The sequence below is a fragment of the Apus apus genome, chromosome 2 (assembly GCF_020740795.1).
Source record: "Apus apus isolate bApuApu2 chromosome 2, bApuApu2.pri.cur, whole genome shotgun sequence".
In the NCBI taxonomy this organism is placed as follows: domain Eukaryota; kingdom Metazoa; phylum Chordata; class Aves; order Apodiformes; family Apodidae; genus Apus; species Apus apus.
The window spans coordinates 132,758,704-132,830,534 of record NC_067283.1 but is presented as its reverse complement, the minus strand read 5'-3'; the positions used below and the strand labels follow the sequence as shown (position 1 = coordinate 132,830,534).

Below are 71,831 nucleotides of genomic sequence, written 5' to 3'. Positions count from 1 at the left end.
TCAGCCTCTCCCTATAAGACTTTCCCTCTAGTCCTTTCGCCAACCTCATTGCTCTCCTCTGGACCTTCTCCGGCTCCTCAATATCTTGGGGAGGGGCCCAGAACTGGACATAGTAGTCCAGGTGAGGCCTCACCACTGCTGAGTACGGGGGGAGAATTACATCCCTAGTCCTGCTGGTCACACTATTCCTGATACAAGCCAGGATGCCATTGTCCTTCCAGGCCACCTGGGCACACTGCTGGCTCATGTTCAACTGGTTGTCAACTAGTTGCCTATGCTGCAAGACTGAATGATGTTCAACCACAGTTTCACATACAAGCCTACAATGCTATGCCACAATAGCTATGTGTTAATTTGCTCCCACAGGAGAATATTTTCTGTGGAGAAAACTGAATCCACTATTGTAGCTGCCACACAGAGATTTTCTTTAACTAATAAGTAGACAGGAATTGCAGGCACTTATGAGTTCAAGGGAACATGATGCACTGAAATCCTTCCCACTGAAGTTTCATGAGAGACTGACTCCAGCAACCACGTTGGCTAAAGAAGTTCCTGCCCTATGACCTCCAGAGACTCACTCCTGGTCTTACACCACAGGTCATCAGCCCTGCTGTTATGTGAGAAGTTATGCACCTTGAGCCACAGCCCAGTGTATTGTCTAGCCCTACAGGGGATGATTGCATGGGTCTGCTGTGAACTTCAGTACAGGGGCAGAAGCAATCAGCTGGGCATGAAGCAGGGCAGGCACTTCTTCACTGCCAGAGTCTGTGCCTTGGAGAAATTCGCCCACAGTTTTATGATTTAGTTAAACCAAACTCAGAGCTGAAAGGAGAAGTCCCACTCCCCCTCCTGTCTGCCAGACATGCTTTCTGCAAGGTCTTTACCAGGGATGTACATCAAATGTAAATCATAGAATCCTAGAATGTATTGGTTTGGAAGGGACCTTTAAAGATCATCTAGACCAACCCCCTGCAATGCGCAGGGATCTCTTTAACTGAATTGGGTTGCTCAGAGCCCCATCAAGCCTGACTTTGAATGTCTCCAGAGATGGGCCCTCCACCACCTCTCTGGGCAACACATTCCAGTGTTTCACCAAATAATCCAGTGCAGAAAGCTAAACTGATAATGAACTAAATGCTTTCTTGCAAGCTTCGTTTTCTGTTGTCTGAGCCCTCTGATCTGACTGGCTGTGGCTCCAAAGAGCACCAGGGCCAGCACAAGAAATGTATTAGAAACACAGAGAAGGGGACAGGTGGGGAAGGGATTTCAAAGGTAACTTGCCATTAGGTTGGCTTAGTCAGGTTAGACCATTATCAAATGGCATCTCCACAATGAGGTGCTGGCCAGACTACCCACAGGTTACACAAGTCACCTTACAACACCCCCGTGAAATCTGGGGTACCTCAGCACAGGAAACATTTGTGTGGTCACTCCCTTCTGCTTGTCATTGTCAAGGGTTTTCTAATTGAGCAATGCAACTGTCTTCTTCTTCTGGTATCTTAGAAGAGCTTTTCTTTTGGGATTTTGGGACTGCACAGTCCTTTCAGAATGATTTTATGAAGGAAGAGCAATTTAGATTCACAGTCTCTTAAAGAAATTTCTTCAGTTTAATATCCTACCTACTCCAGTTGCAGAGGCATCAATGAGCACAGCACGGAAAGTTCGGCAGCTGAATGATGGCAGCAGTGATAATAACAGGGCATATGGGAAAGCCAGGAAAACCTTAATCATCATCATTGACATTTTATTTTCTGCAGTGCAATCCCCACTCCACAGTTTGCTATAGCAGACTATGCAATGCCCAGTGCTGATAAGAATCTGCATAAACATGAAGAGTAGGAAAGCTACAAGGAAGAAAGTAATCACAAAGATGGAATTGCCACCAGAGTTTTTTGATATTTTAAAATTATTTTTGTGCTGCTGTGTAGGTATGTCTCAGGTCAGGTATGATTTTGAGGTAGAAGGAAGGTAGTCTCAAGCATATAGACAGATCCTGTCTAACTTCCCTGCTTCCTTGCTTTGTTGCTCATTTATAAGTTTGTGTCTTCACAAATCATGTTGCAACTTCTGGTTTTAGCATCGTTTTGCCCAATTTACTGTCTTATTCAATTGATCATTAAATCAAAGCAGTAAAACCCACCAAGCTGCAACAGCAACAAATTTTGGCAAATGCAGTGCAGAGTTTTCCTCTTGCAGCTTGACATTCAGTAAAAAGCCACAAACTTAAAGGAGGAACCATTTAAAAATGGATCATGTAGGTAAATTTGTGAAAAAAGCAAAGAAGAGAACTTCTGAAATATATGAACTCATAATGTTGATGATACATAACTTGAGTGATGACTTCCTAGCTGAAGATGGTGACCTAATGTGTATTTTATAGGACAGTTATAATGAAAGTTAATAATATTAAGTGCTTTATAAAATGGTTCATTAACTGAAAAGGGGAGTTTCTTCCTTGGACAAATTGCCTTAGAGATATTGGCCTTTGGGGTCTTTTCATCATTGCTAAAATAGAATTATGCCAGCAGATCTACTTTATACAGTTTTAAATCAATTTAAATCAAGGTTTATGTTTATAAGATCTTTGAGCTTAATTTCACTGCAAAGCTAACCTGAGTTATAACTTATTCCAACTGTAACTGGAATCCTTTCTACATAAAAATATTAAGTCAGGGCCTACACTTGCTTTTGATTTGAGGCACTGAGGAAAACATAGGCTCATATTAAAATATCTATCTTGTTTGGCTACTCTGTACTGTAAGCACAGCTTTGCACCACTTCAATACTGTTGGTCTTCCAGTGCCTTCCCATTCCTCCTTCCTTACTGCTGGAGGGCTCCTGCTCATGTCTGGGACAGAATCAATAGCACAGCCAGCTCGTGGTACTGCTAAGAATCATCAAGGCTGGTAGAAATCTCAGTCCATGGTTTTGTGGTGTAAAGTTTTGATGGGTAAATCCACTTTCAGTGTTCCTGTACCATCGTCCTTCCTCAGCCCTGTCCTCCTCTGTCCCAGCGGTGCTCATTTCTGCTGAACCAGCATTTTTAGAGTCCTGAAAAAGGTGTATTTTTAAAGAACAGCTCACAGGCTTCCAGTGTGGCTTAACACAGCTCTGTAAGCACAATGGTGAGGGCTCCGAGACAGGCATGGCAGCAGGCATGTGGGGTTAGAACCCTTAAAGCAATATTGTTACTAAACATTTTGCATTGTGAAGCTGCAGCAGGCACAAGCACAGGTATGAAGACATGCTCCTCGGGGCAGAGGCTGCAACTGTCCCTTTATCTACTAGCAGAGAGCTTGAAGCAGCTAGCACAGGAGGTAAATTGTAAATCCAAAGAAAATGCAACCAGTGCTCATGAAGTAATAGAGAGGGCTAGTTGCAATTTTCCTGACAAAGAAGCACTTGAATCCCTATGATTAATCTCTCTAGAAATACAGTCATGTCTTTGGGCTAAAAGAATATAACACAGGAATCAAACTGTCTGGTTGCAATGATTGTTGTGTTGCAGCAGTCACTCCTGGGAAGAGCAAACACAGAGTGAGACAGAAAAGTTATTGCCATTTGGCTTTAAAGTATTGAAAAAGTTTCTTCATCATTGGCAGGATTATTTTTTTCTGCTCTTAATTTAAGCAATTGAGAGGGAAGAGGGGGGATTTATTCCAAAATGCTAAGTGTCTTCAAAGAGAGGAGAGCACATTTATCAACAGCAACAGTGAGAGTCAAATAAAAACAATTCAGATCATGCAAAAAGCAATGGGTCCTGTAGGGCTTTACCTGTAAAGCTTCATCCCACAGGTCTCCATTCAACACAAGCACAATGCTCCAATCTCAAGTGGGAAGGCAATGCTCACACTGAGATGGGTGCAAGAGCTTCTCCCACCTTCTTCCCCACTGCCTGCTCTTCCCACTTTAGGGGCAACTCAGCCCACTCCTCTGCAGCTACAGAACTGGCACAAACCCAAGTCTATAGAGGACAATTTAAATTTGCCTTACCTGCAAAATTATTCTGAGTCTGCTCAAAATCAAAAAGGAAGTGTACCAGAGACCGAAAAGCAGATGAATACCCATTGAGAACTACAAGTGCATTGCCAGGGTGTGCAGAGGTGTAGTTAGAAAAGCAAAAGCTCAGCTCAAATTGAAATTGGCCAGAGATGTCATGAATTACAAGAACGGGTTCTTCAGGTATAGAAACAACAAATAGAAACAGAAGGAAAACATAGTCTCATGGTTATACAGGAGAGGTGAACTAGTCACCAACAATGCTGAAAAGCCAGAGGTTCTCAACGCTTTCCTCACCTCTGTCTTTACCAGCACTGATGGATCCCAGGCCTGAGGGACAAAAATGCAGGTTGATGCAAACATTGACCCACTGTCAGCAAAGGAAAAGCTGGTATGTAAACTATTACAGGAGCTTGACCCCTACACATCAATGGGACCTGACAATATTCACTCAAGGGTGATCAGAGAGCTGGCAGAGATAAAGCAGAGACAAAGAAATCTTCATCCCACTCTACTTGGTGCTTGTCAGGCCACACCTGGAACATCATGTTCAGTTTTGGTCCGTACTACACAAAAAAGATGCAGACAGGCTGGAGAGGGTCCAGAGAAGGACCACAAAGATTATCAAAGGGCTGGAAAGCGTGTTGTACAAGGGAAGTCTGAGAGAACTGGGTTTGTTCAGCCTGGAGAAAAGAAGGCTTAGGGGAGACTTCATCACCATGTTTCAGTAATGGAAGTGTGGCTACCAAGAAGATGGAGACCCCCTTTTTACAAGGAGTCGGATGGAGCAGATAAAGGGTAATGGGTGTAAGTTACTCCTGGGAAGATTCTGACTGAACACAAGAGGACAATTTTTCAAAATGAGAGCAATCAGCTACGGGAATAGTCTCCCCAGGGAAGTGGTGGATTCCACAAGATTGGACACTTTTAAGTGTCAGCTGGACTACGTGTTGGCCATCTTGCCTAGACCATTCTTTTGCTAAGAAAGGTTGTATGAGATGATCCGTGAGGTCCCTTCCAAGCTGGTATTCTAGGATTTTACATCATGGCCAGTTACATGGCTGTGAACTGTAGTGGTTGAGAAGGACCCTGAAGAAAAGTGCAGAAGCCTCTCCATGTTTCTTACTATAAGCCAGAGATAGTTTTTTATCCAAAAGTCTTGAGAGCCCTACATTAGAAGGGGGTAAGTGACATGACCTGTGACACTTACTCTAAATTATGCATGTACAATAGCACCCAAGGATCTCATGAAATCAATCATGATGGACATTGTATGCTGAAAGACTTGCAACATAATGGGAGGTTTTTCATTATCCACTGAGGGTAGCTGTAACTAAAATATACAGCAAAACACAGTTGCTAATGTGATGGAAATTATTACTGTGTAATAATTCATGGCTCTTGTTTGTTGACTTTGCTATTGGGAAATTCACTGTTTAAATATATTGGCTTGATTTAATAAGGGAAAATCAGGCTGAAAGATAAAATAAGCAGACAGGGTAACAGAAAAGCTTGAAGTAAACCACTTCTTCACAAATGCATGTGGATTTTTAAGAGTTAATGGGGGAAAAACAAAAAAAAAGAAAAAGAAAAGGATTTGCAAGCCAATCAAAAGGACTATATTAGAAATAAAAGGGGAGGGGTGTGTGTGCAGTGGAATCAGGCTGCCACATCTATTATTTTTTTTAGAGAGAAGAAGGGAAAGTGTTTCAAGAAGCTAGAACTACCTGTCTTGTTCTGAGGGGCTAATAAGATATGAAGTTTGTTTGGTTTGAAATCACAGATTCTCACAAAGAAAAATGCCAGAGATCAGACTTCATGCTGAGTACCACAAATGAACATCATAGTGCTATGCAGGACTAGAATAAGCAGAAAAGCTGATGAATTCACAATGAGATGAGTAATATCACAAAAAAAACAACCAAACAACAACAACAAAAACAAAACACAAAAGTGGTCTGGTCAGGAAGCAGAAAGAAGAAAATGTAACCATATCTATGACCACAGCAGCTGCCCCAAGATGTTTCTCCCCTGAAGGTTGATCATGCTTTTGTGAGGAGCAAGTCCAGGCCCCACATTATGCAAACTCCACCGTACAGACTCAAAACAAGAAGGGGTTATCAGGTCTCAGGTGGTGCCTGGTTTTCTTTTTTTGTTTTTAAGCAACAGTCACCTTTTTCTAATGGCTTGATGTCAGAAGTTTGCTTGAAGGAGGGATTTCAATGAAGCAAGCTGGCAGTCATGCCCCAGGCTCCATTGATTCAGTGGAATTGGCTCCAGTCCTTGTGGTACAAGTGCTCCCTTAATTTTAGACAAGTCTACTTCAAACACAATTAGACGAGAGGCTTTTTTTTTTTTTTTTCCCTTTTTCTGTTTTGGCCTACATGCTGAGTGAGACACATTAGTTGTAATCATTATATACTGGTTTATTGATTGTGGCTTCTCAGCATTCACTGTAGATAGGCTTGTTTTAACAGAACTGTCAAGAGACATTCCTGGTTAACAAACTATTATGGATTGAAGGCATAACAGCAAGCACAGGGATTTTGTCAGGACATACAGAAAATGTGCAGGGAAGTTTGATAAAAGGTGAATAGAATTTTTTTCCAAATCTCTCAGAGTTTTCAAGAGATGTTGCAAAAGTCATGGGATTTTGGGGGCAGTTCAGTATTTTGTTTCCATCTCTGCTTCCTTTGTTTTAATATTTGAAAAGATCAGACAAATGGAAATTATTCCGAGGAATTGCATATATGGAAAATCTATGAGTCCACACGACAGATTACACCAGCCCATTGCCTATAATATGATGTTACCATTAACATGCATTCTAGTTATTAGGAAAGCTGGAAGTGAGTCAATTATTTGAATAAACAAACAAAGACCTGGTTGCCCCATAGTTTAGTGCATCCCTGAGACGTCTGCAGGCTCCTTTCCCACGCCTGCTGTCTCATTCCTAAACTAGCAGAGGCTGTTGTGCAAGGCAACCTGACAACTCCTAATAAACAGGTAGCTTAATGCACCCTTCTGAAGCAATCCCAGCACACCAGGCACCTTTGCACATTTGGGGCAGGGACAGGGAATTGACAGCATCTTGTATGTACCAGAGGAGGGAAAAGAGGTTTTGCAGCTTACAGGAAGGATAGAATCAGCTTCTCAGGCCAAAGGAGGTTTCCTGTGGTCCCACCAAAGGAGATGTGTCCTGAGCATAAGGAAGAGTTGGGACACAACAGTTTGGTGTGTCAGACACTAGAAGAAGGTATGAAGGTATAAGAAGGTGACAGCTTTAGTTTTTTTCCCTAAAGACCAATTTTTTTCTGTGTCTAAAAAGATGTGAGAACAGTGATAACTTCAGTAAAAAGAAGTAACTCAGCCTCACAGCCGATGATGTAGTTGTCAGTCTTGCCAGGAAGCAGCATCCCTGTATGCAAATTCTTAGGTAATTGACTGGGGATAAACAATACATGAAAGAAACAAATCCCATACATCTAAATTCCAGTTCTTGTGTTGGGACAAAATATGCATATTTTAATTTCTCAAGAATGAAAGCCTCTATTTTGAAAAGCAACTAATGTTTCCCATTTCCAGTAAGGTCTCATACTGGCCATCCAAAACCAAGTAAAACTGTTGGCCAACAAGTTTATATTTACCCTGGGAGTCAGGCTAAGACTCACAACCTTTCTGCTTATTAATTACCCTGGTTTAATGTGTTTGGCTTTCACAAGTTATGACACAGTAAATACACTTGTGTCACTTAGCAACCTCAGCTGTTTCTAAAGGCATGTCTTTTGTTCTTGGAAATTTATTATAAATGCAGGTTACAAAACGATTACTGGGGAATCTAAACTCATCTTATTTAGGTGGTTTTCTGGCCTCTCCCCATTCTCCATTTAATGTGTGCACAGGAAATTTATTTACTTTGCACAAGCACCCTTCATTGACACTATTGTTATGAAGAGAGGCTCTGCATATTTAATAGATATGATGGAAGTTTCTGTTGAACATAAAATATGTGAGAAGTGCCTGGAGAAAGACAGAACTGGAAAGGACCTTCGAGTCCTGGGTGCACCCAGTTCAAAGCCCTCTTACTGTTCTGTAAACAACTCTATAAATGCTTTACCATTGCAATGCAATGCTACAGTCTCTTTCACAAAGTTACCAACCTGATTTATTTCTATACACAATGCTGAAGTCTGAGATCATGGAACACGCAGCTCCAGCATAAGGGTTTGAAATGTAAACACCGATGCAAATTAAATCTTACTTCTCATTTCACATTGATTGGGTTATTGGATTTCTGTAACAGGTTAGAACATGTGCACAATCCGGAACGCACACATGTAGTGGAAGGACTGAGATTACACCGGATTGTGGACTTCAAAGGACTTAAGGGTTTTCTTTCTCTGTCCTTAATAGGTTTAAATAAAGCTCAGAATTCACATCCAGTTGTCCACCTTGTCAGGATCAGTATGAAAGCTAAGACACATAAGTTCACCTTTATATTCTGAAAAAAGGAAAAAGTATCCTCAGGAAACGCTATAAAATTATGTCCAGATTTTATAGATGGCCACATAATTAATACAATTAGTACTTGTTTATGAAACTCAGACTTTGTTCTCCGCTAGGGATATTTGAAAGTCAAATATTACTAAAAATATCTTAAAGACTGTTTTCTTAAAAAGTGAACAGATAAAGTGAGAGTGTAGATGAACAATAATGCAAAGGAACCAATTATTGTTTGTAACTGTAACATCTTGCTAATAGAATGACTTAGACCACAATTTGTAGTGGGAATTTTGGCAATCCCAGAACAAAACCAGACCATACAGAGAAATGTACCCAGAAAAAAAAGAATAATGGCAATGTTCATTGTCAAACTATTGTTAAGAAAAATGTTTCTGGTGGTCAGAAAAATTTTGTCAACAGTTTTGCAACTCTTCTAATTCTTTTATTTAAAAAACAGCAACAACAACAAACAACAACAAAAAACCTGGCCCCTATCCTTAATGTTATGGCTTTGGGTTTGGTTGTTTTTTGGGTTTTTTTAATTGAAATTATTGTGGTAAACTGCTAAAGTAAAAGCAGTGCTGCAGAACTCATCACCAGCAGTAGGAGACCAAGTACAATAACCAGGGTGTGATTCTCCCAATCTAACTGAGAAAACCTTGCTGTAGCTAACCTGGGACTCGGCCAGCTGACCTGATGGCTACAACTGAGGAAGCCCCAGCTTCTGCAAGGTTGACCTGGCAGCCAGCCCTGTCACTTGTGCTCACAAACTCTGTGTCAGGGCACCCATATGTACAACAGCCACTTTATTACAAAACCCACTGTTGCAGTTGTTCTCATTTCTACAGTGAGGCACTAGCAAACAGCTAGCAGCTCATGAACTGCTGCAGTGTTTTCTGCCAAGACCATCTGATGGTGGCTGCAGACAGTCTAGACCTGTTCCTGGCATGGATTGCGGTCTCATGCCAGGAAGGTCTCTGAGTGCTGACATGCTGAGATCCACTCCATAGATGCAAGCATTGTGTATATTCATACTGAGTACTCTTTGGTATAGTTTTCTTACATAAACATACCTTTGGGGGGGAACTTCAGATCTGACATAGGATATACCGTCTTCTCCAGCATTTCAGCTTTTCTATTTTCTTTCACTCTTACTGTGAAGAGAGCAGGTAGGATACCAAAATAAGGGCTGAGGTTCCTGATTCCTCTAGAACATAATCTGAAAAGCCCTTCTCCTGATCATAGAATCATAGAATCATAGAATCATAGAATCATAGAATCATAGAATCATAGAATCATAGAATCATAGAATGGTTAAGTTTGGAAGGGACCTTAAAGATCATCAAGTTCCAATCCCCCTGCTATGAGCAGGGACACCCTACACTAGACTGGGCTGCATGAAGCCTCATCCAACCTGGCCTTAAAGATAACTCCTTAAGATATGCAAATCTACAACACTCACTTTGTTGGTGTGGTAACACTATTAACCCTGATTAGTAGCATTCAATGTAAATATTTTCTGTGGGTTTAGTCCTAAAATCCTCAGGAGATAGTTCCTTGGTCAATTGTCAACCAGTTATCACCGAGGTTTTTCATTAGAAAAGACCTAAGGACATCAGGATTCTGCTAATGACTGTGCCCTGAGCCCCCTGTCTGTGGCACTGATATGCTCTATCATGCAAACTTCCCAGCACTGCTGTTGTCGAGGGATGCCACAAAGTGCGATTTGCGATGATCATTGCTGGGCTCATGAAAGCCCCAGGTGTAGATGTAATCACGAGCAGCACTGAGCTTGTGCTGGTATAGCTTATTTTGCTTTTGTGGGAGGAGAAGAAAAGGCTGGAATAAGCTGTACTGGTTTATTGCAGTTTTGCTTGTATAGAATACCAGATTACCTACTCAGGAGTGCTCTGAATATAGATCTCCCTTGGAGCTGAAGTAGATTCATCCCCTGCATCTACATAGGCTGCCTTTATTTCACTTGAAAAACTACTGCATAATGAGAGAATAAGGGGAGAAGTGTTTTCTTAAAAACATTTTGGTGTGGGGAAACAAAAATCTCACTTTTTTGTCATCGGTAGAACACTGCAATCTGAGTTTAGTCAGTTACCGAGAAGGTACAGAAAATAAGTATCAGTACATTATATATGCATATATGAATAAATAATATGCCATTAGGTAGTGTGCTTTTTGCATAGTTTGTATAAATCCAGCCTGGAGATACAGTAATGGAGTTGGACTCCTAGGCTGGAGTGACCAGTAACGTGTTCAGGTGACAGGCACGTTCACAAACACACGCACATACGCACAGGGGCTCTTTCACTTTGTACAGCAAGTGAAAGTAGCTCAGGAACACACGGACAAACAGACCAAAGGACATGCCCTCTCCTTTGCCAGCCGCTTACTGATTAATCAAGGGCACGGGAGTTACAAGGGTGAGCAAGTTCCATTTTGCTAGCAGTGCCCCAGCAGTGGCAACTGCGTGACCAGTTACGTGAATGAGCGTGTTCTGGACTGTGGCCCTGGAGTCCTGGCATCCAGAAAATGTTATTTCAGGCTCATTGTAAAACTTCAGCACTCGCTTAAAGGGCGTGGTGATGGCTTCAGGGGAAGGAAGGGACTATGACAGGAAGAGGCAGGGCAGAGCCTTGGTCCAGCTAATGAAGTAAAACCACAGGCAGGTAGCAAACCTGAGAGAATGCCCACAGAGAACTTGCTTCGTGTCTCCTAATTCTAATAGTGGAAAATAAGACCCCAAAGGCATTTGTATGCCGAGGAATTAAACCCCAAATCGGTGTGCTGCCGGATGGAGAGCACGGCAGTCATCCCAGCAGAGCCCCGCGGTCTGAGGGCGAGCTGGGGCAGCACGGCAGTGTTGTCACGTCGGAACCAGGCACCGCAGCATCAGCGTCTTGCCCTCTCAAAACTGAATCTTGCAGGAGACTCCTGTAAGGGGAATGGCAACGTAATCACCGCTCTTGAAGGCTCTAATGCAGAATGCTGACACCCTTTTAGGAAGATGCGAGCACCGCGTCCACGTGCAGCGCTAAATGGAAAGCAGGAACATACACAAGCGTCTCCGCAGCCCGCCGGTGCGGCAGGGCACGCACTGGGAGGCACCGGGATACGCTCCTACACGGAGCCCCCCTCGCAGGTCTCCCGGGGCAGCACCCGGCCGGCCCGCGGGGCTGGGGCGGACACAGCACCGACCGAGGGGCAGGGGGTCCGGGCGGACACCCTTCCCTCTGCGCCCGGGCGCCACTCGGCCGCCTCGCTGCCCCTCGCCTCTCCTCCCACGACTCGCCCTGAGGCGCCGGGACGACGAAGGGCCCCTCCCCGCTCCCCCTCTGCGGCCCGACCCCGCACCTCCCCTCCGCCGGCCGCCCGCCCCGCCCCCTCACACCCCTCCTGCCAATCACCCGCGCCCCGCCTCCGAGACCCGAGGTGCGGGGTTTGAAAGCGGGCCGGTCCACGCGGCGCGCAGACGGGGGTGGAGAAGGAGCGGGGCGGCCGGTGGGCGCGGGGCGGGCTCGCCCGGCTCCGCGGTTTCCTGGCGCGGGAGCCGCTCCCGCACCGTCGGGTGAATCTCTTCCCCCGCCGCGCAGGGTGCCGGCGGCGGGCGCGGCCGGCGTGCGGTAGGTGGCGGAGCCTTCACCCCCCGCCCCGCGCAGTGGGAGGCGCCCGCCATCCCGCGTCACCCATTGTTTACAAACCAACCCCAGCGGGCCGAGCTCCAGCTTCAACCGCAGCCGCCGGAGCCGCGTGTGCTGGCGTGCGGGCGGCGGCCGCGGTCCCGCTGCGGCCCGGCACGGCCCGGCAGGGCGCGGCGCCGGCCGAGATGCCGTGCCGCCCGGGCGAGCGCTTCCTGCTGCTGGAGCGCTCGGTGGCCGTGGGGCAGGCGGGCTCCAAGGAGGTGGACGCGCTGGTGGCCAAGCTGGGCGAGGTGCTGCAGCTGAGCGCCCAGCGGGCGCCGCCGCCGCCCCGCGCCCCCAAGCACCTGGGGCCGGGCAGCGCCCGCGACCGCGCAGCCCCCTACTCGCCCCGCTGCAGCGGCGGGGCCCTGCTGGTGCCGCGGGGGCCGGCACCGGCACAGGGCCACCAGCAGCACGCCGATCCCCCGCGGCCGGACCGGAGCGGCCACCAGCGGGTGACCAAGCAGTTGTGCGGCCGCGGCTGGTTGCGGAGCGCCGCTCGTCGGAGGAAGCAACCGCCACCGGGGCTGGGCGACGGGCCGGCGGAGGAGGAGGACCCCCACCGGCTCCTGCAGCAGCTCATTCTCTCCGGCAACCTCATCAAAGAAGCCGTCCGGCGGCTGCAGCTGGCGGCGGCGGCGGCGGCAGCAGCGGCGGCGGCCTCCACGGCTTCCAGCGGCAGCGCCTCGGCGGGGAGCAGCGGCGCGGACGGCGAGGCGGCCGAAGCGGCCGCGGTGCAGCCCCTGCAGTAGCCGGCGGGGACGAGCGGAGGCGGCGGCCGGGGCAGAGGAGCGCGGCCGAGACCGCTCAGCGGCGGCGGGGGGCCCCGTCGGGCTGACGGCGGGAGCGCGGCGCTGGCTCCGCCGCGATGTAAGTTTCCCCCCGCGGCGGGGCGGCCGCGGCTCCCCCCGTCCCCCCGCTGCCGGGCGGGGAAGGGCCGGGCGCGGAGGGGTCGGGTGGGGTGGGGCGGGTGCGGGGTGTGCCCCCTCCCCACCCCCCCTCCAAGGTCACCCCCGGCGCGGCGCCGAGCCCTGCCGCTCCAGCCGGCCGGGGCCGCGCACGCCGCCCGCCCGAGCTGCTGTTGTGATCCCCCCCTTAGCCGGGAGCGGCTCCTCCTCCTCCGCCCCCCGCAGGGGCTGCCCGGCCGGGGCCGCCAAACACCCCCCCGGCCGCCGAGGGGCTGCTCCGCCGCCGGGCTTCGTCTCCCAGGAGCCATTTGCAATAATCCTCGCTGACCCCGGCGGGAGGTGTTTCCTTTCTCCTCCCGGGCTCGTTTGGCTTTTTTTTTTGTTGTTGTTGTTGTTTGGGTTTTTTTAATTATTACGTTAACGTTTATTATTATTATTTTCCCGTCGTGACTGTATGAAGCAGTTTTTTAAAATGTGAATATCAAAGCTGGAAGGCAGCTGGGCTTAAAATTGTAAAGCCTGATGAGTGAATGGAGCCTGAGACGCATTGTTCACATAAGGTAGCCGAAGCAAGTTTTTTCTACCAAGAAAAAAAAAAAAAGGAAAAAAAAATTTAACCCGAGTCCACCCTTCCTTGACAAACTCAATGGCTCGAATACAAGATCCAGCTGTTGATTTTAAATATGTGCACTTCGTACCGGAGTGTTTAAAATGTGTTCCTGGTTTACAGGACTTACTGTCTTAATTAGCCTGTCTGTATTGAATAAACGTGGTCTTGTTTTTATTTTTGGGTCCGTGTCTCATTGTTAAGGGGAAGTGGATTTTGCTTCGTGTGAACAAAACTCTGGCGATGATGCTCCGCTAGGCACGTTCCCCTTGATCTTCCTTCGGTTGGGAGATCTCCATTTTGCGGACACACACACACACACAAAATCCCGACAACAATCCGCAGAGCCTGATGCAGTGGGACACTGGTTATTAATGCACAGAGATGCAACTGAGCCCCTTTGTTTGCCAGCAGCGTTCATTCGTGAGCTGTGAGACGCCCCTTTGAGCAGCTGATCAATGTGGCTGTTGGAATTTCGAAGTCAAATCGTCCTGAAACCAAAATTACGTGTCTTGTATAGGGGGAAGGAACAGAGCGTGTGTTTGTTACTTGTTGGGGTTTGTTTGTTTTGGTGATTTTTTTTATCCAGGGGGGAAAAAAAAAACTAGAAAAAGAGGTGAGAGGCAGCAATTAATATATATATATATATTTAAAACATAGAATTTGATGCTGGTAATGATCTAAGTTCCAATCCCTATTCTGAATAGCTTCCTTGGTAAAATCCTCTGTTAGCTTTTTAGGAGTCGGAGAAAGAGCAAAATCAGAACTGAACAGATCAGACAGACTGGAGCATAACAATCTCCCAACCCCCACTCAATTTGAGGTAAAAGCTTCTCCTTTGAAGAAGGTAGCAATCCCACATGAAAGAAAATGGGAGATGTTTGCCTTTGTCCAAGAGAGTGATTTGAGCAGCTACGTTTACTTGTGTAATTAGTTCTTTCAAGAATATATTAAATGAACAAAATATTTTAGATTTCTTTCTCTGCTACCCGCTACTGATCTAAACTGATGCTGAAGGTTTTTATAATGTCTGTCTGGATTCTGCATGCCCTAGGAACAGTATGTGGTGATATTACTAGCTTTATCGTGATTAATTTTGTAAGCAGAATGTAGTTTTTCCATATCAAAGCCTGTAAAATGCAAAGGAAGAAGTTAAATGCATTCTAGAACCTCCTTAATTACTAACATCTGAAGTCCTTTTTCTCATAACTTGCACTGCTTTTGAGGCATTTTGTACGACTTGGAAAGGATTCGGATCTGCCATTAGTTCTTATCCTCTAATACCATAATGTAGTATGTAGGTTGTCCTTACTTCAAAGGATTTTTTTATTTGAAGTTTTCTTGTTTCTTTCTTAATCCGGAAAGAAAGTTCCACAAAAAGGAGAAAGAAATATTAGCTCTAAATATAACCACTAGCCACCAACTGAAAAACTAGTTGTTCTTGTGTTTGCCCTTTGGATGCTCAGGCAGATAGGTATTTGCTGTGCCAATGCTGAATTTGAGCCCCAGGATGAGTAATTCATCTTTCCTAAAAGAGCTGGAGGAAACACCTAAAAACTGAGCATAGCCAATGGAGCCTGAGTTGTTACACAGCTATGGTTCAAAGTATATGTGTGGCTGTCAGCTGAAATTCTGAAAGTGGTTAAGTTAAATTTTTCTATAATTATGCGTCAGATCTGCATCCCCCTTCCCCTCCCCTTCTCCCCAAATCCTGGTCTCTGTATACTAATGAGAACAGCTAACTTTGCAAGTGTCCTTTGTAGTCTATTGAAAGCCTCGAGACATTCCTTTTAAGGATTTTACTAGAATAACACTTTTCAATAAACTGGCAGTTGAAGTGAGGCTTAGAAAAGATACTAATAAATTTCACAGTGACTGGCTGGTTTTTAAGCTTCCTAAATTACTTCTAAAATAGCTTTTACTTTCTCCTTTGAGCGAGGCTGGGGGATGTATATATGAAAATGTTATAGTGAGCTAAGTGTTATGTAGAGTGTGTGATGATTTGGTAAAAGGATTTTTGGCACTTGTTTCAGATAACTTACATAACTCACTGATTTGTCTTCATCACTCGTAACGTGAACATCCTAAGCTCATGCCAGCAACCTTTGCCATCACATCTTCCTTATAAGTCTTTAAAATTATCTCCTTAAATATAGAGCACGTGTCACTTCTTCATAAGGGAATGGATAAGACATGGCTTGTTTTGGTTTTAGAAGCCAAGTTTAACAAGATGTTGGACCAATTGAAATAACTGCCGTGTTGTGGTTTAACACCAGCCAGCAACTAAGCCCCACACTGCCTCTCACTCACTCTCCCCCAGTGGGATAGAGGGAGAATTGAAAGGGTAAAAGTGAGAAAACTCATGGGTTGAGATAAAGACAGTTTAATAGATAAAGCAAAAGCTGTGCATGCAAGCAAAGAAAAACTTCCCATGGACTGGCAGGTGTTCAGCCCTCTCCGGGACAGCAGGGCTCCGTCATGTCTAATGGTTATGTGGGAAGAAAAAAAGCCATCACTCCAAACATCCCCTGTTCTTCTTCCACCAGCTTTATCTGCTGAGCACAATGTCATGTACATCTGGAATATCCCTTTGGTCCGCTGGGGTCAGCTGTCCCAGCTGTGTCCCCTCCCAATGTCTTGTGTACCCCCAGTCTACTTGCTGGCAGGGTGAGAAGCAGAAAAGGCCTTGACTCTCTGCAAGCCTTGCTCAGCAGTAACTGAAACGTCCCTGTGTTATCAACACTGTTGTCAGCACAAATCCAAAACACAGCCCCACAACAGTTACTATGAAGAAAATTAACTCTATCCCACCTAAACCCAGCACATGCCAGGTTTCCATTGATTCATTGCAAATTCTCTTTTTTCAAATATTACCTTGTGTTATGCTACACAGGTATACCAACAGAAAGGATCTCCTTTGATATAAAAGCCACCATCTACTTTGTTTCCTAAATGGATCAATGAACAGTGAGATAAACATTTTTGTAAGCTTAAAACATCTGTGATTTAGAGGTTGGGTTTCTTCAATGCATTTAGCCTGTGCTGGTCCTTAGGGACCAGCTGTTGGTTTCTAGAGAAGCAAAGAGCAAATTGTGGTATATGCTACGTTTGGCTTTCACAGTATGCTTAGACTATCTTCATTTGTAAGTGAAAACATAGTTTAATTCAGCTTTAAATTTGGAATAAAGTTATATTTTCATAACAGGCATTTAGCTAGGTTTTATCTTTTATCTTGTGAGGAAAAAATTGTCAGAACACAAGATTTTGAAGTCAATTGTGTGAGCTGTAGGATCAAAAATAAGCCATTTAGATCTTGTAACAAGTAATATTGCAATGCATTGGGGAAGAAGTTAATTTTCATTATATTTGCAGGGGGCCACATTTTGGGGATAAACTTGATTTTAAATGATTTTGTAAATAAATGCACAAAAGACAATCTCATCTTTTAATGCCCTTCTCTCTGGTGTTGTATTAGCACAGCATGAGGCTGCCACAGCTTTTTCAGTAGTAGACTGCTTTGCAGCTTAATTCCTTCAGTTTTCTCTCTATGACTGAACAAATGTTTCCCTGACCCCTTGCCCAAAACTCAGCTTTGCACCCTTGTTACATCTTGCTCTTTCTACTCTCACATTCCCTGAACTCTTGAAGTAACTTAGTTTAGCCAGAAGTCTGGCAGGTAGAGTGATTTTTGTTTGCCATTCCCCTCATTTCTCCTGTGTCCCTTTTAGCTTACTATTGTAAGCACTTACAAACTCTTATAAAAATTATGTTGGTGTAGTACTCAGCATAACAAATTTGTTAGGAGAGTAGAGGCTCTGCCCTAAGTCCTTAGAATCAGGTTTTAAAGAAAGTTTTAAAGAAAATAGCAACTGCCTCTCATGAAAGGCATAAGGGAGAAGAAGGATGCAGGCTGGTTAATGTACAATGCAAGTACTAGCCAGCCAGAACCAGTCCCAGTGTCAGTGGCTTCTCTGTCTCCTTCATGTCCATGTCCATGTCCATCTGCATCTCCATGTCCATCTTCATCTCCATCTGAAGAGTGTCTCTCATTCCCTCCTAGTCCCTGGCCCTAAGATTCTCTTCACTCTGCATTCCACCCTTACCCAGACCATTATTTTCAGTTTATGGTCATAATCTTTAACTTTTACACATCTTTTGCCCATGTCACATTGTTCTTCCCAAATATTAAGTAGCTTCATTCTCCACACTTGCTTTTTGGTAGGTGCTTTTGACTTGGTTGTTCATTTGGCTTCAGATATTGTAGATACCACTTCTTGGGAGCCAAGATGTGTTTTACTTCTTACAAACCTTGCATTGTATGAGTTGGAGGCCAAGTCACAACTACCTCTCATATTCACTTTGTACATCGCAGGGCAGAAATCAGAGGTGAAATCCTAGCTGCAGTGAAATGAACAGATGAAGTTGACAGAAAAATTCCTCTCCACTTTTGTGGGAATTTCCTTCCTTCCTTCCTTCCTTCCTTCCTTCCTTCCTTCCTTCCTTCCTTCCTTCCTTCCTTCCTTCCTTCCTTCCTTCCTTCCTTCCTTCCTTCCTTCCTTCCTTCCTTCCTTCCTTCCTTCCTTCCTTCCTTCCTTCCTTCCTTCCTTCCTTCCTTCCTTCCTTCCTTCCTTCCTTCCTTCCTTCCTTCCTTCCTTCCTTCCTTCCTTCCTTCCTTCCTTCCTTCCTTCCTTCCTTCCTTCCTTCCTTCCTTCCGGAAAGCACGACTTGAAGTGCTATGATAACTACATAAATGTCTTTGCAGCAACACAAATATGATGTTGGCAAGCTCATTTCCTGAGCTAATGAGTTTTGTTCAGTTTCTCTCTTCCAAAAATGGTACTTTACCTATGTGACTAACCTTGATCATCTTTGTCAAAGATGCAGAACTGCCATTCTGCAACTTCCATGGCAAAGGCAGCCACTAGGGAAGAAGGCATTGGTGCCCTTGGTGCAGTGTGCCTGAGCCACATGGGCAGAGACTGTAGACTCCATAACAGAGGAAGCCACAGGACATCAGGCACCATAAATTCAGAGATGCACAGAATTAGCTCTTCCTTATGCAATATCCTGTATCTAAATTGTATTATTTTTGCTTCCCATGTTCTAATCTGGTGGTGTCTGGTGGAGTAATACAGTCAGCTAAGGGTACTCCTCATCACTGTAGGCACTAGGACATCAGCCATCAAAAGAAATTGTAAAAAACATGTCATCTCTGTGTCCCCCTGGTTATCACTGGCTTGGCAGACTTTCATGAAGAAGTGTAAAGAGGCAGTAAACTCCTGAGTTATGTGAAAAAGTTTAATACGTTCAATTCCATCCCCAAGTACAGGTTTTATAGCAGCAACAATTGTAAAGCTAGGGGAAAAAAAACCACAACAAACAACCTGCTTGAGCTTTTACAGTTGGAAGCCAAGTAGTAAGTTAGGGAATAAATAGACCTGCTTTCATTTTCCTCCCATGTAGGTACTGTCAGACCCCGCCTGAGAAGCTCCACTCCTCCCCTGTGTGCAATGGGGCTTGTGCCATCAGCTGCCCCTCAGGAGGTGGTCTCTGATTGATTTTATGGTCCCAAGAGACTGTCTTCCAGCTTGATGGGATCACTTTTAGGAGCAGCAGAGAAATAAAGAAATACATTTTTCATTTGGTGGCATATGATGAAAAAGCACCAGGATGAAATTGTTTTAATTAGAGGAAATGGATCCTGGCTGGCTTAATACTAAATTTGCTGCTCTAAGCATTTTACCACAAGAGGTCAAGGCTTATTCTATATGTATCACAGCAATTGCCCTTGTTTCAAGGCCTAAATCTACAGAGTCATGGGCTCCAAGTGAAGGTGCAAATTAAGGGTTTTTTTCCATCCTTCTGAAGGATGGAAGATGAGGGGGATACTTAACCCTCTCCTGCTGTTAGCAGGCAGCACTGGCAGTTGTTATTCTGGTAATACCTCTCTGCCAGTCAGTGCACAGGTGTGCCCCACCAGTGTGATACCTCATCTTTACATCGTTCTGGAAGGTAAACCAGAATATTTTTGTATTTTTCATCTTGCTGCTGTTCTCCTCTTTGAGCTTGCACCAGGCTGCTTTGACAAAGCCTCTGTTGCCAACTTCCTCAGCCACTTCCAGCTCTGTCCTGAACCACGGCTAGATTCTGAGTCACAGGACACAGAAACCTTATTCTTGTAACAAAGGGGATATGTCTACTTGGAGTGTGCCAGACTGGCAGCAGGATGGAAATAAGGGACAGACATTCCCGCCTCTGCATCTGTACAGATCTGGTTTTTACTCTTTTTCTTTCCTTTAGGAGGACCTACAGATGTCAAGCACCTTTGAAAGCCAAATGGCCTACCTCAGAAGGGATTCAGAAGTGATCCACCATTCCATTTTTTACTTTTCCCATTTTGCTGGAGGTCCTTTCACAACACTTCTGTTTTGTGTTGATCCTGTGCTTCAGGCTGCAGTAAGACAGAGATGTTGTGGGGCTAAAGAGCAAATATGCATCACATGGGTGCTGTGTATGTACACACACAAGCACAAGGTCAAATGTGCAGATGTTTTATTGACACTGAGAATAGAAGATAGTCCTACACAAAGGACATGTGCTATTAAAGAGCTGTAAAATTAACTTTTTAGGAAAATAATGTAGTATATGGCAAAAATTATGGAAGAATACTGTTGTGCTTTTTGTCTTGTCAAAGTTAAGGCAAAAGTATTTGTGGTGCAATATGGGCTATGTCCCATGTGTGCGTTGCCTTGATAGCTGCTCCTGAACAGGTCTTACCTTAGTAAAAGCAAATCAGACCCTATAAGAACTACCAAATTATCGTAAGAAATAGAATTTCAAGTGAGTTTAGTTTCACCTGCTTTTTCCTAAACAGACAAACAAAATCCTCATTGTCAGGTATATATTCATGCAGAATATCTCTTTTGAGGATGTCTTCACACAGGAGTGAGGTGAATTTTGCAGCCAACATAACACAGATCTGCCTTATCACAGAACTGCAGAATCACAGAACTGCAGAATCACAGAACTGCTGGAGTTGGAAGGGACCTCTAGAGTTCATCTAGTCCAACTGTCCCACTGAAGTAGGATAACCTAGAATACATTACTCAGGACTGCATCCGGGCAGGTTTTGAATATCTCCAGAGAAGAAAACTCCACAACCTCCCTGGGCAGCCTGTTCCAGTGCTCCATCACCCTCACTGTAAAGAGGTTTTTCCTCATATTTAAATGGAACTTCCTGTGTTGCAACTTGTACCCATTGCCCCTTGTTGTGACACTGGGAACTATTGAGAAGAGCCTGTCTTCATCTTCTTTGCACCCACCCTTTAGATACTTATATACATTGATAAGGTCTCCCCTCAACCTTCTCATCTCCAGGCTATAGAGTCCCAGCTCTTTCAGCCTTTCCTCATAAGAGAGATCCTCCAATCCCCCCATCATCTTCATCACCCTCCTCTGAACTCTCTCTAGTAATTCCCTGTCTCTCTTGAACTATGGATCCCAGAACTGGATGCAGTATTCCAGCTGTGGCCTCAGCAGGGCAGATGAGAGGGGGAGAATGACCTCTCTCGACCTACTGGCCACACTCCTCTTTATGCAACCTAGGATTCCACTGGTCTTCTTGGCAGCAAGGGCACACTGCTGGCTCATGGATAATTTACTGTCTATCAGGACTTCAAGATCCTTCTCCTCCATACTGCTTTCCAACAGATCCACCCCTAACCTCTATTAGTGCTTGGGGTCTTCTCTTCCCCGGTGCAGGACCCTACACTTACTTTTATGGAACCTCAAGAGTTTCCTCTCTTCCCAGTTCTCCAGCCTGTCCAGGCCATGCTGGATGGCAGCACAGCCATCTGGAGTGTCAGCCACCCCTCCCAGTTTTATATCATCAGCAAACTTGCTGAGGATACACTCTGTCCCCTCATCCAGATCACTGATGAACACATTGAACAAGACTGCACCAAGTATTGATTCCTGGGGGACACCACTGGTTACTGGCCTTTGTGATCACAATGGCTTTAATTTTTCTATCATTAAAAGTCTCAGATTTTTTGGCTCCAGTATTTTTAAATGTGGCTGCAATGTTTTTTTCTCATTCACAAGAGTGGAGATTTCTCTCATGTTTTCTGGTGTCAGAAAAGTTTTCCTTCAGGGTAAGAAGAAAAAAAAAAAAAAGAAAAATTCAGCTCAAAATCTAATTGTGAAAAACATTTAATGGTTTCAGATTGTATCTGCTTGGGGAAATGATATTACTAACTGATCTTCACCTTTAAATACAGCAAGCACATCCACCTAGAAAATGAAATTTTGTTATCCAGGAGGCACTACTTTTAAGTCCATAAATTCTAGAAAGTTTTAAATTGGAGAGAGGAAGTTAACTTGAATGTTTAAACTAAATAGAAAAAGGAAAGACTTTTAGTGGGCAATTTCAACTTTGCAAGTAGTCCACTCCAATTTATCTGAACTCCTGTGACTCAGCAGAGGAGATTAATGGATTGACACCAAAGGTGATTTTTCATAAGTGACAGTGCCACATAACTAAATCTTTAAAACTCAAGGGATTGTCATACTGGGTGAGAACTGAGCTCTAGGTAGCTCAGTATCTTTGATGCTGGTCAGTTGCTTCATACCAGGAAGAGTCCCAGCAGTTCTTGTCCTGATGTCTGGCAGTTTGGCTCCCTCTTGGTTATGTAGCTTACTATCCCTTCCATACTATTGGGCTTTAGATCTCTAGTATGGTTACAGTTTATTTTCTTGCTATCTGTGCATGGCAGTATGGGTGGTCCAGTGCTTTTGGAGCCAGGAGACTTGACCTGCCGTGGTCAGTTGGCCCATGGATGCTTGGATGCAAAGCTGGCTTCTGCAGAGGACAGTGGAAAAGTGGCTGGGGTGATTGGAAGATCAAGGAGGGAGCCTGGACAGCCTGTCAGGCTTGCCTGGTGGCTGCCTTGGCTTCTGGGTGTCGTGCTGAGGGCTGAAAATCAAACAGCAGGAATGGATGTTGCCCATGGAAGCTGCCTCTGGAGACAGGTGTGGGACTGGAAGTCTGGTTCCATAAGAAGACACTCCTCAGGAAATATTGGAGCTGACCAGGAAGAGGAACAGAAGATGAGCAAGAGAAAATGCTCCCCAAAGAAGTGAGATTTGAACCAACAGAAGGAAGTGAAGGACTTGAGAAAAATGGTTTCAGACAGTCTAGACCAAAGGACCTACACTGAAATGCAGAGGTGTGTGTAAGCTTCAGTTTCCCTTACTAACTCTTAGAGATGCTGATTACTGAAGCTTTGAGAGCAGCTTATGGAGTCCCATCATGAGAAGGAACACCATTAGAGACCCATTGTCTTCTACATGTAGGTCTCCTACATGGAGAACTGTAGGTATCAACAAGCTTCCTGATAAGGAAAACAGTAGCATGGCAGAGAAAACTAAGACAGGCTCAAGCAGCTTCCCCTGGCTGTCTCTAAAAGGTGCTGGCATGTGGAGACTGACCATGGGCAGCACTTACCCAGCCCTTCCTTCTGTCCTGGTGTGGTCTTGGCTTCAGCACCTGCCTGAGTCTCGCTGGGGTCTCAGTCTTCTCCATCTGCCCTAGTGAAAGGGGGAAATACAGCACTATCCAAGTCTTATTTCCATAGTTGTGGCTATAAAACAGAACCTGCCTGGTTGTTGACTCCTTGGTTATTGCAAAACTGATGATTTTGAAAGCAGTAAAGCTGTAGCAGTTACTCCTTTTGTTTGTTTGTTTGTTTAAGTTAGTTGCTGCTGTGCTTTAACTCGCATCATAGTGAGCAAAAATAGGTATAAATGTTATCTATTATTGTTTTGCTGTTCTTCTGACTGTACATTCAGCAACAACAACAGAAGTTTTGTCAATACTAAAGATGTCAGCACTTAGGTAGCCAGCATGGGCTACCTTTACAGTTCTGCACATGGTATTGAGTCTCACAGCTGAGATTTGTGGTTCTGGGTGATCCTGGCATCAACAGCTTCCCTTGAATAACTGCTGTTATTCAGTGGTTAGCACTCTCACTGTGTAGGATGATGTTTCTGAGGCACAGAGAAGCTGATTAATGAATTTACCACATCCTTATGTCCTGAATATAAGGAGAAACTTCTTCCCCCATGAGGACAGTCAGACATTGGAACAGGTTGCCCAGAGCTTGCAGACTCCATCCTTGGTAGTTTTTAAGATCAGACGGTAAAATGCTGAGCAACATACTCTGACCTCAGAGCTGTCCCTGCTTTGAACAGGAGGTTGGACTACAGACCTCTTGAGATCTCTCTGACCTAAATTATCCTGGGATGCTACAAAGTTAGTAGATCCATCTAAACTGAAGTACTGCATTCAATTCAGTACATGGAATTCACCCCCTATTTCCCTAAATCTCAGCTAGGAACAAGGAATCCAGTCTATATGAATATAGCCCCTTAGCAAGAATGTAATTTCAAGATGTTTTCCTGCTGTAGCTTCATTCACCCCGCTTAAATCATGAATGTTACCCTCGTTTAGGGTCGGGGGGGTGACAAGACCATTCTTGGTTTCTTCTAGGTTTAGATTCTGCCCTTTATTTACTGAGATCTGTGAGGGCTCAAAAGCAGTAACAGCCTTTCCCCAGTCCCCAGCTCATCTACGACAGGGAGGACATCCACTGCTCAGCTGATACTGCTCATGCAGGCATGTGCACCTTTTCCTCCAGCATTGGTGAAGGCAGACAGAAGGGAGCAGATGTCATCCTGGTGGTTCAGGTATTCTTACTTCTTCCCCAGGGCTCACATCTGGATCCTCTGTTGATACCTTTGGATTCAAGAGGGAGCAAATTAATGCAATATTAATGTGTGCCCAATGGTAAGGTTTATTTTAAACTCCTAAGAAAGCAAGGAGAAAGCACTCTCCTGGATTTAAAGGAGCCCATCCCTTATGCTCTTAGGATTGTGTTCATAGTGGCAGCTTCTGTCTCTGTAAACCTAGTGCCTTGGAACGCAGCAAGAGCTGACAACACCCTCCATATCAGAAAACAGTTTGTTGTGAGCTTCTCAGAAAATGTTCTAGTTCAGTGCCCAGGCTGGAGGTTTTCAGATCACTGTGCCCAGACAACAACAACAACAAAACCCTCTGGTTTTGATTGTTTAAACTGAAAATTGAATGTGAGGTCAAGCTTCTGTTTGCTATAGAATTAAATTTGCATATTTTGCTTGCAGATTAACTGCAAGCCTGAGATAAGCTCTCAGACATGTCTGTGTGCTTCCATACATCTCTGGTCTCCAGTGCATACCATCCTATTCTACTTTTAGCAAGGCATTAGGAAATACAGATGAGAGCCCACATGTGTGATCTACGATCTTAACAGGGTAAAGCCAGCCCAGCAGTTCAGTGATTCAGACCTCTTGAAGCTTGCAGCTTCATCTTCAGTAGCATGGCCAAGCTCTTCACACAGTCTTTCTGAACAAGAGCATCTCTAAACCACCTGGAATACTGGGTGGCTAGCTTCCACATCCAGCATCTCTGAAGTCAAGCAAAACTGTCCCAAGCCTCAAATTACACTAGATAAATGATTAAAAAAAAAACAAACACAAAACACAAAACCCCAAACCACCACCACCAACAAAAACCCAAAAAAAACACACAAAAAAAACCCCAAACCACAAAAACAAACACCACCAAAAAAAAAACAGGGAGAGTTTTACATGGTGGCAGAACACTATGGTATTTCTTAGCAGAGTCAGACATTTGTAATAGAGGCATGTACACTCCAAGAGCAGAGCATATATGGCCAACACATCTCAAAGAGCCAACTCTGTGGAACTAACTGTTCTTTCCTAATTAAATATCAAAAATAGGAAATGATGGATAGTTTAATCTGGTCCCTTTACATACTTTACTCTGGGATAGAAGATCATTCACAGGTTTTTTTTCAAATGTGTCTCAGCAAAAGGGCTTCTCTTGATTCTTAATTCTTCTCTCATCTGAAATGCCATTATTTTCCCACTGCTGGCTGTGGGAGACATGGCCAGTGCCTCATGTGGCAGTGCAGGCAGGGAGCAGTGCTGCATGCTTTGAACCACTGCAGTCCTCTCTGTTGTCTCCATTTCTGCCTTCAAGAAACTTGAAGAGCTTGTTCCGTTTTTGAACAAAACTGCTGAACTCTCTCCTGTAATGCCCTATTATTCTACCTGGCTGCAAGGTACTGCTTCTGATTTTTGCTTGGCTGGCTTGCTAACAAACTCAGTTTGCATGTCTGTGTGCTGCACTGCATGCCAAGAGGAGAGCAGAGATATGTCTATCTGGCTACATGTTTGGCAAAACCAAACCCATCCTTTTAACACCAAATGAGATGTCATTACAGCCACCCTCTGGCCTCTCCCTCAGCAAAATTAGGCTATAAAAAAAGGCAGGTCTCCAGCCTGTCCTATTAGAGTTAATGAGAAAAACTCAGTCAAAGTCAGTGGTGCAGGGGTCTTACCCTTTCTTAAACGAGCAGCACAATTTGCATCGCAGAGGGCCTGGTGAGTCAGCAGGGACAGGGTGGGTTGGTGGGTGGTGAGCGAGCTCCCCACCGCGCCGCTCAGACACCCCGGGATGGCATCGCCGGGGGAGTGTTAACACCTTGCCTGATCCGTGTGCTGCCTTGTGGGGGGCTTATCCTTGCACCTCCCTCAAGTGTGAAATAGAGGAAGAATGCTGACAAACAGTCTTGAGGAGCAGAGATCCATGCCAGCAGCTTGTGTCAGCTTTGAGCCTGTTTTCCCGTGTCTTGAGGCTGTGACAGGACAGACGGGCGCTTCCCATTAGATACTCCCAGACGCTGAAAATAGACACTACATTACGGTAGCACATTAGCTGATGGTAATGATAGGGCTCTGCTTACTAGTTCAGTTACATACTGGCAATCTGGCCACTTTGCATGCTTTATTCATCAGGTATTAATTGCAACTTCCACTTACGACCACCAGCCTAAATCTCTGTATCGTCCACTGCAGCGATCAGACGTTTACTTCTTTTTGCTTTTGTTATTAGCATCAGAAAACTCAATTACAGGCAAGCAGGCTTGCATACATAAACACACAGTAGTAGGTTTGTGCTGATGTTTTTAAAGATACACATCTGCTGATACTAAAAATAGGTCCTTGTCAGCAGCTTGGTAATTTTAGGCTCAATGAGAATTCATCCCCATGGTAACTGTACAGTTGTTGAATCATTTATTATTTGAGCTTCAAAATCACAACAGTGTCGGCAATTTTCATCCTCTGAATATTTGTAAAGACCTTTTGCAGTGTTGCAGTACTCCCTGCTCCACACCATCAATATTTACGGAGCAAACAGTGCTAGCCCTTGAACTGACTACCTGCTTCTCCCCGGCTGTATCAGGACTGAGGTACTCGATAGCAGGATGGCAGTTTAAATAGGTTTCTCTGTCCTGATAAGAGCAGTCCCACCAGCGTGGCTGTTTGGCTGGGGATGGTACACACCAGGTCCTGCAGACTCCTGATTGGCAAAATGAAACTTAAAAAGTGTGAACCTTAGCCTCGGTCTTTGTCTTGAAAACAAGATTATCTCAGGTCTCTCTGTTGCAAGAGGTTTTGTGGATAAGGGGCTGGTGTTTTTTTAATAGCACAGATAGATGGGGATAACTGCAAGCTGGTGGGGACACACGCTGCCTGGCTTCATGGAGATAAAAGCTGTTTGTACTTTCCCTTGCAAACAGATAATGCTCATTAGCCATCTTGTGCTAAAAATGAGAGAAGTCAGACAACTTGGCTGGCAAGGCACAGAGTGAAACTCGGGTCCCCTGAGCTCAGGGATGTCCCTGTCTAGGCTCCCAAGGAGCCTTTTGCCCTCCATGGGATGCCAGGCAGGGCAGGCAGGACGGCTGTGACCACCACGAGGCTTGAAACCGCAGAAATAACTCATCAGCAGAAACGCTTCCATAACACACAAATTGCATTGAAATGGGGTGCCTGAGACTGATTTTGGGATGGATTGAATCACAGGCATCAATTCCCTCACCAGCTGTCTGCATGGCTTTTGCTGCACCATTGCCAGCCATTAGCTTTACTCGTGTGCAATACGGAGGGCTGCTAGGTTTTAGGTGGAAAAAGTTCAGTCCCTTTTAGGCTGACAAACTGGGATCTGAAAGACTGACTCAGAAACACAGTCTTCTCAGGTGCCAGCAGTTGTAAAGTGATATGCTTAACAGAGCTGATTCCTCCTAGGTTAAACGCTATAGCTGTTATATGCTGCCATGACTGATGCCATATTTTTAGCTCAAATGCACTTCCATTGTGTGAGCTCTCAAGAATGTCTTGAACAAGGTTATCTGCAAGGCTCTTTTAAATTGCCTTTTGTCTGATTGGTTCAGTTGAGTTGAACACAGTGAAATAAGGATATGCAAGTGCCTCATATGGCTGCTGTGCAGCTGCCTGCCACCTTAAGCAGCTTTCTGTAAACCTGTCAGCACCCAAAGTGTGTTTTGCATCCCCCGATGGGGTTTGTCAGGTGATCCTGGTGTGCCCTGTCGGGAGAGCCAGCGGGTGCCTTCAAGGGGAGCTTGGTTTCGCTTCCTGTGCAAGTGTACCATCACTGCCCATGTCAGCCTGAGTCACACACATGCACAGGGAGAATACAGGGCGTTCCCCTAGGGCAGGAACAGGAGAAAGTGGCCCATCCCTTCAGCCCCATACCAAAGTTCTCTCCAGGACAAGCAGCAGCTCTTCTTTATTCTTTAATCAAGCATCTGGTTTCTCAGTCTGTACATTTAATTAAACCAGAAATTTTCTTCCCTCCAGTTGGTTCAGGCACTATACATTTATTCTAGAATGCATGCAGAGACAGATTTGGAGGATGCTGCCTTTTATTATTTCCACCTACCAGCCTCCATCTTCCTGGGCTGGAAAGTGTGCTCTGTGGCCACAGCCTCAGCTGGCAGAGGCGATGCCAGGTCTCACTGCACCACAGCCAGAATCTTTCAATAGGAGAATTACTCGCCTGTAGCATCCAGAAAGCTGGCCACAGCTCACAGGTTTTATAACAAGTTGGGAGGGGGAGAAAATCACCTGCACAATAGACCAGGAGAGGCATTTATTTCCAAGCCCATTGTGGCCAAGAGCTTGTTTCCAAGTAGTTTTTTCCACTTGCCATACTGTGCTGAGTGGGCAGTTCTGCTCTGCCCCCCAGGCTGCTGCCCATGGGGATGGGGTGGCCGTGCCAGAGCCCTCCAGCTCTCCCCAGATGCTGCTTCCCCTTCTCCCAAGGAATGAAGATCTGAGTAAGGACCTCAAATACACTGTTATTGCCTTGCAGCGTACAGCAAACCACTGCACCCAGTTTTATATTGTCATTGCACCCGCACAGCCATAACCTGGAGTGCCCACACAGCTGTAGCCAGGGCACCCACAAAGCTGGGAGCCTTCACCAGGCACCAGCAAGAGTGTTACTGAACCTGCAGAGGAGCCACAATTGGTGATCCTGCAAGGAAAGGTGACCCCGGCCTGTTTGACAATTGGAGACTGGGCTGGCTTTGAAATTCTGGGTGCAGTCTCCTCCAACACAGGATGCTTTTTTCATCTGAATTTAGGGAGAAATCATGAACGAGTGATTCCATCATACTATTTTTGCAGTTACTGTCTTGAAAAAGAATCAAGTGTTAAAACTCATCTGTCAGCTCTATCCTACTAGCTTTTTACATCTGGTTGTAACTGTATTTACTATCTGAGATGTTGGTTAGTGAAAATAGCTCATCTATGATTTGTATTAGAGTTGTGACAAGAGTCCTTTAGCCAGGAATGGTTTCTGAGCAGTGGGGTGCTCTAGAAATTTTGTCACTCCATAACTTCGTGCTTACACACAATTGCTGACAAGAGACATTTGTTCCATATAACATCCTTTCCCTCTCCACCCTGCAGACAGATCTGCACGAGTTGAAACTTTTAATAAATGGGCTTCTTTGTTCTTCATTTGGAGAATATCTTGCACCCCAAGATACACACCAGTCTCCCAAGAAATGCAGTGAAAAGCTGCTATGCCCTTTCAGGCAGCATGAATGTGCCAGAAACTGCCTCTGCTTGCTGAAAGCTGACTGAGCTGGGGAGCTGGCAGCACTGACACCTTCCTCTGTAACCCCATGCTAACTTTGATGTGGGGGCTGAGAGTGGAAGCCAAGTAAGGCTAGGGGTGCTTGCTCCAGTCCCTGGCAGCCAGAGGAGTGGGCAAAGGGACACACAGCAAAGACTGAGCCAGACCCAAGGCTGCCAGGACTGAAGCTCAGCAGCCCCTGGATCACACCAGCCTGTGCAGGTGCCCACCTGAATAGATGGACACAGGACATTGGGGTTTGGCATTAGAGATTACAGAGCAAACACTCAAAAAATCTCATTTTTGCTGCTGATGCTTCGTTATACAGTGATGGATTCTCTCTACAAGCAGCAATGTGAAACAGCTCTCTAAAAAGCACATCAAGCTTGCTGATTAATCTAGGCTATTTTCTCTGTGCTCATTTCTACATGTTCTTACTTCATTCCTGTGCTGTCACAGAGGGCTCTTGCTGCTAAATGTCACTGCAGCCATGTGAGAGAGGACTCCCTCCCTCCCCACTGGGGATCCGGATGCAGCAGGGCTGGCACAGCCTCAGCCCCTGCCCAACTGCCCCCCAGACTCCAGCAGTAATTCATAGCAGGACCTCAGGACTCCCACCCTAGGCTCCGCGAGTGCAGGGAGCCTGGGACCACTCTTCTATCACCACTCAGGGCCAAAATTCAGTACAAGATTAGTTTTGATTGCTGGGGTAGAAAAAGCTTTATAGCCTGTGTGGTCCAAACCACTCCTGTGTCTGGTTTCTCTTCTGCAGGGCAAGGGACTGTGTGGGATACTCTTCTGCCACCCGCCGACCCACTGCAGGAAGCCCTGGCTGGGTTACCCGTGGGGTGGTTTGATGTGGTAGCGCTGGCCTCAGGCTGAGAGGAGAGCGCCGCGCCTCCAGCTGGCCTTCCCTACCTGTCCCCTGGGTCTTCCCAGGCCGTTTCACTGCCTGGGATCCTGTGATGCTCTAGTGACAGCCCAGTGTTGGATGGTGGTGCTGCTGCAACTCCCTGTTCATTCCTGGCTTGGCACTGGGGTTCCCCTTGGCTGTGTGGCCACTGCTGTTGATCCAACTCTGTGATCAGAAACGGGGAACTGTTCTGGTGGTTAAAGATCTCCACAGCTCCTCTATGCCCAAGAGTGCTCGTGGACCTTCAGACCTGTGCCTAGGACCAAGGGCAGTGTGCTGTGGCACAGGCCTGAGTGCGAGCACAGCCCAGGAAGAGGAAGGGATTTGCTCTCAAACTACAGAATCACAGCCCCAGGGTATGAATGGGGGCAAAGGTGATGTCTTCCATTAGCTGGAGTGGTAAAGTTGAAAAACTCCAAAGTTTGGAGGCCCTTCTCCAGGCCCTTCTTTGGGTGTTATATTTCTGTTTCAGACATCTCACAGGCAGTCAGAGCCAGCCAGGGTATGGTTTACCAGAATCCATGCAGACTCCTTGCTCAGTTAAAGCCACTACATCAGCCCCCTCCCTCGAGCCCAGCCGGGCAGACAAGTGCAGCCATATCATTCACAGCAGTACCTGAAGGGGCGGGGGCTGGTATTTAATAAATTTTTAGCTGTTTTCCAGCTCAGTTCTCTAGCCAGTGCTTTGGCTGCATGTCCTTTCAGCAGGGTTTGCACCAACCCTTCCTGAAGTATCTCATTGCAGGAGCTCCTACAGCAGACCAGGATTACACATCTGCCGGGGAGATGCAGGCGCTGAGCCAAGTAACTGCCACGTGACATGCACAAACTACAGGACAACATTTTATATCACCATGCTCCATTTACACCATGAAGCCAGGTGTTTATTTTTTTCCTCTTTGTTTCCAGTTTAGCACAGCACGACCTTCCTTCAGCTTCTCAAGCCAAGCGGGGCAGAGGTGGCAAAGGTGGACAAAAGCAAGCTTGTCTCGCTTACACTCACTCTGATCCCCCAGACTTGTTTGCCAAGCAGCCCATCTTCCACCTGCCATGTGTAAAAGGATGGCTTAGCTCCCTTTGCAGGCACACACGGCTGGTTACAACCTCCGTTCAAGTGATTAATGATTAAACAACAAAAACAAAGGAGCCTGAGTGAATCCACGAGCCAAACGTGCAGGTCTGAGCATACATTGAAATAACTAGTTGCTTTGAGGTGGTACTGAGCCTGACAAACACACAGGCTCCTTCCCTGCAGTGTGGGACCAGAGAGGAATGGGGCTGGCCAGGGGATGCTGGCAGGGAGCAATGCCTGCCCCTCACCACCCTCTTCTGGGGTCTCCACACAGCACCTTTCACTTCCTTCCCTCCCTGCACTGCTCCTCCCACCAGCCCTTCTGCCCCATCCCCAGCCCCAGAGATGCCATGGAGGTGACCTCAAAGAAGGAGCAGGACAGGACAGAGATAAGTGGGAACATGAGAAAAGGCAGAAATTCCATACTCAGGAAAATGGGTGGCAGAGGGGCAGACAGCATCTTCACACTCAACCCACCCTGGAGCACTTTGTTGAGGAGGGGGGGCAGATTAGAGACTTCTCATTATTTTGGCCAGTTTGTATTAGCTCTGCATTTTAACAAGGTTCCTTACTGAAAGTGTTAAAATGAGTTAAAAAAAAAAAAAAGAGGCAGTGCAAGAATTACATTTTTTATTGCAATTTGCTGCTTTTCTGGCAGCTTTGCCACTTGTGACATTCCTGGAGCACAGCAGTCCTAGTGTTTGAGGCTGTCAGCAGTGATAAGAACACCCTGAAAAATGAGGTTTCCCTAGAGAACAGCACTGCTGCCACTCAGACACCGGAATATACAGAGCTTTGGTTGGAGAGTTATTCATTATGGGTTAAAAACACTCCATGTTCAGACTTGGGGTATTTCTTTGCAAGTTACTTTAATCAACATGCATTTCTTTTCAGCTTGCAGTCTTTGGAAACAATCCAAAGCCACAGACCAAAATATAATTAAAGACTTCAAGTATTAGATCATTTAAAAATTGTTTGGTTTTGACAGCCCAGGATGCATGGTAGGAAATTTGGGATGAGAATTTTCAGACCTGGCAAAGTTGAGAGCAGTGAGCTCTCTATAGCTGGGTGTGGGGGGTGTGGAAACCAGCTTTTCCCAACACCCACTTACAGCTTTTGCTGTCATAAGATGCTATAGTGAGATTATCCCTTGTCTTGCAAAAGTGCAAGTAAAAAAATAAAAATTTAAGGAGAGGAATTTTTAGGAACTCTTTTAAGCTTAAAAAAAAAATACCCTAGATGTGGGGTGCTATTATCATAGAAAATAAACAGTGCCAGATTATTATTTAAAAAAAAAAAAACAACAAACTGTTTTAAACCAAGAAAAAGAGTGTAATGCTCCTCCTTAAACAGTGTAACATCAGGCTATGCAGGCTGGCATACTGAAAAGCATGTAATTATTAGACAAAGGCTTATTAAAAACATTCCTTAACATTAAGCTCTTATAAAAAACTACATAAACTCCGTAAATACTTGGTTTTAGATTTTTAATTTGGAATTCTAAAATACATCAATATGACTGATGACACTGAGTTAAAAAAAACAACAAACAAAACAAACAGGATGAAGATGCTGGACATACTTCTATCATCAGTGTAAGCAGGATTGTAACTCTTCAGGTTAACCAGGCTAGTGGAAGATATAGTTAGCTTTGGCAGTTTAGATTTTTTTTAAAAAAAAACAAAAACATATAAAACCGTTAAGATTTTAAGACAGGTTTTACTAAGGCTGTAGTTCAGGAGGCAAATTTCCACCATGTAAGACAATAAATTTAAATAGAGTTTATAAAAGTATATTTTCACAATATGTTTACCTTAATTCTAGTTATTACCCTTATATTACATATTTACACATCTAAATATATTAACTGTATAGTTACATCTCCAGTGCAATCAATAATTTTAACCTCAGATAAAGTTACTTCATGGAATTAGACTTTCATCTTTGGTGATGGAATCTCAGGTCTTCTTGTTTAAAAAAACAAATAAAATTGCCTGCAGCTGAGAACCTGTGCCTGACTGAGTGCACCAAGATACTAAGATATCAGCACTGTGAGATTTCCCAATTAATCTTGCAAAACCAAAACAGAATATACACACATTTTCTCCTTTTGTAGGAATCACTCATTTCTAGTTTGCTTGATTTCTAAAACATACAGCTGTCATAATTAGGGCATGGTACATTACTGAGCTTTAGCTTAAATGAAATTTTATGTTGTTGTAATCATTAAAACAGACCAACTTCTTCAAAAGGAATATGAAGGATTCTGTTCTAAACTTCACAAATAAAATCCAAAGAGTCCTAAATATGAGAGAGCTGGTGAAAAGTAACACAAGACCCAACTCAGACCATATACATTAGAACGTGTATCAAACTTTATAAAATCTTTATAAAATCTGAGGCCAGGATCTTAAGAAAAATGTGGTATCACCATAAAAAACAAGGCCGGTGAGGACCTGAAGGGGGCATCTCTGATGGGTGCTTGGCCAACCAGCCCCAAAAGATTACCAGGAGTGAAGACTGAGCGGCCTCCCATGGCAGTGCAAAGCAGTTCTTAGAGATTGCTAGTATGGGAAGGTTTGTTCCAGTAATTCCCTTAACCCTTAGCTCTAACTCCATCCCTTTCTCCTGCTCCCATAAACAATAGGAAGAATTTATTCCTTCCCTCAGCAAAGCCAATTTTTTAATATATACACTATTGTCATACCTCAGTCTCCTCACCAAACTAAGCAATCCCAATGCCTTCAGCAGGCCCTGGGGAGCTGCTTTCATGTCCCATCTGCTCACTCTGCAGTCGGTCCACATCTTTCTGCAATTTTTGTGCCAATCGTTGGCCATAACTTTTTTGCTAAAGTTTTACCAGTACTACATAGAAGACTTGGAAAACTTCAAGGGCATCCCAAACAAAAGTCTCATTTGTGCAGCTCAACATTAGGTTTGCCTTTTTTTTTTTGTTTCTTCCCCAAGATAATTTCATTATTGTTTCATTCAGCTTGTGATTTATTTTTCTAAACCTTTTCTGCTCTACTGCTTTCCATCCATTCTCTATCTGTATTTGCACAGTTTGGACTTGCTATGCAGTTAATATGCAAAGACTGTATTCCACCCTCACTCCCTGAGTGTCTTATGGGGGCTAATTTTCTCTCTGCATAACTATTATTTTATTGCTGTGCTCCAAAATTCAAGGCAGAACCATCTTCTTAGAAAGAGAAGTTGGAAATACCATTTAAAATATTTTGTATCAATTAATCCTGTTCAATATACTCATGGTTATAGAAAAGTGAGTTAAAAGAATATCCCATCAAACCCTTCAGACTGTGACAGTGTGAAGTTTGCCAGAAGAAAATATAAATCTAGATTGCTATTATTGTAGTGGTTGCAGCAGGTGGCAACATGAATGAAGAGGAAGGGAAAAAAAAATATATTTTTAGATTGGATAGCCTAATTTCCATGATCACTTGCCTTATCTGGAAGAGTTTTTCTACTTTGCTGTCCCACCCCTCTTTTTTTTTTTTCTCCTTTTTTTTTCTTCTTTTTTTTTCTTACTTCTTCTTCCCTTGTACTTTCAGAAATAACAAGGCACTGCTGTGGATTTAGTCCTACTGTAACTAAATACCTCTACAGGAGGAAGGCAAGTACCCCATACCCAGAGCACTTTCCAGAAACTCTGTTTTAATTGTTGAGGTTTCCTGAGGACCTCTCAGGAACCATAGCATGAGTTAGGTGCTAAAATTTTGCTATTCTTTTGGCTGAGTTTAGAGAAAAGTCAGGGAAGAAAAGAAAGTGGCTCCAAAGCTGCTGGGGACTTCCCCCATGATCCCCCAAGTCTGATAACCACAGAGGTGACAGATTTACCTCATGCCACTGTTGGTCACAAGGTGGATTGAAGCCTTCCTCAGGCTGTAACCAGGCAAAAGCCTGCTGCTTTCTTCTGAAGAGAACATGCAAACAATGGAGCTCAGAGGTGTAACCTTTCAGCCCACAGTTAAAAGATGCATCTGGGAGAACCAGAGAGGCAGAGCCTGAGGCTGAGCTCAGACTCTCCAGCAGATGCAGGTCCCAGCTCCTAAGCTCTCCCCCCTGGACCATCCAGGTGTTTTAAGAAATCAGAATAAAACATACACAGCTGTGAGTGCCTAACTCTGGGAGGGTAGCAGCCAAGTTGTGCTTTCCAGGAGAAGCTGGACCAGCAAGGAGAAATGCATAGGATCAATGCTTTCCCACAGCAACTTCCAGCAGTATAACAAAACACATTTTTGTGGATTTGTGGGTTTTTATATAGTAAGACAGGTCAGTTTGCCAAATACCTTATCTTGTTTGGCAGTAACTTTCTCACTTGGAAGATAGTTTCTAACATGCAGTGGAGAAGGGTTGATTGTGATCAATTTTGAAAACAGATCAGCTTATAATCCTCAGTTTGGTAATATTTATTTTGAACATGCCAGAGAACCTTTTTGCATTTGCAACTTTTAGCCTCACCATTCTCTATTTAGGGGTTTCTTTTCTCCCCACCCTCCTTTCTTTGGTACAAATAACAAGTATCATTGCCATTGAAGGATGATGTCCTCTAACCCTTAACTGAAGCCCAGTCCTAGAGTAGACAGGGAGAAAGATGCTAAAAGACACCAGTTATTTAAGTAAGAGCCTGTATATCATCTGATTTCTTTGCTAAGAGTGACAATTGCAGTGCTGGGTTACAGTCAAAGTGTACTGGATGTAGTTCAGAGGCCAAACAAACAACTGTCCCTGCCTCACACCCCCCTTAAAGCAGACTAGGCAGTGAGTCTTACAACAGAATCACAGAATGATCATGATTCATTCTCTTCAATATGAGATCACTAAACACAAAGCAGGGTGAGTAAAGCAGGAAGTAGAAAAACAAAAATGATATAACAAGAAAGGTGAACTGCATTTCTCACTTTCTGACTAAGTAGTGTGATCAAAGTTGGAAAATGTCTACTGCAAGTCATTTAAGATGTTAAATACTGAGTATACATGGAGAGTGTATAAGAATCATAGTATTTAACATCCTACACATTTTTACTAAGTTACAGCTTTTTTCCCCTTCAGATAATCAATTTGACATTCCTAATTTTTTCTGTGCTGTGTAAAATATATGTTTCAATATGTCAAAGGATACAGAGGCTTCTTTTGCACAGATCAAATACACACAAGATGAGAAAACAATGGTTTTTTTTGTAAAAACATCAAATGCACAACTAGAACACTTAAAATACTTTAAAAAACCCAAACAAACAACACCAAACAACTTTAAACTGAGTGCAAAATTAGGTAAAAAAAATTTTTTTTTTTTTTGCTATATCAGAGAATGTAGATCAGGCTTTGTAGGGTCAAGGTAGCCTATTTCTGTGTTAAGTGCAGCTTAATTCTTTACGAAGAAACCTTCAACAACTTGTGTGATTTCAGCACCTTTGCTCTTAGTGCAGGGCTCAGTGGTCTGTGTGCCCACACTTGTGAAAACTGCATTAATTAAAAAAAAAAAAGAGGTCCATCTGCTGATTTCCAGAGTTCTGACAATTTTCCCAGTGCACAGTTGGCTCCAGCTGTGGGAAATAAAAACAACAAACTGGGCATGTAATAAAAATCTCCATCTGGGCTCACTGTGTTTGTTCGAATCATCAGAAAGGGTGGAGGAATTTGCATGAAAAAGTTGTGCAGGTCACTGAACCCCATGATAAAAGCAAATCTTTATTTCTCAATTTCCAAAATATCAAATCTTTACTGAAGGATCACCTGACACACAAGATTTCAATGATATTTTCTGTTGGAGCAGTGTTTCACTCAGAGTACACCAGACTTAATTTAGCATTACATCAACTCCATCAATGTGGCAATGCCATTACCATCCCTCACTGCCTGCTTTGCTCACTTCTACCTTCCCTCCTCTGAGCTGACACAGGTATACAGCTGAGCAGTAAGCTGGGCTGGGTGAAAATGGCTTGAAAGATGAACTCTTTTTCCTCCTAGGTTGTTCTAGTTGGATCAGCTTCCCTGATTTGGGTCACTCCATGGCAGTGCTCACCGCAGACAACAGCTGTGGGTGCATGGGAAGCAATGTACCTCTCAAGGCAAAACACTGCTATAGCCTCAGGTTATTGGTTTCATGGATGGGGGTTAGCTTCATCAGCCCAGTGAAACTCCAGGTTGTTGGCCAACTAGCTGAGATGGTCACTTTTGTTCTTAGACAGGAGCATTTGACTTAGCAGAACTCTTAGAGCAGATGACAGCAAGATCATGCTGCAGGTGAAGATCTTGTCCACAAATGGTTTACACTCTGGGCTAAGCTGCCTTTGTGACAGTGAAGAGCAAAAATGAAAAAGAGGCCATTTGTTGGTGTTGTTTTCCAGAGGGGAAGGCAAAGAAGGAAATAGAGGAAAGAACAAGGGGCATAAAAGAAATCTTATCACTTCTTTGACTGTAGATTTTTTAAATACTAGAGATTACAGAAGCATTTTTAGTAAATATATTTCTATATCTTCCTCTAAAACCACTGCACATAAAGCACATGGTGCGGCCATAAATACACTGCTTTTCAGTTTAACTTGCATTTTTCTGCACAAATGCTTTCTGGGTGACTTCACCCTTTGATTGTTCCTATACAGAAGACCAAGTAAACCAAGCTTGAAAGGCTAAAAAGGCCTGATCAGAAAGCTCACAAAAGCAAGAGAGTAGCTGCCAGTTAAGCAAACAGTCTACTGCTGCAATTTTGTATCAGCATGAGGTTTAGAAATCAGATTCTGCAGTTACCTAAGAAAGTAGGTAACATTCTGCCTAACCAACAATATATCTCAGTGCACTGCAAAGAGAGTTAACATCTCTGTACTTTGCTTCTCAGAGGTTTCTGGAGGCCCTCAATCCCAATATTAAATCTTGAGGTAGCATGCATTTGGAGCCCTGGAAAGTAGGCAAAGCAGCAGCCCACAACAAGGCTGGAGTAGCCCAAATCCTTTAAATGATGGCTTGAATAGCCACAGTCATATACTGCAGTGTGACATTGTGGACATATCAAACAGTAGCCATATTCCCAGGACAGCAAATGAAAAATCATGTTGAATATGGTGGTTACCTGAAGGAAACACTGTGATGCCCCAAAAACCATCTTCTGGGGTTTGTTATCCTTACCTTCTCTAAGGAAGTCTAACTGCTGGGGCCTTTAAATGCAAATCCATTCTTTAGACACTGTCCTGGCCGGATCATTTGTGTGTACAAGTCGATCCTCTGTTGCATACTACAAACACAAGTTAAGATAGAAGGAATCAGAAGCCAAACTAGTGCAGAAGAGAGTCAGCAGCTGGCTATTCTATCTTAACCTTTCTTAAAGCCCTGGGCAGATATAAAAGTTCAGGCCACATAATTAGATATTGGTAATGCTCCCATCACTGTGGTATCAAGCAATTCACCAACAGAAACTACACTGAGGTAATCAGCTTCCCCTAACAGCTCAAAACGTGGGTACACAGGATCTTGTTGAAGCAGACTATCTCCAGACTCTGGCAGCCACAACTGACTGGTCCCAAGGGTGTGTCCCTGGACATCAGGGACAAACACAACTCCTGCACAGCCAGAGCCACACATCCCCTCAAAGTCTCTGAAGGAGAAACTAACAAGTTCACTACCAGGTACACCTGCATAGGCTGTTTACACCTCAAGTTGTCCTAATACCGAGGGGATGCCACTGGATTCTCCTCCATATTACACAATTTTAAGATGAATGAAAAAAAAAAGAGCAAGTAGCCCCCCCCACACCCCAGCCCAAAGCCATCCTGACAGTTTTGCTTTATCTCTTGGGCACTTCAAGCACCCACCATTTCCATCAGCATTTTCATGCTATTCCTTGGACCTAGGATTGCCTTCTCAAACCACACTAGGAAGGTAGTTCCCAGATTGCCTCCACTTCTGTTCTCCAAACTCATGGCTATAAAAATAGCTCAGGAAAGTTTCCACTGTGTACTTATATCTGTACTTAAATCCTTAGCTAAAAAGATACTCTCAAAAACTAAGTTTAGCCTGAAGGCCACTGTCCCAAGATGACCCGTGAAAGTGTCTTCCCTCCCTCCAAGTCCTACTGTGTTATCCTATACTCAATCTTCAAATTAAAGTTCATCTTCTTGAGTTCCTCTGCACCTTTAAAGTCCAGTAGGTGCATTTTTCTCCAAGCATGTGATCTCACCACTGCTTTCAGCCTTCCTCAGTTCCCACTATCTGCAAGGTCCTGGGTCACGTTCACACAGCACAGTATAGAAGGGGATAGCTTAATCACAGCAGGCAACAAGCAAATCCAGCAGGAAAAAGCCATTCCTGGACAGATGTTTATGGTTTCCCTTCTTATAAAAGTCTTCAAGGTGTTTCACTAAACAAGAGCAAAACTGAATTCTAACACTGCTCCACAGCAGTTATCCATGTCTAGCAGGAGAGCAGTTTTGCTATGGAAGTTCTTTGCAGTGCTTGTTTATATCCATGATATCATGTTCCTGGGTGCCTTTGTGAATAATTCTTCATGGGAGGTTACACTAGGTAGCAGACTGTCTAATGCCAAAGATGACACTTGCAATAATTTGCATCACTTTGGACCCTATTGTCAGAAAAACAGCTACAGGAAGTTAAGATTTTATGCCACAGAGAAGGGTCTTCATGCAAATTTGTCAAAATACAACACTTCCCACTAATGGTTCCCTCATGCCTTTTCCATAAGATTAATAACCTCACTAATCTCTAACAAAAATACTACTACAGTCAGTATACCTATGTACTACTCAAATTCTCAAGCAAAAGGTCCCAGTGTCAATTTATGACACTAAGGAGACTGCAAATAAAAATCTTGCCTCTCAGTGCACCATTCAGCTTTGGAGCTTATTGCCACCCTATGCTGTCTGCAACCACAAGGTTTACACATACCTGAAGAGTGAGGAGATGAATCCACGGCACGGATTCAAGTCCATCTATGGTTTGCATGCAAACTCCAGGTCAGTGCTCTCTGTGAGTTACCTGCTAAATACCTGTGAGGAAGAAGCTCTCCAGAGCTGCCAGCAATGCTAGCCAGGCAGTGTTTGCTTTTATTTACTTAAATTTCATGGACTCTTAAGACACAGCATCTTTGGTGGTCAATGGCAACTGCCACAGTTTCAAGGCTAGTACCACAAAGGGACATGCTTGTCTTGGTTTAAAGCAACATTAATGTCATTACAATGAATATAATTTATTCAGGAATAAAAAAAATACTCTAAGACCCAAAATACTCATAGTTTGCTGATGTTAGAAGTTTTTAGATTCTTTGCCAGGTATTCCATAGCCTTATTCAAATTACCACAAAATTGTAGCTAGTTATCAGATCCTTGTTTTGTTCTGGTTTGGCAGTTCCAACAAATATCCTCTTTTTCCTAAAATATCAGGTAATTCATGAGTTTTCAGCTGATGCTACACACACACACATATATATAAAAAACATTTAATAATAAAAAAATAATAAATACTCTGTTGCATTGAATAAGATGCACCCCCAGACTATTTGCAACTGCCTAGCTTTATGGAAAGTGTCATTGACATTAATACTTTTGGCCAGACAGCTGAAGCTACCAAAAAGGGTAACTCCTGCATCTGAGATAAGAAAACAGAACACCATAATAGAACTTCAGCTACAGAATAGTTTAAATTTTTCTAGAATCCTCATGTGAACAACCCCATTACTTCACAAACTCATATGAAGACCCAGAAAAAAAATATTTTCCAGTTTTCTTTGCAGAATTGATTCTTATTAGGGGAGAAAAAAGCCCAACACCCAAACCAGACCATGATGCAGCTTTCTGGGTTAAACTGATTTAGTAAGACAAGACAGAGCTAACTTGCATTGCTGTTAAAAAAAAAACAAACACCAAAATCAAACAAGAAACCACCAGAAAACAGACCCATGATGAGACAGACACCTGGGGCAATTTAGCCTTCCTTTTGAAGCAAGGCTACAGCCCTGTCTTTGGAAGGGTTCACTGTTAAACTGAAATTCCTCTGCCCCCCTTGCTGAGACACTGAGCCACATGAACCTGCAGTGGTGGGTCATGAGAGCCTTGGTGTGGTGTCCCAGAGAACAGCTTTCCCCTTTCCAATGTCCCAGTCACTTGGCTCTGCTACTGAGCCTCCATGTGCACTCCCTCAGCTTTGGTAGGACAGCACTGGGTGGGGCAAAGTGCTTCCCCTTCAGTCCTCATCCCCCTGCACTCCCCTATTATTATTATTACTTCTACAGGGTCTCTAGGGGAAGCCAGACATCTCTGTTTAAAACTCCCATTATTCAAGCTAACCCTGCTGGTTTCGCATCAAGATGCTACAAGCACTTGCCAATTCATACCACCACCTTGGAGATAAAGGCAATAGACAGCTTCAGCAGCAAGTTCAGGCTAAGGACACTACCTGCTCTAATTCCTGATACAGGATAACAGATGATCTTCTCACAGCCATTCCTGCATTTTCCCAAACTGAGGGGTGACAACTTCCTAGAAGCACAGCAGCAAGTGACTTAGAGTGGTGATGTCATCAGACAGAAAAGCAGTAGATAGAGGACACTAGCAATTAAAAGTGTACCTGCATATTTTACATGGGGTCAAAGGATTTCTAAAGCTGTTCTTAGTAGTTGCATATCACTATATAATGACACAATGCAAGACCTTAACTCTTTTTATATAAATCTAGTTCTTGAAATCAAACATTATATGAAGCATTTCCCAATGCAAATCTTTTCTCTATATGAATTGATCCTTCTTCTTGGATCTAATCAACAGCCAGAACGTGCTGGGTTTTATCCCCCACCGAAATCAATATTTCTGAGATTGTGTTATTCTCCAAAGGCTCCCCAAACAAAACACAATTAAGTTTCAGAAATTAGTTCCAAATGCAAGAACAAATTTTCACAGGTTGATGTTGGCATTCAAACAGCATTTCTGTACCTCAGGGTATCCCAGACATCCATCACTGAAATATTATATAAAAACATTAAGAATCACTGTTTCTCCTGTTTGATTTCCTAATACTTTTTTTTTTTTCCCCCATTATATATTTGCTTACCAGATATCAATATCCAGAAGGAAGCTGTGGTTTATATTAAAAGTGGGTGTGAGTTGGGAGCAGTCAGCATACATAACCAAGCAGGTTTTCAGATCTCTGCCAACTAACCTGCAGGTCAGTCAGGATACCCACAGCCAGCCAGCACTATTTGCACAGAGGAACAGATACGTGCACAGACACCATCTACAGGTTCCAGTTCCCTTCCTGCAGATTTTGTGTCCCTGCTTTTCCTACTAATTTATTCTCTGTAGCCCTGAAAAAGATTTCTGCTTGTTAAGTATTAACTATTTTCTGCTCTGTGAAAACATACTGAAGAAATCCTTTCATCAGGCTACTACTGATTGACAGCTTCTATTAATTCCAGAACTGTAAGCCAGGTCCTGTATTGCAAGTTAGTCTTACTACATATCTCTCACTCTACCACTCAGAGGAACACTAATAGGGAAAGTCATGGGAGAAAAAAGAAAGGGAAGGGAACAGGGAAGAACAGCTTGTCAGACTGAGCCACTAGTGTTTCAAGATTAAATTAGCCTCCCATTTTGGTGGCTCTAGGAAGCCCAGCAGACCCTGAGCAGCTCTGCAGTAAGCAGAAGGTGCACATCATCAAGCAGCCTTCAGAAATCCTCAGGAAATTTGACAGATCACTCCAGCATCTGATATCAGCAGATTTTCTTCAGAAGCAAATAGGGATTTTCAACTACTCCTTGGGCTGGCACGAGTCATGGGTGTAACCTGCACGTATACACAAGCTTGCAGCATAATGCCTATCATCTTCATTGCTGGAAAGCAGCCCAAAAGCAGGAAATGCAGCTTCAATATAAAGCTTTTTTTAGAAGTGGTTCATACAAAGTTTGAGAGAGGTAAAGCTAGTAACTTTTGTGGTATAATTACTGAAGTTAAAAGTTCTAACATGGTACTTTGTTCACAAAAACTAGCAAGACATGCTACTAGCAAAAATATTTACATAACCAGAATAATCTTCCTTTTCCAAGACTGGAATATTTATCCAGATTTTGAAAAAGAAAGGCCATATAACTTGACAAATAGCAGAAATATGAGCACTAAATCATCAGGTCATCTGTTAATTAAACATTTAGATCCCCATGACTGCTGTTTAATCATGGGCAAATACCACAGACTGTTCTCTACAGGGGAGGGTTTTTTTTTTGTGGGATATTTTTTGTGTTTTTCATGTTGTTGTTGTCATTTTTTAATTAAAAAAAAAAGTTTCCAGGATCAGCCCAACTCTGTCTCTGGAAACACCAAAAGCTCCTTTGGTGCAGATGGCATCCACACGTTTAACCAGATAGCCTGCTGCCCACTTGACACTTATCTAACCAGCCTAGCTACTGCAACCAGCTTCCTATCCTGTTTAAGTTAATGGTAGCACAAGAAGCAGCAATAGGAATGGAGCCAGAAGCACTTGCTGCCACAGAAGACCACAATGATCTGCCATGGATAGTGTTGGGACTTCCTACACATCCCTGTAGAGGGCTGTTGCTGAGTCAAGAGAAGCATCCAGCAACATGTCTGTGCACCTCAACATAACCTGAGATCACCTGGCCATCACTGAAATGTTTAAAGGAACCACCTGCATGGATGACACACACATGCCTCAAGGCACAACAGAAGGATCTTTTCTCCCACCACTGAACTGTGCTGTAAATAAGGAAAAATTATACTCAAACTGATCCCTGCAACTAATGTGCATAGTGCTGTAATGTCAATTAATCCCTCATACTAATCCAAATGTTTTACTAGATTGCAAAATGAGGAGGTGACAGCAAGATCTGGTAACTGACCATCAAATCATTATTATGTTAACAAAAGTGGGACCTGTAAGAAGAACAACCTCCACCAGCATCCATAGTGGCATTTTTTATGGTGGACTGAGTAAATCTTGCACACTGCTACCAGCAGCAACATCTTTACAGGCTTATCAACTTTGAAAATGGGTGTTTTTTAATTTAAATAATTTTACTACCCCAACACCCAGATACCTATTGATCAAAGCACGACCATTCTGCTGCTTTTCAGACACCATGGTAGTTCTACTAATTAAAGTGAAGAAATAATAACAGCTTATGGAGACATACAACAATTTGTCTTCCCTGGTAACACACTCCTTCTACAATGAAATACAGTAGCAATTAAAGGCATTCCTGCTGTTTTAATCCTTGGCAAACTACCTTCACTTAAGAGTGAATCATTAAGGCTTCACCCAGAAACGATCATTCTGGTGACAAGTTTGTGCCACTAACTAAAGAGTTGAGGTTATTTTTACAAATCTATGATGGAGACTGGCTCACCATGAGCAAGAGTAGATAATGAAGAGTTCCAGATTATGCCCTTTGATGTCAACATGTGAACTCCATATGCTGGACAGCAACTAAAAGCCACCATAGGCTTTTATGCTCAGTGAGCTCATTCATTGCAGATATGATCTCATGCAATCCAAGCTGACATAAAATAGAAAGAGTACTACAGTCTAAGAGCTGTAGTCGAGTGTTGCCATGATGCTGTGAGTAATATACGATGATGTGAGTTGATATGATGATATGCTCTCAGCTAAGGTGATGAAGGGGTTTTGCTTCTGGCTGCTGTGGTTCTCCATCTGTGACAAATCTCCCAGGCTAAATACACATATGGTTGTTTCCTAACCCAGTTCTGTCAAGTGTTGCTGGTTAGCCAGACACACAGATATGCAAATAGAGCTGCTGGCAGCAGCTCTGAATGGTATTGCTCCTAATCCAGCCCACTTGTTCCTAGTTTTGCCAGTTTAAAGTGGTTGCAATTTGATTATACTTAAGTTTGCATCTGCTCAATGACCAGGGTTAGAAAAAAGCCCCATTTGTTCTCCATGACAGTCATTATGAAGGATCTGATCCACCATGGAGAATAAGTGAAGCTTTTTTCTAACCTTCATAATTTTATTTTCACACACACACTTTATGTATGCATGCATACATAAGCATTAATATATATGTTGCATAAGTATATAATACATAAACACTTTTACAAGTTGATTAGTGTATAGATGAGAAAAAAACCCCATATCTAATCTATTGCATGAAGAGGCAGGAAGATGAGAACAAATTACCCTGTATTTCCTTGTGCAACAAGTATCAGAATCATGCCTTTACCACATAAAAAGACCTCTTAATTCAAATCAGTCCAATGGAGAGAGTTGTACATACATAACACAACAGGAAGATAGCCCAGACTTAGCTACTATTAGACTAGCACAGCGGAACACAACTACAAACACATTGGAAGAGATCCATGCTCACAAGCAGCATTAGTATCTCTCAAGACAAATACTACTTTGAAGATGCAAACAAACCAATTCTTCTGCCCACCTTGGTTCAATAGCACAAGGGTTTACCATAGGACACAGAACACAAGGAACACTTCCAGTTATTTTGAGTTCAAGGACTTCCTGAGGTTTCTGTGTATTCACTACCCCACAATGAATTTCCTGCCCTGAAATTTATCTAGTTTGTTTGAACCCACATCAGTTTTCAGCTTCCACATAGTTTTTTGCCTACGTGTCCCACCAGCATACTACCCAGTTGAGTAAAAAGCTCCTCTTTCTACTTCACTATTCAAAATATTGTTAATTAAAAAAACAACAAAAACAAAACAAAGCAAGTGTCTTCCTACAATTATGGACTTTAACAGAAATTTGAGGTTTTAGAGGCACTGCTTAAAAGTGATCAAAATGGCATTAGAATTGAATAAATATAATAACATTTAACTGTTTTAAAACTACAAATTCCATAGTGGTAACTTTCAAGTTTGTGTATGGTGAAAGTTTCTACAGACACATTAGCAGTTACCAAGCTGTGGAGTTATTCATTACTTTCAATGTACATGTACACAGCAACTAGTACACCTATTCATCCAGGATTAGATAAGGAAAGCAACCCCTCCCTCCCATTAATCCTATTGTTCTTTTTCTCAAAAGCCTGGGACTAGGCAGAGACACAGACCACTGATTTGCTGTCAGAACATGTTGCCAGATATAATTACAAGCTGAGCAGAGATATCAAAGACAGATCCCGAATAACTTGCTCTCCCTCCTTTTCATGAGGAGTTCACTAAAGCTATTTTAATAGCATAGAAGACATCCATTTCCTTACACCATTTGGTTTCATCACCAATGCTAGAAGAGCATTAAGAGTCAGAGTTCTGAGCATTTCTGATAGACACTGATGGCCAAAGCAATGCTTCCCCTCCCCCCCCCAGTCTAGGTTGATTACTGTGTGGAGAACAGAGTTGGCTATTATAAAGCCACTTGACCATGCAAAACACAAGCAGTAAAAACTTTTGGCAGCAGGTCAGAGAATCTTTCCTTATTTCCATAAGTATTCACTAGTTAGATTTATAAACCATTGTCTGATCATTAGCCACTAGGTCTCTATTGCTTTTCCATGTACATGCATATAAATGCACCACACTTTTTGAATTAAATTTCAGAATGAGAAAAGTCCATTTAAGAGAGTTCTGATTGCTACAGGAAAGGGACCCAATTACTTATTGCATCCTTTACAAACCACAGGAAGTTGCCTGAAAAGCAATAAAACTTACTTTTTTTTAGGAAAAACAAACACAAAACACAACAAAACACCAAAACAAAAAAAACAAACCAAAATATCAGCTACAATGGAACACTGCTCCTATTGCAGTATATACCATTTGTCTGTAGATAAAACATTTACTCTGGATGGAAAAGCAATATCCAAACATCAGATCTCATAAAATGGAAAGGACCCAAGTTGACTCCAGAAATGTTACTTAATTTTTTTTTTTTTTTAAGGGAGGTACTTGTAGTTGGCACCGAAGCTACATCGGTATAGTTTCCCAAGAACAGCATGCAACTGTCAGATGAGAACATAAAAGAGGGGATTTTGGGACTGATGAGTCTGTAACCAACCTATATGCCTACCACCCAAGCAAGCAGTGATGAGACTCACATGGGGTCCCATAAAGACCTCTGTAGGGCCTGACACTTAGCCTGCAGTGGCCAGTCTATTATTACTTTAAGTACAACATGTCAAAGTCACTACAAACTATTACTGCTACTGTGTTCTCATGACATATAAAACTGTTATTAAGAAACTTGTTTTATATTGCCAGTGCAAGTTTGGAATTTTATTTTTTCTTGTTCTTACATTAAAGAAGCTCAGTTTGGTAACATATTATCATAACCATAAGACAGACATGAAGGCATTATAGGAATTAACTCATGAGTGATGAAAACATTTTAATAAAAAACCCAAAACAAGCAGCTCACAAACATACTGGTTTAGTGTAAAGTAATAAGAAAACTTTTGTTATCTTACAGGTACTAGAGAGTCCATATTGCTTCATAAGTATCTACTCAGACCTTTCTCCAGATAAAAAAAGCACAGGTCAGCATCTAATAGAAGACTTGAGTTCTTCAGCAGGTTTCCTGATAGACAAGGAATAGTTTATGGCTTATAGGGAACATGGCTCTTTCCAAGGCATCTTGACTGCAGAGGATGAATGGTATATAAAGTGTTTGGTCTGAAGATTGCTAATATATCCAGAAGAGCCAAAAGCCCTTTGTGAGAGGTGTTTAGCAAGTCAGGAAGAATATATGCCTCTTTATGCTTTACACACGCACTCAATACATTTAGGCTTCAATGCAGTACTACTATAAATAAGTAAACGCAGTTTTAATCATAAAGGTCAAAAGTTACTTTATTACAAAAACAAAGATAATTTCAGCAGAATTTGTCAGGGCAGACTCCAATCCACCCCTTCTAAAAAGGAGCCAGGGGCTTCTTTACGGACACAGGAAGGAGTACTGCACACATCAATTCCCATTGAGGGCACAACAGTGCAAACTAACAAGCTTAAGAGGCATGTTAGGTGAAAAAAAACAACAACCAACCAACAAAAAGAAAACCAAAACACCAAAACAAAAAATTTCCATCGTAACTGCGTGACTATGTTTAAAAAAACAACAAAAAAAATGACAACACTACCTGAAAGACCCTAAAACTTGGGAAATCCCTAGATATCCTGAAATTGTTTTCCTGAACAAGATTCCAAACAAGGTGTTCTTGGTAGCACAAGCCTTTAGCACAGCAATGTTCTTTTGTGAGCTTTGTGCATTTGCTGCAAAAATACTTCTTTGTTCCTGCTTGGTTTCTCCTCTGCTTTACCTGGGGTAGTAGGCTGTGTAGTTCATGAAGAGCTGAGCCCCAGCAGGGTAGTAGGCAGTGGAGGGCTGGAGTGTCCGAGGGTTCAGGAGCATGGAGGGCTGGTATAGAGCAGCTTCTGTCGGCACAACCGCAGCAGGAGCCGGAAAAGAGTAGGAAGGGGGTGAAAGGCCTAAAGGGAACAAATGGAAAACAGATTAGGACCTTTTAAATTCCAGCATATATATGGTCTTCATTAGGTGAACAGCTCTGCAGTAAGTAGAGTCTTCACAAGTGTCTCGTTCTCTTGGTCAACATGGAGAATAAATCTGAGCCGCCAGCACGGGTTTGACTAAAAGTGTTGTGCTCACCCCTCCAGTCAAAAGCAAAGTCAGTAATACACAAAACCCCACCTCTCACTCTGGAAATAGGGTAAGTGAAAAAGAAATAATATTAAAATTACACTTGGTGGTGTTTCAGCAAGGTGCGAGACCCTAAATGAATTCGCACAGATGAGAGTTCACCCTTCTCCTTTGCCTTTTCCTTTTCTTCCCCTCCCCAGTAACAAAGTGAATTTATAAAAGCTTTAGATAAACCTGAATAACAAAAATAGCTTACTTTAAAGTGACATTCAGCATCCCACTGTACTGTGGGATGGGGTAGTGACAGAGCAGAGAGCATTTATCTGAGGAATACATCACTGGCATCTGTAGCTGGAAACGGGAATGCTGCCACCTAAGAGCTCCCAAACTTCAGGACTCTGTTGAATAACTCGTTCTAGGAGCTCTCAGGAGAAGCTTCCAACCCCTGTCTAAAACAGGTGTCACACAGGACTACATACTGCAGATCCCTACTCAGAAATATACTTCGATTGCAAAACAAACAAATAAATAGAAAGGCACTAGTCACCTGGAAAACTTATCTCCTAAGGATTAGCTGACAATCTACTCACACTCAAAGGAACCACACCCAAGAGGCTTGCTGCCATATTGGCAGCTCTAATTAGGATTTAGAGGACACTTTTTCAAAAATCCACCACCACTGATAACACACCTACATAGAGAGACAAAAAGAAAGCTCCTACTTGACTACCTTGCCATTTGTGATCCTGGAAGCAAAGTATTATTTTTCCCATAGGCTTAAATTTATATGGCATGTATGCTTAAGATATTAGCCCTTAAGCTCTTAAAGCATTTCCCCCCAAATGCTTGCCTACAAGTCCACACTCATCTTAGTAGCTCTAAAGAGCATAATTTTACATTAAATACAGTTTATGTAATTCTGAGGCCAAACCTATGTGCATTTTACATACACACAAGCAACCTCAATTCTGTAGGAACAACAAAAAGTAAAGGAAGAGTTCAGTCAGTAGTGGTTCAAAGAGGCAAAACACTTGTGGTTAAGTCCTAAAGAAGATCATTACCAATGGTTTCATAAATTAAGTTTTGGAAGTGCAAGGGAAAGGGCTTTTATTTGACATGTTCACTGTGATGAAAAATGTAAATGCAAACCAGTTCAAATGGGAAACTGTTCTGTAAGCTCTCGGCAGGGCTTAGTTTTCAGAGTCATGGCTCACCCTGGCCAAGTTAAATTTCAGGGAGAGGAGGGGAAGTTTGCCATTAGAAAAGCAAGAGTAATTCTAAACTAGTTCTTCAGTCACAGTAATTCACAACCAAAGGGAAAAATAATGATTGCAAGCTGCTGAAGATTTAAGATTAAAAGGTCTTATTGCCCCCACCTGACACTCCTTTCCAAGAACCAGAATGAGAGTCAAGAAAGCAGCCCCAACACCTACCCGCACACAGCAGAGAGAACTGGCAAGACCCATGCAAAACTTACATGGTAACTTACATGGTGGTGGGGACAAGCCATTTCGATTTAAAGTGCCCCCCATTAATACAAAGTTCATCTCCTCAGCAGAACATTGAAAGACTTCAACATATCTGTCCTTCATAGTCTTCTTATGACACTTCTGTGCAGCCAGAAAAGCTCGATCTGCAGATTTCATCTGGATAAAAGCATCTCCTGATGGACGTCCCTATAAACAAGGCAGTCAAAAAAACTCACGTTTCTGGAGCTCCCATGAAGTAGCAGCATAGCAATAATTTTTGTGTTAAAACCAGTCTCTTCAGCAACAGGTATATTCATCTCCAAAGTCAAACACAGTCAGTCAACCCAAGCATTCACCAGCACGTTTAAGCTCTTCTCCCTCAAGTTCTTCCAACTTGGACTCACCTGATTGCATTTATTCACCTGTTTCAATTAAGCAACACTGCAGCTTGAGCCATGTTATTTCTACATTTAAAAAAAACCAACAACTAAGGACACCTATGGAAGAGAGACTACAGTTCAGGACTGTATAGGTGCTTTGAGATTTACTCTTAACAATTTAGTAGGAATGCAGAATTGGAAGGTCTAATCCACATTTATTATCTGTGGTTTTAAAAATTCTAGGATAAATACATGCAAGCGCCAAACATTAATTTATTGGGTTTTAAAAATTATTTTGTTAAGGCCAATACCTGCTGGAATATTTTAAAAGGGTACTAGCCTAAGGCTAGGTATGCACTTGTAGAGAAAATAAAATTATATCCTTATAGAGAGCTGTAAATGAGCAGGATACACAACAGGGAAGTTTTTTTAGCCATTTAGTGCTTTATTATCTGCATCTTTTCTTAGCCTCTCTCAGCCCTTTATAGTCTTCCAGCCATTTCTAGGTAAAGTCCTCACAGACCTAGGAATCTCTTTAGATAGAAAGATACTGGAATAACTATAGTTCCTGCTCCCCCCACTCCAAAACACAGAAACCCTACTCCAGAGCAAGGAAGTATTTTTGTCATTTCAGCTTAGGCTTCATGTTGATAAAAACACTTTCAGAAAAAACATTTTTATACTACAATAACCAGTGTAATCAGAGCAACCACACAGGGCACATCCATAGAGTTAGAGGAGCTGCTGTCTCAAAGAATCACAGAACTGAAGCTGGAAAAGACCTCTGAGATCATCAAGTCCAACCTATGACCTAACATCACTACATCAGCTAGACCATGGCACTAGGTGCCACATCCAGTCTTTCCTTAAACACCTCCAGGGATGGTGATTCCACCACTTCCCTGGGCAGTCCATTCCAATGTCTGATCACCCTTTGCATGAGGAAGTGCTTCCTAATAGCCAACCTAAACCACCCCTGGCAGAGTTTCAGACCCTGCCCTCTCATCCTGTCACTAGTTGCCTGGGAGAAGAGTCCGACCCGACCCCCACCTGACTACAACCTCCCTTCAGGTAGTTGAAGAGAATGGTAAGGTCTCCCCTGAGTCTCCTCTTCCCCAGGCTAAACAACCCGAGCTCCCTCAGCCTCTCCTCCCAAGACTTTCCCTCTAGTCCCTTCACCAGCCTCGTTGCTTGTTTTCTGCTGGTGTCCTCCCTCTAGTCACAAGACTATGCAGATAAAAGCCTCATAACAATGCACAACCCTTAGTCTAAAAAGTTTTGGTAGAAACTGCTCCCAAAAAACAATGGCAAAGATGCAACTGCTTATACATGTCAATGAGCTGTTAATCTTGGTACTTAGCTGTGACTGCCTAAAGAAAGCAACCACATAGTTAAGGAAACAAACTTCAGCTCCTGATTTATGCCATAGGAAATCTTGTCTCTTTGAGCCACATTTGTCCTCAAATATACCTGAGGCACATTGTTGAGCTAAGAATGCCTTTGAGAGTTAACATTGCCCACACTTTTGAAGATACTCCTTGCCTGGTATAAGAGGAATTATGCATGCTGTTGGGCAGGATCCTTCGGTTCAAGCCTTCTACCATGCAGGATCACACCTGCCTCTCTGGGAGCACCAACCCCTGCAGAATCATTCTAGAGCAAATGCAGCAGTAAGGTTAAAATAAGCCAACTATCTACTGCCAGTACACTTAGAGGAGAGCTGGAGGACAATTAATGCCACAAGCGTCAATCCCAAAGGCGTCTCCCTATTGATATCATTAGAAGAACCACGTTTGCATATACAGGCAACTGGCACAGGCTGACTAAAATCGTAGCGTCTACCAACCTGGTGATTTAGTACCATGTGAACTCCATGGGTCCGAATATCTGTAGAAAACTCCCCCAAAAACTCCAGGATGTCCTCTATAGTAGCAGCATAGGGAAGACCACGCAAACGTATGCAGTCTCTGACATTAGTGGGAGGCACGAATTGTTGAGGTAATACTGGAAGAATAGGAGGTGTTGGGAGAGGAATGAGAGGTGTGGAGGAGTACCTGTTCAGCACCTGTGCAAATCAGAAAAAGAGAGGTTACAGAAAGCCTCCTTACTTGTTACATTCAGAGGAACTGAACGGACCACCAATGCTGCCTGTTTCCACTCCAGGCAGCATTTTGAGAAGCCAGTGAGCTAGATTCTGAGCTTAAACCACAGCAGCAGTACTTAGAATTCAGATGATTTAAGGTAAATATTTTGATAATTCTTTCAAGAAGCATAATTTTTGTTCTGAGAATTTACCTGAACTGTTATGCAACTCACAGAAGACCTCTTAGGGGACTTCTGCCCAAAAATATTTCCTCAGCAAAACTTCAGAAGAGCGTGGGAGCTAGAAGCATATTTCACTGCCAAACATCCCTGACTTCATATGCAAGAGTCCATCAAGTTATAGATGATGTTACAGAGCCACAGTATCTGTAAGAGTCATGCTTTGAGATTTTTTGCTACTAATTTTAACAGTAAAAACCCTGCCTGGTCAAGAGTTCACTGACTGTTCAATCACTACCCCTTAACTTTCTCTGAGCAAGATTAAGATTAATTTACATTTATGCAGGTATCAGCAGGTTTTGCTAAAAAAATAAACTTATGAGAGAACTTGAGAAAAATACAATTACTAAAGTGAGTGTTGCTGCTATGCCTTTTCACAGTGTCACTCTTCAATGGAGAAACTGAAATCTCTACATGTTTGGGGGATCAGAGCTGTGCCATTGCTTGGTTACAATGACATGGCTATTGGTTGGTTGTAATTTGTATCACAGACAAGACCTTTTAGAATCCTGTTTAGAAGTAAGTTAGTGACCTCAATTGAAGCCTTACAAATCTTTGGAGACATACATACACAATCCTCTCAGCTTTAATTTCCTTTCTCTGGACAACATAACATGGCTTGATGGACCATTAGTTGCAGTTAATGCAAGGGTTAACACTCTTCAGGCCCAGTTTAACAAAGTCCTACTACCCTCTGCTAGGTAACCAATGCTGGCAGAAGATGCCTGAGACCTGCCCTAAGAGGCAATTCGTAAGGCTTTTCAGATGCATTGCTCTGAAGAAGACAGCTACGTCAAAAGGCTCTGTTTTTCTGTGTCAGGAACTAAATATAAGTCTTTAAGATCAAGATTTGTTGCCAAAACTCCTGAGTAAGCCATCATTTGACTTCAAAAAATTCAGTATATGTACCATAAAGCAGTAGATCCAAAAACTTTCTGCTATAACTACCGTTTGCAAGGCTATCGGAAACCAAAACCTGAAAGGTTTGTATATATGAGGTAGAACATCCATATACCATAAGACCTTACATTTAGAGGGAGCAAAATCTCATGGAAATTCAGACAGTACTTTTCCCAGCAAGAGTCAGGAGTGACAGAAGAGAGAAGCAGCTTTCAAGTTACGGCCAGGCAGTACCTGCTACTGTGTGCCAGTGTAGGAATTTGGATGACAAGAAGCCAATGTTTGTAAGCTTTACACCCACCTGCTGAACTTCTGCTGCAGTGCTCCTGAAGAGTTCAATGTACCTTTTCCCCAGCAAGTCCTTATGCTTTTTCAGTGCATTTTGTGCATATTCCTCACAAGCAAACAAGACAAAAGCATCCCCTGTTGGCCTGCTGTCAGGGTACGTGACAAACAGGACTCCCTCTTTTCCTCCTGTTACGGGGCAGTGCTGGCCAAAGAATGTCAGCACTTCTTCTGTTGTCACATTGAAAGGAAGACCTCGCATCCTGACAATCACTTGGTTTTCTTTTGACAAGAACTGTGCAACCTCGTTGGAAGTGCCTTTTAAGAAGAAGAAGCAGAGAAGTATTTAAGTCTAGGCATCCACAAAATCATAAGCAAGTCTGGCATAGCTACCTCCTCCTCACAGGCAGTTTTAGAGCAGGTAGAACAATGTTTGCCTCCAAGGTCAGGAAAAGATGTCCCACTTTGATAAACTAGAAATATTGTAGGACACTTCCCACCAAAGTCCAGCAATGTTATTCTATCCTTTGGAAGACATTCATCCTTATTGTAAAGGAAAAAATAAAGTACTTAAAATGTTCAGAGCCAAAGAAAAGCAGAGTCTGTGAAACTTTTGCATAAGCAGTGTCTGTGCTACTACACACCTCATCTTTCTAACTTACAAATACCTTCAGCTTGGTCTGAAGCCATAATTCATAGTAACCAAGTACCCAGACTATTGTGCTTGGAAAGAAAGTTGGAAGGACACGTTGCAAACAGCTCAGGAATTTCATCCTACCCTGATAAAACTACCAAAGCCTTCCAATTCTACTCTCAGCATCTCTAGAAGAAGACCACTGATGCTCATAACACTATCCTAACCAAGGATAGCTGCTAACCAACTTCACATCTCAGTATGGTCCTTTCTCTTATAGCTAGCTCATTCTGCAGGTAAGTTTGCTGGTGCCAGACGTGCACCATTTCTCCCTAGTGTAAGTGTGCAATGTCTTTACTTTGAATGGTATAACTATTACCAAGCCTACCAACTATTTATTCATTTGATAGCTTAACAGTCTCTCCCACTTTAAAACCTCAACTACAGACACCCAGTTAGTCATTAGTAATCCCACAATCTGTTAGGAACCAACAAGGACCTTAAGGTAGTATTGTAGATACATAACAGTTTATTGGATCTTAACTTAAATTCTATATGCTGGCAGTGATGAAGCAGAGGAAAAGACACCACAGGAGAGTGTGTGGAACAAGTTTTGTAGCCTTTCAATTCAAGGCTGCAAATACTTTGATACTAGCCTTAAATAGATATTCCCCATGAATGCCCCCTTCAGTGTGAGGCAAAGATTTGAAGAAAATAATTTCCATAAATCCCTTGCTATTGATACTGCAATATCTTGCAGTATATACTTGCCCCCTCCCTGGAAGCATTCAAGGCCAGGTTGGATGGGGCTTTGAGCAACCTGGTCTAGTGGGAGGTGTCCCTGCCCATGCACAGGGGTTGGAACTAGGTGATCTTGAAGGTCCCTTCTAACCCCAACCATTCTATGATTCTATGATCTGTCTGCTTTTACATGGAAATCTCCACAGCAACAGCAGTCATTGTTTTGAGAAACTACTCTAGTTTTGTTTTTCAGCAACCAATAACATTGAAGTCCCTTCAGTTAAGAAGATGACCTAACAAATTAAGTTCACATACGAGATAACCTTGCCTGATCAAATCCTTATTTGATAGGCTGCTTGAAGATGACAAGAATGTAGAAGAGAAATATGGACATTGGAAGATGGACAATGGTAAATCATTAGTGTCTCTGACTGCTGTTAGCAGAGTATGTAGTAATCAACACACCAGCCATCTACTCATTCAAAGAAAGAAATGAAAGATCACATCCAACAGGAGCATTTTACAGCCATAAGTTAGTTACAGATGCTGATGGAACAACCCTTCCTTCTCACTCCCTAAAAATTACCTCCTGCAATTTTAAGGAAGTCTTCACCAGTTGCTTTGTACACCTACAGAAAAAAAAAGAGAACATGTTATTGGCATGCTGTTTGCACTCCTGCTGAGAGGAGGACTTCAAAGCCAACGTCACACACCTCGATGTATCGATTCCCCATGTGGTGCTTGTGCCTTTGTAGTGCTAGATCTCTGTGCTCTTCACTTACAAACCTCACAAGAGCCTCCCCATTCCTCCTGCCCTGGGCATTGAGGCATAGTGCAGCACCTCCCCTGCAGGATTTAAACCAAAAGAGCAGTAAGTCTCCGTGACTGGTGCAGACAAAGTACTGCAAATGTAGAGGTAAATTCTTAGCTACTAACTTAGCAATATTTAGGCCTTTGAAGAATCTTGCTATGTCCTGGTCAGATGACTGCCATGGCAATCCTCTTGCTCGGATAACCGCATTGTCATCCACAAGTTCCATCTTGCTGCTGCAGGCACAGGAAAAGGTAGTAATGCAGAGATATTTGCCTATAGTATCCACCAGACACTACCCTTCCTGCTTGTCACCTGTGATCCAGGGACAGGCTTCTGTCCCTGCTCCATGTCTGCTGCCAGGGCAGCAAGTGCTAAGTGCCACCACCATCCAAAGCCATTGCAAGTCTCTCTCCTCAGGGGACAACTGCTCTGTTAAGTTTTCCTTTCCTGTTTCACCACTTTTGCTCCTTGAGCTCTCATCTCTTTGAGAATGTTTCTAATTTACTCCCCAATCCTGACATGCCAATGGTTTGTGCTTCTCTCTTGTCAGAGCAGAGTTACTAGGTATAAAATTAAGCTTGCTAAGTGGAAATAGAGGCAGAACAGTTGGATGTAACAGAGGTTGGGGCTTATTATTTGTAGTGTTGACAGTGTGTAAGAGCCAGTCACAAGCCAAGACCAAATCTGTTCAGGGTTATACTCAGCACGTAGACGAGTCCTGCCCAAAGAGTTCAGCCTTAACATTGTTGTTCAGGCCACCACTGTGCTACTAAAGACTAATATAGCTACAGGCTACATTGGCTGCTTAGCATGGGAATAGCTCAGCCACAGAAAGCCAGGTTTAATTGGTTATTACCGCAGTCTCTTTTGTTCTCTTACATGTTAAAAGTGCCATGTAGAACAAAACATTTACAGCCACCCAAGGCTGCCTTTCTGGCTATTGCAAGGACAGGTTTTCACACAGAAGAGACTATGGAATTGATTAAGCAGATGAAGTGTTGTTCAGCAGCAGAGGACTACCTCTAATAAAAGGGCTGTGTGGTATTCTCTGAAGCTGGAGGGTCATGTTTCTCACTTTTATTTTAATTTAGCAGGTGGCCTTTCTGTAGCTGTCTGTTCCAAACTGTTCCCCCTGCATCTTAATTCTGAACTTCTCACTATCACAAATTAAAATGGGAATCTTCCACCTCATTCTAGGATTTTGTTAGTGAAAGGCAAAAAGCTTAGAACAATACTAAAACATAACCCTTGAACTAATCACACTGGTTACTTTCTGCCAATATTGTTGCATTCTTTTCTTGCTTCTTTTGGCTCAAAAGTGGGAGCATCATCAACCACTATGACAGTTCCCCTAATCTGGAAGACTGAAGTATTAATGCAAGGTGAGAATCTAAATAAGGTCAGTTTAACACCCTCTTGGGCTACTGCAGAGGAAATATCCAGCAAAACACTGAGTAAAACATGTTTTTGCGCAGATTGCATAAAAAACCCACAAAAAACCCCAAACAACCCCCCCCCACCCCGAAAATACCACAAAACCAAACAAAACAAAAACCTTGAAACAACAACAAAGCAGTCATCAAAAATAGATAAAACTTTATGTTTAAAACATATTTGGGAAGACAACCATCATAGCTTAAGCAATTTACTGGTAGCACAGTATGTTTATGGAAATGTTTCTCCCCAGTAAAGAAAAATCATCATTATGTTTTCAGTAACTGTGAAGCAAATTGCAGAAAAAGTATGAGTTAATATCAATAAGGTAACTTCTGCAATAATGTTTATATTCTTTGTTAATACCACAGTACACTTCACACCCATTATAAGCACTTCTTAGCAAAACCCAGAACTACTAGCAGCTAATAGGCAACAGTGAAGCCTAGCAAGAAAGCTGGCTTGCATCTGATCATAGAATATCTGTTCCTTTTCCCACTTAAAGCAACCAATTTACTCCCACAGCAGTAGCAAGATAAATAAAAATAATTGTAACAGCTATTTGCAAATTACAAATATAGAGAAGTATAGCTTATCTAAGCAGTATCCTGGGAGGGAGTGAGGGTGGAAAGGAGGGGGTACCACAGCAAGAAGGTACTTACCAAGGTCCACTTTCAAATTTGTAGTTCACTCTTTCTGGATCTGAAAATCTGTGATCTATGAAATACAGTACAAGTTATTTTCTTTCTCCTTAGCATACAAGAGAAGTAGGAAAAATAAGCAAGAAATATAGGAAATTTGTTCATAACAATCACTTACTGTATGGTTCAGACAGTAGTGTTAAAATAATATTTCCCATATCTTCAACTTGAGAGGCTCCATAGGGAAACACTGGACTGCTCTTGTCAAGATTTAAATCTTTATGCTGGAGTTAAGTCAATCATCATCAAACAGATTTCCAATTGCTGTCCTGCTACAGCAACAAGCTTTCATGTTATGCTTGATGGTAAGTCACTTCTCAGGGGAAGGTTTAATCAGTCTTCCTGCTGGGGTAACATTAGCTATTCTGCATTGGCTTCTAACTACTGCCACCTGCGGGAGTGTGAGGCCACTCCAAAAAGTGTCTAGGGAGATGAGACCCCATAATGAGGACATGTATATATATATATATATATATATATATATATATTTAATATACTCATACATTATGTATGCTTAACTAACAAAGACACTTTTGCATGCAGAAGAAACTGGAGTCCTGTCCTCTTTAATCAAGATCTTCTTTAATCTCTAAGGGAAGATTCAGGGAAGGAGGAGAAGCAAATCAACTAGAAGCTCCAGGAATAGGAGGATATACCACACACTTTATGAACAAGTAACTCTTAAAAGTAGAATAAATAATCTTACTCACCACTTGTCAAAATTCATATCAAAATTCACAAATGGCATCTCCTCTAAACCTTGCCCACAAAGGCTACAACCTGAGCTTTTTTTTGCTGTTATGCAGAAGCATTTTGACAATCTGGTAAGAATGCACCATTGTGGATAACACAGACATAAAACATATAAAACACCCCTATTACTTGTGGGGTGACTGCAAGACACTCCTACAAAACAGATTATTAATTGGTTTTGAAGTTTAGCTTACCTTGTTGTGAGATGAAAAATTATTTCAACTGAATTAACTCCTCTTTTACAGAAAGGAAAGCTGCTGTGCCAATTCAATACACTTTGAGGCTAATCTGATTTTGAGGCTTTCTTGGTTTTAAGTGCATTGGACTATGGAAGTAGAGAGGATGGTGCTTTATCTTACAAGCACATTTGAAATTTAAGTGAATTATCATAGTTTAAGAAAACTTAAACCAGTGATCTCTCCCTTCCAACTGCTTGACTCAATGCTGTTTGCCAGCCATTGCTATTACCCTCCCTCCTAGTACCTTCTTTGGAGTAAAGCAGCAAGAACATTAAATGGTTTTCTTAAATTAAAAAAAAAAAAAAGCAAGCTAAAAATCCTGAACAAACCACATGCAACTACCCTAAAGCAAAGTTTAAGAGACTATCAGTGTTTATGACAACAAGAAACTTAATTGCAGTATCTTGCTCCTGAACTGTAACTGAAGCTCATCTCCTCCCCTGCCCCCTGGCAAAGGGGGGTTGAAAAGAAAACAACCCACAAACTGATTTCCTTGCAGAGAGGGTGCTTAATCAGCACCACACATGTTTCTGAGCACCTCTAGTATCAGAACAGAGGAGAACTTTTTTTTTCCTTGACACTCTTCCCCTTACAGCATCTAAGAGAGCTGTGCTGCACCTGCACAGAGACTGCTGCCCATCAAGGGAACCAGAAAACGCTGAAGGTGCAGATATTGGAACTCTGGTCTTGCCTGACCCTTTTTATGAAGGCTTTGAATATGTTGTCTTTCCTCTGACAGACTCAAGAGAAATTGAGCAGGATACTGAATAGCTATTACAGCAGGGGATGTGCATACACATGTGCACACACGTGTGCTTGGCTGACAGTCTGTGCTGTCAGAAATGAAGAGACATTTCAGTATTTCCTTTTTGAATTGCCAAAGATCCCTATGACCAATCAGCTACAGGAGAGCAGAATGCAACAGTGTGAAGGAACTGGGATTTAAAGCAAGGCTATCCCACAAGGCAAAACCAAACAACTCCCCCACCCCATGTTCATTTTCTTCAGAAAACATTTTCATTGAAAATATTGATCAACAGGAAATAGAGTTTCTAAAGACACCTTAAATGCTGCCTGAAGTTGGCACCAGGTGTTCAGACACAGGGAGTCAAGTTGCGCCAAGGAACAATTTTAATATAAACACAGTTGGAGGGGAGGAGGGGAAGAAAGCCATCAACATTAGTAGGAGTGAGAAATCACTCACACCTTCATCTCCAACTACCTAGAAGCAAGGCTTTTAGGCAAGACAGGAGAAGAAAACTGATCACTTTCTGCATATGTAAAGGAGGATCATAGAATCATAGAACTATTCAGCTTGGAAAAGATCCTTGGGATCACCGAGTCCAAACATCATCCCTACTCTGCAAAGTTCTCCCCTAAACCACATCCACCAACACCACCTCCAGGCGACCCTTAAACACATCCAGGGATGGTGACTCCCTGGGCAGCCTATTCCAGTGTCTAACCACTCTTTCTGTGAAAGTTTTTTTTCCTAATGTCAGGCTAAACCTCCCCTGTTGCAGCTTGAAGCCATTCCCTCTTGTTCTGTCACTAATTACCTGTGAGAAGAGACCAGCACCAATCTCTCTACAATGACCTTTCAGATAGTTGTAGAGAGGGATGAGGTCTCCCCTCAGCCTCCTCTTTCTCAGACTAAACATTCCCAGAACCTTCAAGTTCAAGTGTTCTTCATAAGATTTATTCTCTAGGCCCTTCACCAGCTTCATTGCCCTCCTCTGTACTTGCTCCAGCACCTCAAGATCTCTCTTGAATTGAGGTGCCCAAAACTGGACACAATACTCCAGGTGTGGCCTCACCAGTGCTGAGTACAGGGGGACAATCACATCTCTCCTTCTGCTGGTCACACTATTTCTAAGAGAAGCCAGGATGCCATTGGCTTTCTTGGCCACCTGGGCACACTGCTGGCTCATATTCAGCCGCTTGTCAATGAGAATCCCCAGGTCCTTTTCTGCCAGACACTTTCCAGCCACACTTCCCCAAGCCTGTACCTGGGGTTGTTGTGGCCCAAGTGCAGGACCCAGCACTCGGCCTTGTTGAAGCCCAGACCATGAACATCAGCCCAACAATCCAATCTATCCAAGTCTCTCCGTAGAGCCTCCCTGTCCTCACGCAGATCAACACTCCCACTTAGCTTGGTGTCATCTGCAAAGTTACTGATAACACAATCTATGTCCTTATCAAGATCATCAATAAAGATGTTAAACAGAAACAGTCCCAACACTGAGCCCTGAGGAACACCACTTGTGACTGGCCCCAGCTGGATTTGACTCCATTGACCACCACTCTCTGGGACCGACTGTCCAGCCAGTGCTTGATCCAACAGATCCTGTGCTCATCCAGCCCACGAGCAACCAGTTTTTTTATGACAGTTCTATGGGGAACGATGTCAAATGCTTTTTGGAGGTCCAGATAGACAATATCCACAGCCTTTCCCTTGTCCAAGTCAGGTGATCAGATCATAGAAGGAGATCAGGTTCATCAGGCAGGACCTGCCTTTCATAAACCCATGCTGACTGGGCCTGATCCCCTGGTTATCCTCTATATTAGTCTCCTAATAACACTCAAGATGATCTGCTCCATGACCTTCCCTGGTACTGAGGTCAGACTGACAGCTCTATAGTTTCCTAGATCCTCCTTTCTGCCTTTCTTATAGATGGGTGTTACATTTGCTACCCTCCAGTCCATTGGGACCTCCCCAGTTAGCCAGGACTTCAGGTAAATAATGGAAAGTGGCCTGGTGATCACATCTGCCAGCTCTTTCAGCACCCTTGGAAGTAGCCCATCTGGTCCCATAGACTTGTGTGTGCCTAAGTGGTGCAGTAGGGCTCTGACCAGTTCCTCTTTAATGTTTAAATAATAACACTAAGTGAAAACATGAATTCTAATGAGCAAGACTGACTACCTACACAGATGGACTACTATGAACAGAGGTACTGGAAATTATGGACACTTAGAAAAAAGCTGTTAATGGAATGGATTTTGTAAAACCCATCCCTTGTTCTGTGAAGGGATAGGACACCACTACTGTGCTTGCATACAGTGATATATAAAGGTTGTCTCTCTTGGGCAAATGGGAAGAGTTGAGCTTAGATTTATCCTCTGCAGTCATGTTTAAAGAAGTATTAGAAGCAATGGGCAAAAGATGCACCCAAATGCCAAAGCAGGATGGGAAACAAGCAACTCCTTAACCTTGCTGTGCAGCTGCAGTGCCTCCTCCTGTAACACTCAGCAACTTTGTAAGGGGGGGAGCATATTCTACAGAGTTGCCTGTATAATATGGGAGAAATTTCTAAACCCTTTAACCATTTCCTTAGATTCATCACCACAGCTTTACCCACTGCCAGTGCCCTCCAAGACTTCTTCCTTCTCACTGTTCCTTCTATTTCTCAAGTCTCAACTCCTTTCTTGATTATGACCAAAAAAAAAATGCTGAACAACTCAGTCCTGAGATGAGATGACGTGATGTAAACTAGTACTGCAATTGTGTGCTGCATTGATCCTCTTCCCACTTTGTTCAGTTTTTAAGTCTCTTCAGGAAACAGATTACCTATTTTTAAATACTATTTTGCATAAAGGCAATCTGATCTTTCCCAGTTCCTGGGTACTATTACAGGAAATACAAATAGCAATATGCAAGAATCTCAGGTAATATACAATTACAGGCTTTTTATTGCCAGCGTTAAGTACTATTGGCTATAACTGTGCTCCACATCCTTGCTCTTATGACACTCAGGTAAAAACCATAACAAAACAAAAAACAATGCAACCAACAGCCAAGTTTCAGTTTCGGTATTGCAGCATCCAGATTATGTCCAGCTCATTAAGCAGGCAGTTCACAGAATCACAGAATCTTAGGGGTTGGCAGGGACCTCAAGAGATCATCTAGTCCAACCCCCCTGCCAGAGCAGGATCACCTAGAGCACATCACCCAGGAACGTGTCCAGGCAGGTTTTGAATGTCTCCAGCAAAGGAGACTCCACAACCTCTCTGGGCAGCCTGTCCCAGGGCTCTGTCACCCTCGCAGGAAAGAAGCTTTTTCTGATGTTCACATGGAACCTCCTGTGTTCCAGTTTGCACCCATTGCCCCTTGTCCTGTCACTGGACATCACTGAAAAAAGCCTGGCTCCATCCTCCTGATACTCGCCATTGATGAGGTTGCCCCTCAGTCTCCTCCAAGCTAAAGAGACCCAGCTCCCTCAGCCTTTCCTCATAAGGGAGATGTTCCACTCCCTTCATCATCTTTGTGGCTCTGCGCTGGACCCTTTCAGGCAGTTCCCTGTCCTTCCTGAACTGAGGGGCCCAGAACTGGACACAATACTCCAGATGTGGCCTCCCCAAGGCAGAAGAGAGGGGAAGGAGAAAGTTCTGAAGTACACCTGTGTTTCTACTGACAACACCGAGCAGAGACTCCTAGTAAGGAGTTATCCTCACTACCCCAGTTCAGAAGCAAGTGGAGCAAACCCTGCTGGAGGAAGCAAGAGGTATTTGCCATTTAATAGCTTCTGCACACCCAATCTTGAGGCAAAGGATGAGTCTTCTGCAGACCAAATAGGAATAGTCATGCAAGCTTTGTTCACTCCACCCTGCAGGCACTCACAGTGGTGAAAACTGGCTCAGCAAGCTTTGCAAATCAAGAAGTGCAGCGAGTATGGGAGGTACAGAGGGTAAATGAACAACCCTGCTCCTTTTGTATAGTTAGACATGTTTTAAAAGAGATTTCGATGGACAGTTCCTTTCTCTGCCAGAACATAATTGCTTCTCTCAAGTTTTTGTTACTTTAAATTTCTCATAATTGTCCTGCTGTCACTACTCTTGTATGATACTGACTAAAGGAAGTCTGCCAGAAGACTGTCTCCTACACCAAAAACCATTTTGAGACGGTAAATTAGACAACAGTAGTACTTGGAGCTATGTTACTACTAGTCTCAGTTTTCCCTTGGTCTCCTTTATTCTATGGCATTTTAAACACTTCCTCACTTTGCATTAAAAGAAATCAGTGGCTATTTGTACATGAAATGTACAATTCCTTGGGGGGTTGTGAGGGTGTGGGGGGGGAGGGCAGGGATGGTGGTTTGGTCAGATTCTGTGCATTAACTAGCAAATTCAATTCAACCAGCTCCCGCTATGTCTCCTGCCCCAGCATACCCACTTCAAATCCAAGCTACTTTTCATTTAGACCTTTTCTTTGCTACATAACTGTCTTGGGAGGAAAGGAGCTGTCCCACTTACACGAAGAAGTAAAAAATTTCTGCATATAACTGTTTGAACTAGTCCTTAAACTTAGCACCTGCTTCAACAGCTTAGTTTTTATTGCAAGTATTATGTGCATGTCCAGCCTCTCCAAATGCAATCAACTTAATCTCCTCCATGTCAGAAGCTGTATAAGTTGGTACATTACAGCAAGGTGAGGAGAAAGACAATTATCATATTTGTCAATAAAAGGAAAAGAAAACGATTACCTCCTAAGGTCTCTGTGTCCTCTGCCCCAAGCACTCTCAAGCAATACAGGGCAGACACAGTTAACTTCAGCCACCTTGCAAAAACATACCAAGTTTACAAATAAGAGCATCAGCGATTACAAACCAAGACAAACCACAAAGATTAATATAAAACCAGAATGAAGTTATTTAGGTTTATATAACTGAAAAATAACATCAGATTCAGAACTCAGACTCAAGTTGAGAGCATTTGGAAAGGCTGACCCAGCTTCTAAGAACTTGGAGCAAATACTACTGGAACTGCCAAAACCACTCTCAGATGGTACTGACTCTTTAGGGGCTTCCCAACAGTGAGGTCCTGCAGGGTGGTCTGCTCCCCTCTCCCAGCAGGCAGGGAGTACACAGTCTGACACTGTGCCTTGACTGACCAGTGATGCTCCAGGTGGCTACAGTCATACAACTCTTTCCACAGTGGCAAGATGTACAACACATTCACACGAAGGGAAAGGAAAGGCATCTCTCCAAACCATTACATGATTCTATGAAAACAGCCAAAGCAGCTCATTAACTTCTCTGGCTCATGTCAAAGCTTTGCTTCAGAGTAGGTGGAGAAGCAATTCCTGTCCTTTCACTAGGTGACATTAATCTTAATTTGCAGGTAGCAAAGCAAAGTAGACAGCCCTTGGTATTCAATCTTCTGATTAAACACAACAAAATCCACACATGCAGAGATATCTCATACCCCCTCGACACAAGGTACAAACCCCAGGCAATACTAGTCCTGCATTGAAAGGCCAAAATAATCCAGAAGCCACAGACTTTTGAGTCTGAAAAATAACATTTCTTAATGGCAGCCACTCTATGGACACAATAAGCTACTCAGAGGAAAAGTTATTAAAAACAACAACAAATCAATTAAAAAATAAATTAAATACTTTCAAATTCCCTTACCACTCCTTGCCAACTAGTTTTGTGGTCACTGCTTCAATAGGTCAGCAGAGAAGTCAAGGGTTTTCCATGTCCAAGGGTACACTTGGGAACAGGACTGGAGCCTGCATCCAGAGGGGAGATGCTAGGGAAGCAAGGCACAGCCAGATCATCCACAGCCCCAGTTTCAGCTCTGGTTACTGCAAGTAGCACACAAAACCAGGGTAAGTCCAGGAAAGAGTCAGATTGGACTAAGTTACAGTCCCCTTAAGACTATTCAGAAAGTAATATTAGACATCCCTGTCACTGAAAATGAAAGAAATGTTACTGAGAGCATCTTATTGAGAGCCCAGCCTCACCTTGTGAGATGTGACACATACAACTTCCATAAGACTGAATATCATCTGTGCCAACAGCATCCCTGCCTCAGGTTCACTCCTGAATGAAAGATTCACTACAAGCTCACATCAAGAATAATTATTCCCCCTCCTAAAAACTAAGACGGTCTCCCAAAACTCACTCTTACTTTAAAGTAAAAAAATTTAATTTTAGTATTAGGATTCATACCAGTGGCTTCAACAAATGTGCCAGTTACATCAAACCGTGCCATTTAAAAGAGACAAAACTATAAAGGTAGTGAAGAAAATGTACAGAAATAAAAAAGAAATACAGAATTTTCCCCATGGGAGCATGCAATCTGATATGTTTTTATCTTTACCTTTGTGAGAAAGCTCAGTACAGATCACACATTAAATTTATACCACCCCTAAACATGTATTGCAAGCATTACTCATGCATCTCTGTCCTAAAATTGAGCCAAAGCTGTAACTGCAGTAGACACCACCTCTGTGAAAAGGATACATTCTGTCATGGCTGCAACATCGAGCTTGCTAACATCGGGTGAGCCAGGGCAGCACTTCTTGAACTCTTTCCTCAAGTCAAAAAAGGAGTAGAAGCATTCAGGCAGTAAGATATTCTGTAAAAGGACAAAGTAACTACTGTCAGCTAGGGTGAGTTTAATCTACTTTGTCTTTAGATACCAAACTTTCTACCAGTTTTTGTGTTGTGGGTAGGAAGCACAAACAAGTATGTTTATAAACTTTTTTGCTTAAGTAGCTTCCTCTCTACATGGTTTAAAAAGAGAAACGTGCTTTTTCCTTGCTAGAGAAACATCTGATGTTATTACTAGTGCTTCAAATCCAATATATACACGTAGGAGAGCAATTGCCTGCTATTGCAACATCTACCATCAATTCCTGATTTCATTTTTACCTGTAAAAAGCCACAGGGCAGTCTGTTCAGAGAGCCAAGCATCTTTTGCAAGACTAGCAGAAGGCATTTTGTTTTTTGGACAAAACTAAGTTTTCAAGAGAACAGTCACACTTCAGATATTTATTCCCTCTAAAGAAAATAAAAATAAAACAACAACAAAAACCCAACTGTGTGTAGATTAGGGTTTGATACCGTGCAAAGGTGGTCAGTCTGTGTGTGGCAACTGCTATAATTGCAGTGTATGAAGCCAGAAGCAGTTATGACTGGAAGTCATAAAACTCTTTTCACCCAATCACTACATGCTTTTTAATTTTTTTGGGGGTGGGAAGGAGAAGATATGGAGAAGACTTGGGGGAAGCTGTTTAAAGCAACACAGACCTCTACTCTTCAGTTAGCTCTTCACCCCAGAGCTTCCCCACAGACTCAATATTCCATTTGGCTGTTGGCTGTCTGCAATGCTTCTCTAGACCAGAAGTAAGGGCTTGCTAAGATTTAACAGCTTTTTGTAAGATTACAACAGAATTACAAGACACGTGAAAGCACATTTGGGAAGTCCAATGAAAAGCTTAGGCTCTAAAACAAATTTTGCTTAGAGAACATTAGAGCTTATTTTAGCATATGGACAGGTGCATTAGGCAAACAATACTCCTTAAAGACAAACTAATGAAAATGCAGGTGTGCTTGCCAAGACTGCCTGCTCTAGTTTTCACATAGTTACTTTTCTTCTTTCTATGAGAGAAGAAGTTCTGTACTTCGCTGACATTCAACTGGAACAGTTGGTGTCAATTCACTCTCCAAATACTGCGAGCTGCTAGATTGGTTCAGACTGGGCATCTTAAAAGCAATAAATAATTATCAAGAGCCTGGTGATTTCTGTCTACCTGGATGCTACCTCAGAATTGGAGTATTCTTATGAGATCTACAACAGTGCTTTGGTGAAACAGGTTTACTTAATCTGTAAGGCAGCACAGAGGAGATTTCAAAGGAATGATTCTTAACAAAACAGCAATAGAAGATTTTTATAAAGATTTTATTCCTATCAGTGACCCTGTGATGATACAGGAAAAGGCTACCTATTCCCAACACCAAAAAAAGCCTTAAATAACCATAGAATTTGTCTCTTCTTTTATCCATATAATTTAACTGCATATAAAGTTTAATGGCATAAAACACAAATCCATTACAAGTGAGAAGAAAGTATGTTAAAAACCTGTTTCTGTGTTTTCTCACAGAAAAGTGAGACAAGTGCTAAGACAAGTTACAGATATAAGGACTAGAGACTCAGTTTATTGCTGCAACTCTATCACTCATGAAAAGTAGGCAGGGCCTCATAACACTGTTAGCAATTTGGCAACTCCAGAGTTACAGAAAACTCTAGACTATAGGACTAGTCATCACTCATAACCTGCCTCGAACTACTGTTCAGCTCCTTACAAATACAAGCACCACCCTTGGAGCATCAGCTGAATACACAGAGATTGAAAATTGCTAAAGGTAAAGCTGAATGGGAAATTTCAAAAGACAGTTTGTTATTAAGGTGGTTAACTATTTGGCAACACTTCCAAATTCCCACTTTCTAACTCATTGTAGCTCCCTTGAGTACTCTGTCAACACATTGCTTCTTTCTCAAACACTTCTTTCTTCTGACTTAACTTAAAAAGGCATCTCAGGGCTACTTAAGCACAGGGCATTGTCTATACCTTCCACATGCACAGGCTCTTTAGTCTGGTATGCATATTAACACGTGAGTGATGCCTGTACTACAGTTGTGTGGAGGCACCCCCACGCTAAAGAGACAAGGGAATCAGTTTTCCAAGAAATCACATAAAGCACAGTAAATCAAACTTAAGCTAAAACTACATACCTTTTTGGAAGCTTCAGGGTGGAGAACTTGCCTAATGTGCAGTTGTCCATCAGTACAGAAACAGAAGGAAGTACCTACACCAATGTTCAGCTCATTGCTCACAGACTGATTAAACTGAAATCAGGAACAACAAAAGACATACATGTAAAAAAGTTCAGAGTGCCTGCACTCAGCAGTGTCATCAGTTGGCAACGTTACTCCCACGCAGCAGGAACATGGAGCTAGAATTCCTTTCGATAGAAGTCTAGTCCTTTCCTTCTATAGATTTGTTTCTTCCTAGCTAAGCACAATAACTTTCATGATAAGGAAATTGCACTTTTTGCCCCCTTTTAATGAGATGTGGCCACAAAGCCAGTCCACATTACAGGGAAAAAAGAAATCCTTTTCCAGGAGCATTTCCAAGAGCACAGCAAAAGGGACATAGAGCTGGTTGCAGACAGCTGAGGGAGTGTCAGGGCAGAAGAACCTTTCAGACAGGGCACTAAAGCATGCTGAAATGGAGAGGGGCTTTCATCCTACCCTCAGTGAGAATCACACACACCTCTCTGTTTACCTAGAGGCTTTAGTACTGTCTCCTTCCCAGGTCTGATGAGCCCCCACAAGCTTTAACAGAGCCTACCACCACACAGTTTTCTTCAGGGTGCACCTAATCTTGACCTCTTTCAACAGTGATTGGGGGTCACCTTCAGCTGAGACTCAGGGTCTCTTAGGGGTTTGCTCATTCATTCTCCCAAGGTGAATGAGCACAAAGTTCACCAAAGACCAGGCTGCCTGGCCCATGTGTCTGTGGTGCCCCCGTGCCAGGTTCCACCGCCCCAGTGGTGGCGGTGAAGGGGATACATGGATGATAACACTGCCTCTGCCCCACTGGAGAGCCCCCAAGGGAGACGAGCACCCAGCAGCCAGTTACATGGTGTCACCTGTCTCAGTGCCTGCTCCAGCGGTGGAGCCAGTGCCAGGCTCTCCACATCCACCTGGGTGATCTCCTGGCACTCAGCCGTCAGCTCGGGGTGGTCAGGCCGGACCAGCACGTCGTGCAGGTGCCCCAGCTCCAGAGAAAGCAGAGGAGGGGCAAGTCAGCTCCCCGGGCTGGAGATCCCCACCTGCAGCACCGGCCCCTGCCCTCCACCAGAGCCAGCTCCAGCCTAGGGCACCCACCACCAGCCCAGCTCTGGGGCCACCCCGCCTGTACCCAGCACGGCAGAGGCGAGGGGGAGAAGCAGGTCGGGGTGCTCTCCCTTCGGGGGAAAAAATACCTCCTTACTCCTCAGGTCGACCACTTTCCACAGGAGCTGCAGCAGCTCTCGCTCATCCGAGCCCAGCCTTGCTCCGTTGGTGCCCGCCGTGGTCACGAAGAGGATCACCAGGTAGTCGGGAGACGCCGTCATGGTGTCACCAGGCCAGGGGAAAGGAGAGAAAAGTGCGAGGGGAAAAAAACAAAAGGGAAAAAAGGTGGAAAAAGAGGGGGGAGGAGGTGGAGAGATGGAGGAAGGGAGAGGGGAAAGAGACCAGAAACTTTTCCCTGCCCGAAGCGCTTCCAAGCGAAACCCAAGCGGCAGAACCCCCACCTGCGGCCTCACTTCCCGAGGACCCGGCGTGGGGGAGGCGCGGCTGCCCCCTTTCCCACCCCCTTTTCTTTTTTTTCCTTTTTTTTTTTTTTTTTTTTTTTTTTCCTCCGGGGCGGGCAGCAGCCGCTCCCACGCCGGCTACACCCCTGGGAAGCGCGCAATGGCCGCGGGCTTTTCTGCGCTGGGCCGCGGCCCTACCTGCCCGCCCCCCGCCCCACGTGGTGCAGGTAGCACACACCTGGCCCCGCCTGCCCATTGGCCCCGCCGTGCGGGGACGTGGCGGGCGCGTAAGGGCGGGCGGGGGCGCGGTTGGCAGAGTGAGGGACCGTGATTGCGGGGCGGGAGGGGACATCCCGGGCCGCTCCGCACCTCCCAGCAGCCGCAACGTGGCCCGGACCCCGGCGGGCTGCGCCTCCCTCCGTCGGGGCGCGGTGCCCGGGAAGGTGCGGGTCCTCACCGACGGGGTGGCGGAGGGGAGCGCGCCCGGGCGAGGCCGCCTGCTCCTGCCGGGACATGTCGCGGGCGGGGAGGGCAGGTGGGCCCTGCGGCCGCAGCCCCGTCCGCCTGGACGGAAGGGGAGGGGAAGCGGCCACAGCGCCCGCAGCCGCCCCGGCGGGTCTGCGCCCTGGGCGCGGGGCGAGCGCGGCCGTCGGGGGCCGGGCCCGGCAGCACCGTGTCGGTGTGAGCGCCGGGAGCAGCTG

At 43.5% G+C, this 71,831-nt stretch overlaps 2 protein-coding genes across 4 annotated transcripts; one reads left to right on the top strand and one right to left on the bottom strand.

Moving 5' to 3' along the window:
* Positions 1–12,227: 12,227 nt before the first annotated feature.
* Positions 12,228–13,886, top strand: LOC127380979 (GSK-3-binding protein-like). Its single transcript, XM_051610683.1, has one exon. It carries the CDS (start codon positions 12,341–12,343, stop codon positions 12,944–12,946), a length of 606 nt encoding a protein of 201 aa, XP_051466643.1. The 5' UTR covers positions 12,228–12,340; the 3' UTR covers positions 12,947–13,886.
* Positions 13,887–38,921: 25,035 nt separating this feature from the next.
* Positions 38,922–71,167, bottom strand: ESRP1 (epithelial splicing regulatory protein 1). 3 transcript variants are annotated; one of them, XM_051610715.1, is made up of 14 exons: positions 70,819–71,167; positions 70,483–70,611; positions 69,563–69,676; positions 67,288–67,402; positions 59,167–59,265; positions 59,010–59,064; positions 57,036–57,146; positions 56,813–56,945; positions 56,686–56,728; positions 54,741–55,042; positions 53,064–53,282; positions 50,846–51,044; positions 49,031–49,199; positions 38,922–39,012 (listed from the first exon to the last, which is right to left on the bottom strand). In XM_051610715.1, exons 1-14 carry the CDS (start codon positions 70,948–70,950, stop codon positions 38,922–38,924), a joined length of 1,911 nt encoding a protein of 636 aa, XP_051466675.1. In that variant the 5' UTR covers positions 70,951–71,167. The 3 variants fall into 3 exon arrangements, with proteins under 3 accessions (XP_051466675.1, XP_051466677.1, XP_051466678.1); XM_051610717.1 differs by lacking the exon at positions 38,922–39,012 and having other exon boundaries at positions 48,862–49,199; XM_051610718.1 differs by lacking the exon at positions 38,922–39,012 and having other exon boundaries at positions 48,862–49,199; positions 50,858–51,044.
* Between the last annotated feature and the right edge of the window lie 664 nt (positions 71,168–71,831).

Bases quoted from the DNA above. Each gene is read 5' to 3' on its own strand.
- LOC127380979 (XM_051610683.1), top strand. From the start codon at position 12,341: ATGCCGTGCCGCCCGGGCGAGCGCTTCCTGCTGCTGGAGCGCTCGGTG.
- ESRP1 (XM_051610715.1), bottom strand. From the start codon at position 70,950: ATGACGGCGTCTCCCGACTACCTGGTGATCCTCTTCGTGACCACGGCG. The intron at 57,147-59,009 runs GTAAGTACCTTC...CTGTGCCTGCAG, and splicing joins AAATTTGAAAGTGGACCTTG to CAGCAAGATGGAACTTGTGG. The intron at 51,045-53,063 runs GTTGGTAGACGC...CCTTGTTTATAG, and splicing joins ACATGGTACTAAATCACCAG to GGACGTCCATCAGGAGATGC.